Source organism: Macadamia integrifolia, unplaced genomic scaffold, assembly GCF_013358625.1.
Source record: "Macadamia integrifolia cultivar HAES 741 unplaced genomic scaffold, SCU_Mint_v3 scaffold1876, whole genome shotgun sequence".
Taxonomy (NCBI): domain Eukaryota; kingdom Viridiplantae; phylum Streptophyta; class Magnoliopsida; order Proteales; family Proteaceae; genus Macadamia; species Macadamia integrifolia.
Window position 1 is genome coordinate 41,053 of NW_024868397.1, and position 72,089 is coordinate 113,141.

The 72,089-nt window shown below is 41.0% G+C and overlaps 5 protein-coding genes across 5 annotated transcripts; all 5 read left to right on the forward strand.

Moving 5' to 3' along the window:
- The first annotated feature begins 2,318 nt into the window (after positions 1 to 2,318).
- LOC122065076 (cytochrome P450 89A2-like) lies at positions 2,319 to 3,176 on the forward strand. Its single transcript, XM_042628867.1, has one exon. The coding sequence runs from the start codon at positions 2,319 to 2,321 to the stop codon at positions 3,174 to 3,176; it is 858 nt and encodes a 285-aa protein (XP_042484801.1).
- A 63-nt stretch (positions 3,177 to 3,239) lies between these two features.
- On the forward strand, positions 3,240 to 3,764 carry LOC122065077 (cytochrome P450 89A2-like). Its single transcript, XM_042628868.1, has one exon. It carries the CDS (start codon positions 3,240 to 3,242, stop codon positions 3,762 to 3,764), a length of 525 nt encoding a protein of 174 aa, XP_042484802.1.
- Positions 3,765 to 21,146: 17,382 nt separating this feature from the next.
- Positions 21,147 to 26,300, forward strand: LOC122065078 (cytochrome P450 89A2-like). The gene is made up of 2 exons (XM_042628869.1): positions 21,147 to 21,261; positions 25,504 to 26,300. Exons 1-2 carry the CDS (start codon positions 21,147 to 21,149, stop codon positions 26,298 to 26,300), a joined length of 912 nt encoding a protein of 303 aa, XP_042484803.1.
- A 22,388-nt stretch (positions 26,301 to 48,688) lies between these two features.
- On the forward strand, positions 48,689 to 51,928 carry LOC122065079. The gene is made up of 2 exons (XM_042628870.1): positions 48,689 to 50,585; positions 51,474 to 51,928. Exons 1-2 carry the CDS (start codon positions 48,689 to 48,691, stop codon positions 51,926 to 51,928), a joined length of 2,352 nt encoding a protein of 783 aa, XP_042484804.1.
- A 17,902-nt stretch (positions 51,929 to 69,830) lies between these two features.
- On the forward strand, positions 69,831 to 71,673 carry LOC122065073 (cytochrome P450 89A2-like). Its single transcript, XM_042628865.1, has one exon. It carries the CDS (start codon positions 69,901 to 69,903, stop codon positions 71,434 to 71,436), a length of 1,536 nt encoding a protein of 511 aa, XP_042484799.1. The 5' UTR covers positions 69,831 to 69,900; the 3' UTR covers positions 71,437 to 71,673.
- Positions 71,674 to 72,089: the final 416 nt, after the last annotated feature.

Consider the following 72,089-nt stretch of genomic DNA (forward strand, 5'->3'; position numbering starts at 1 on the left):
CGATGTCATACTTGACATTCGATCCCTTCCCTGCCATCGTGATATTAAATCCTAGAAAACGGAAACCTAGAGCTCTGATACCAATTTGTTGAAACGCAACCCTAAAACGATGCAGAAGATAATGGAAAAACAAAACAAACAATGCACATGGATTTTACGATGTTCGGCAAGGTTGCCTACATCCCCAGTAAGATGAGATCCTGCTTCACTATCAATGGAGAATAGGGTTACAGCACTCGTCCTCACACCTCTCAGTATTGTTTGCATTACAGAGAAAGAAACCCTCTCTACAAATATATATAGCAAAAAAACCCTAATCCGGTGCTGCCTGTCTAGGTGCTGCACCAGTACTCCCTGGATTAAATTGCGACGGAATACAAGACATCATACACCAACAAACTGGAACTCTGAAAGGCTCTTGTCTTCCTTGGGTCCCCCTGGGCTCAGCGAAGTCCTAACCTCTGGCAACTTTTCTGCAGACTAATACACATTAGGGGTTTTCTAAACAATTCCTGCAAAACTAACAGGATAATAAAAAGGTACCTTGCCACTCCAAAAATAACAGCAGGTATGCACCCAAGATTTGCATTAGCTGGATGACTATAGCCATATGTTTACGAAGGATAATTTTACAGACTACAGCCATTGACCACCGAAAAGAAGGTAAATGATTTCATGTTTCAAATTAGTAAAACCCCTAGCCAGTCAAGAAAATAATTTTGTTTCAAAAATAGGAGTAAAAAATGAAAGACTCCAAACCAAAATCATCCAGTACAGCCACAGTTGGGTGTTAGTGGGTTGGTAGGGTTTTATTTATATATTTCGACTTATATTTGTCATTTGATGTTTATTAAATTTTTATTTTTGTTTAGCAAGTCAATAGGTAAGAATGGAGTTTGTTTCAAACTCTACCACTGTTTTAGAGATTGTATGGGATAAGCAAGGCCTTCCAACAATTGAAGATAGAATTGAATAGTGATTTGAAAGTTGAGATTGGTTCCACATGGTAGAGTGTGTTACCTTCTCTCCTCTCTCTCTTTCTCCCAACTGGGTTAGAGCTTCCTTCTTTCAAGTAACCTCTCCTGCTTCTTCCTTTTCCATATTTCTTCGGTGATTAACCTCCCTAGTTGTAAAACAGATTGCTAGAACTCCACAGTTCCTTCAAGTTGTGGGCTGATATTTGGAAATTTGCTTCTACACAGGAGGGTGACCTGAACCATAGGAAATCATACTTGAAAGCTCTGAAAGCTTCCTCTGTACTAAGAACGAAATCAGAGATTGATGTTGTTTCCTTGGTTTGTTCTTGGTGTTGGTTTGATAGAGGAATGGATTTCGAACCTGCCCTTAAACTTTACTGTGATTTGGCGCATTGATTGAGAGGCTGAGTAGATCAGGAAGTGCCCTTTGCCACAAGTTGTGTTTGGGGTCAGGAGGTTGAAGATGGAGTTGTTTGTCTAATTAATACTAAGGCAAGGCAACTACCATAAATTACAAACAAGCCCCTGATTCTTGAACCTTGATTCCATGTTATTCTCGTTTCATTTTTAATTTCCAGAAATACCCCTACTTAAACATTTGTTTTCAATTGGGTCGCATCTTTAACAATCTTTCCTAAAAGTTGTTAAAAACTTCAATTTAATTACAGGATTGCCATTGCTTATATTTGGAAATTTTATTCACTTGGGCGGGCCCATAGAAATTCCAATGTAGGGTTTTGTGACCCGGGATCTTATCAATTCCATTCTGCCATTCCACTTTGCACCATGCCTTCGTTATGTCAACCAATTCACTTTTGCCTCATTGTTGTCTCGTAATGCCTATAAAAATATAAATTGCACCATATCACTTCTCACTACATGGTTCAAAGTTATGAAATTTTTTTGTTTTGACTTTTCAAAATGAGTGTCAACCCTATAAGCATGCAAAATTTCGATCAGAACTTTCAAGTTTAGGTCGAAATCTCAACATGTTTCGATGATTAGGTTTCATAGTGCTGAAACTCTTACAATCCTTTTACTTGAATACCAAATTTCAATCAAACAAAGTTGATCAAAACCTTGGATTTTGACACCAAACATTTGGGATTGAATTTTTTTGTCATTCCACTTGCAAATCTTGATGGAACATGTTGGAAAATCTTCTACAAGTCATCTACAGTGAGTATTTGGTGGATTTGCTCAAATTTGCTCGAGAACTGACACTCCCATGCACAAACACTCCTGCATGTCTCAGCCATAGCTAAAGTAAAGGAAAGCATTATCACAATAGCTAGCTACTTCATTTCCTTCTTTTTTTTGGGTTCTAGTCCTCCAAATCCAATGGAGCACTCTTGGTTCATGATCATCTTATCTCTTTGTCTCTGTGCAGCAGCCACCAATGTTTTCCTCATCCTCTTCTCTCAGAGCAAATACAAGAAAACCAAACTCTCTTTACCACCAGGCCCTCCTTCACTGCCCATAGTAGGCAGCATCTTCTTGCTCAAAAGATTGTTAAACGATGCCGAATCATTCGTCCGTGAACTCTCCTATAAATACAGACCAATCATCGCCATCCGCATTGGCCCTAGCCTCTCAGTATTCATTTCCAGCCATTCATTAGCCCATCAAGCTCTAATCCAGAATGGTGCCGCCTTTAGCTACCGCCCAGGAGCTGTCACACCCAGCTGCATCTTTAGAAACACCAATTCAGATACTGGTTCCTCCTCTGGTGCCCGTTGGAGGTTCCTCCGTCGTAACCTCACTTCCGCACTTCTTATCCCTTCTCGGTATAAGTGTTTTGGTCCCGCCCGCTTATGGTTCTTGGAAATAACTGATTCGTTACTCAAATACCATGTTGACTCAGGCGAGCCTGTGCAAGTGGTAGAACCCTTCCGATATGCCATGTTTTCTTTGTTGCTTTTCATGTGCTTTGGTGAGAAACTTGATGAGAAAGTCATCAAAGATATTATGGAAATAGAAGGGAATGTCGTAGCCAATTACAAAACACTTTCTATGTTCCACACGTTCCCCACCTTCGCGAGATTCATCTTCAGAAAACAGTTGATTGATATTCGCCGCAAACAAATATCTGCTTTACTTCCTTTGATCCAATCCCGTCGAGAACCAAAGGAGAAGATCAAACAACAAAACCAAGATGAGAATTTTTTCGCCTACATTGATTCACTCTTCGATCTCTAATTCAAAGATGAAGGAGGAAGAAAGATAAATGATGAAGAAATAGTGCTTCTCATCTGTGAACTCATGGATGCAGGGAGTGACACAGTATCAACTGTGTTTGAATGGCTCATGGCCCACCTTGTGAAGGACCAAACTATCCAAGAAAAACTTTATTCTGAAATCCAAGAGGTTGTGAATTCAGACGAAGAGATCAAAGAAGAGGATTTGCAGAAGATGCCATATCTGAAGGCAGTGGTATTAGAAACGCTGAGGTTAAACCCACCTACCCACTTTGTGCTGCCACGAATTGTGGAAGAAGATATTGTGTTGAATGGCTATCTCATTCCCAAGAAAACTATTGTGAATTTTACGGTGGCAGATATGGCGAGGGACCCACAAGTTTGGAAAGATTCTATGGAGTTTATGGCAGGGAGGTTCTTGGGTGAAGAAGGGGAAGCAGTTGATATCACAGGGAGTAGGGAAATTAAGATGATGCCATTTAGTGCAGGGAGGAGGATTTGCCCTGGACTTGGGTTGGGGACATTGCATTTGGAGTACTTTTTGGCAAATTTTATCACAAGTTACAAATGGGTGCCCGTGGATGGATAAGATGTTGACATGTCAGAGAAGCAGGAGTTCACATGGGCAATGAAAACCCCATTGTGGGCCCAGGTGTCCCAAAGGGCCAAGTAATTAGAGGAAATTAAGCTTAATCATCACTAATATTAAGTGGGGATCACATCTTTTACCATGTTGCTTTAGTAGGACCGAAATAAGATATTATCATCAATCTAGTGATGTTAATTCTATTAGTTCTGTTTTTGTGTTTCGCCCCTCTATTGGGCTGCTAGGATTGTAGTTGATGACATTGTTGCTCTTTGTAATTCTCGGATTTGGTGGTTTTGTCCACCTCCTTTATTTGTAAGCAATTTTTCTAGTCCTGGTCTTTTTTGAAAAAAAAAAATCATTTTGTTGTTGTTGATCAAATGATATATTAAATAATAAGAAAAAGAAAATCTCACCAAGTGTGTGATGAGTTGGACAGAGTTTTCTCTTGTTGTGTGGTTAACATCACCATGCGATCGAGGGGTTGGAAGTGTGGCCTCCTTCCACCCCCCCGAGAAAAAAACCCCTCAAGTAGCCTAGATCCCCCCCTTGGTGAACAGATTTCCATTCACCAAGGGTTCAGAAAAATTGATCCATTAAGGTTTACACTCAGATTTACATAGAAATTATTTCTACTTAGATAAAAAAGAAAAGAATAGAAAAAATAATAAGATAAGACTAAAAAGGATAGTGTTTCTTGTGGGGGAGTGCCGATCATGCGTGTGCATGATGGGAAATGGAAGCGAACGAGAAAACATCCACATAAATGTCATTTTCCATTCCATTGGGGAGATTCTGATCATCATCCCCCCCCTCACGTGTCTAGGCGCAAAGGCCATGCTCCCCCACATAAACTTCTTTCCTTAAAAATAATTATACAAATAATGATGAGTTTATATATATATATATACATATTGGCTAAAAAGATCAATCTTATTAAAAAAACTGAACCAAAGGAAACCAGCTAAAAACAAATAACATTCTCAACACTTCTGATACGTGGAACCCCACCTTTGGCATGACCATTAGGAGGGATCAACAAACTAGAAAGTACTATGAAAATCTGTATGAGGTCTGGCCATAGCATCCCATGCCACCTCATCAAAAACATGATTTGGCAAAGACGCAAAAGTATTAGATATTCCAGTCTTCGATGCTTGTTTTGCCAAATAATCCGCCATAGGATTCGTCTCCCTGAAACAGTGGGTGATCTTCCATTGGATCGATTCGCCTCCTTGAAATCTCTATTAGTTTAGTTTTTGGTGTATCTTCGCTTGATTGGGCTGCTAGGATTGTAGTTGATGATATTGGTACTCTTCGTAATTCTCGGATTTGGTGGCTTTTCCCACCTGCTTTCTCCATAAACAATTTTCCTAGATTGGGTTTATCCTGTTCTAGTGTTTTTGAATAAAATATTTGGCTATCGTTGATAAAAGAAGAAAAAAGAAAAAGAAAAAATTAGCTCATCAAGTGTGTGATGAATTGAACTGGTTAGATATACATGAATATTTTTTCTTGGATTTATTTTGTAATATTTATGGGTTCATTACCCTAAAAGTTGTTTATAATCCTATTAATATTGGACAAAGTTTTCCTTTGTTGTGTGGCGGACATCACCTTGCGGTTGTTTATAATCCTATTAATATATATATATATATTAAAGGGATTTTTTTTGCTAAAAGTCAGCAAGTATATATATATATATATATTCACTAAAAGGTCTTGAATATTAAAAAGACAAAAAAAAACTGTACAAGGGAAGGAAGAACAAGGGGAGAAAAACAAATCAAAAGCATACAATCACAACCCTAGGACCCTCCTCCACCTTCGGCATTGTCATCAGCAGCAGGAGGAAACTAGGCAATATAAGGAGGAAAAAATCAGATTAATAGAATCTGAACCGCGATCTTCCCATCGCGTCATCCGATAAGAAATGATGTACCTCTGGAGGCCACACGACATTAGATGAAGATGTCTCTTTCTTTGCTGCCAATTGTGCCAAAAAAATCTGCTATCGGATTGGCTTCCCGATAGCAACGCGTGATTTTCCAAAGTATATCCCTGAGGTTGGAAATGAGAGTAGACCAGTTCTACCATACAAACCATGGGATCAGCCCTCTTTGCATCATAATGACTACTGATACCGAATCACATTCAATCCACAAAGCTTCACACTTCTTCTCTCTCGCTCTATCAATTCCCTCCATCAAAGCATGGAATTCAGCTTGGAAACTCGTTGCTTTACCTAAAAAGGAGCTGAAAGATAAAACTACCCAAGCATTGCTATCTCTTACTACATCACCTACTCCTGCATTCCATGGATTCCCCAAAGACGAGCGATCACAGTTTAATTTCCACCATCCTACCATTGGAGGAAGCCAAAAAACTTCTCGTACTCCCTTGATCCTTCTTCTTTGCACTACTATATTCAGATTATTGCATCTCTCTGTATCCAGACGAGATTTAATTCTGTCCTGTTTCCCTGGCCCACGCCTTTTGACTTCCTCCATAATTGTAGAGAAAATCTGGCCATAAGATTGATGCTTTCCCTTGAACCTCCTTGAGTTTCTCTCCATCCACATAAAGTAGGGCAAAAGGATCAAACCCACCAGCCATGCTTGAGATATGCCAGTAGCGCTAGACCGTTGGGTCCACCATGTAACATACTCTGGAAAATCTGCCCATTATTTTTTGCTAAAAATTTATTTCATAAGATGAAAAAAAGGAAAAAAAAAAAAAAAGCAATTACAGCCAACAACCAAGCAAAAGAAAAACCCTCAGCCTCCCTATCCTCCCACCTTCGGCATTGCCATCAGCAGGAGAAAAGGAAAAGCGCTAAGGGAATCTATAATTTGGTCTACCCTCGGCATCTCTAGAAAGAAAGTCCCCTATGTGGGGCGGCAAGTTCACATCAACTCTTGAAGTACTGCTCTTAGCCGCATCTCTTGCCAAGAAGTCTGCCACCGAGTTCTCCTCTCTGTAATTGTGAGTAATTTTCTAAGAAATTTTTCTCATGTAAGTCTAGAGATATATCCACCTTTGCAGAGCAAACCAAGGAATCTTCCCTTGCTGGATCAGAGACACAACAGCACCCGAGTCTGATTCAATCCACAAACGTTGAATGTCCATGTCCTTGGCCCTCATCAGACCCTCCATCAGCCCCTCTACTTCAGCCTCAAATACCCCTGTCACTCCCATATATTTTTTATATGAGCATAGAACTTTACCAAAGTGATCACGAGAGATTCCTCCTGCTCCAGCGTGCCCAGGATTTCCCAAAGAGCTCCCATCAAAGTTAAATTTGATCCAATTGATGGGGGGTTTGCACTAGTAAACCTCCAAAATGCCTCGACGAAATAGATAATCCCAAGCGTTTGCAACACATCAGGTCTACCATGGAATTAACTCCCTTTACTATAGGAGTGTTTCTTCTTATTTCTTCAGTCACCATGAGCGAGATGTATTTTGTTATCCACTCCACACCCTCATAGATTCTATTATTTATTTCCCTCCACAGGAGATCTATAACAATACCAAACCACATGGTCCACGCCTCCTTGCAGCTCACATTTTTAATGTTTCTTTTCCACCATTGGACGAGCTCCAAAGTAGAAACCTGGGCACTCCATCTAAGATTAAAACACTGATATAAATCATTCCAGATTTCATCGGAAAAATGGCACGCTATGAATAAATGTTGCATTGTCTCTTCTGCTGCCTTACAAAGAACACATCTAGAAGCAAGAGGCACCGCTTTCTTTTTCACCATTTCATCAGTAGGAACCTTTCCATGAAGCACCATCCAAGCAAGAGACGAGTCCCGAGGTTGTTGCTTCTTACACCAAATGAGCGAAGCCTAGGGAGCAATCGGCTTTTTTTCTCTAATATCCTCCCACGCAGATTTCAAATTAAAATTCCCATCATAAGAAAGGCTCCAAACACATCGGTCAGCACACTCATAATTTGGGAATTTAATTTGCAAAACATCATTATAAACATCTGTCATAAAGCATGAGTTTACCACAGGTTTGTTCCACCTTTCCATCAAGCATCGAACTATCCACATCTTCCACACACTCTTCTAGCGCAAAGCCACCCACCCAATTATCCTACCAAAATTTAATGGAGCGACCATCACCAACGACCCATCTTTCCTTAGAAGAAATAAAGTTCCAAAATTTTCTAATGCCAGGCCATATGGAAGAAGCACTATATCCCTTCTTAGGTAATCCCTGTTTGTTTAGGAATCTAGCTCTCAAGAATCTACTGGCCAAGGATTTTTCATGCTTGATATGCCATGCTGTCTTATAGAGCATTCACATCTGTCAATCTTCTCAATCCTAACCCCCCTTCCTCCTTAGGCTTACAACATTGGTCCCAATTAACAACAATTTTTTTTGTGGCATCTATCTCTCTTGACCAGACAAAATTACGCATCCATCTCTCCAGAGTTGTAATTTACGACGACGACCACCAATACACAGCAAAACTATGACCAGGCATACTCATAATCACCGATCTCACTAGCTCAACTCTTCCTGCCACGGATAGCATCTTTCCCTTCCACCCAGCCAAACGGTCTTTCACTTTGTCTATAATAGGCATCACAACATCTTTCTTAATTCTACCTTTAAAAATCTCCACCCCCAGGTATCTTGTAGGAAATGTACAAAGGGAAATCCCCAATTCTTCTATAATAGCCCTCTTTCTCTGAGAAGAGATCGAGCCCACAAACAATTTACTTTTCTCCAAATTGATAAATTGGCCAGAAAATTCCTGGTACATGTTAAGAAATTTCTTCAGATGTCTGACATATCTGATAGATGCATTAGCAAAGATGAAGATATCGTCAGTGAACAAACTATGGGCTGGCGTAATCACACCACGAGGACCCTTAATCGGCTTTAATTTATTTTCTTCCACAAGCTTATTCAAGCCTATGCAGAGAACCTCTTTAGCCAATATAACAGCATAGGGGAAATAGGATCCCCTTGTCTCAAACCCCTCTCCACTCCAAAATATCCAATCGGACCACCATTGAACATTACTGAGATCTTCGCAGAGACCAAAATCTGGTACACCCATCGAATCCAGGTCTCTGAAAACCCAAACTTTCTCAATATATGGAAAATAAAATCGCAGTCAACTGTACCGTAGGCCTTCTGAATATCTATCTTCACCCCCATGCTACCCCCTCTAGTCGCAGAGAACATCATATTAGATAACTCAGAGGCAAGGGTGATATTGGAGTGAATGATTTTTCCTTTTTGGAATGCTCCTTGCTCCTCCAAAATAAGCCGAGGCATCACCTCTGAAAGTCTTAAAGCCATTATTTTAGAGACAATTTTACAGAAAAAAATTGCCCATGCAAAGAGGCCTAAACTTATCTAAAGAGTTTGCCCCTTAGATCTTCGAGATTAACACCAAAAAATTGCTATTTAGGCCATAAGGCATTCGGCATTTACTGAAGAAGCCCCTAATAGCATTACAAACATCATTAGAGATTATGACCCAGCAAAATTTATAGAACATACCAGGAAAACCGTCTGGACCTGGAGAGCTTTCCCGGTCAAGGTTCCAAACCGCCCTTTTGATCTCATCATTGGATGGCATCGCATCCATCCTCCATCTATCAATGTCCTCCAAAACCTTCGGAATACAGTCCAGCATTTCCATGTGATCAACAGTAGTAGATTTTTTGAGAAAGTTTTCATAGTAGCTCTTAGTAAAATCCTCCATCTGCATCTTCTCAGTGATGATCTGACCGGCATCAGTTTTCAGATTTCTAATGGTATTCTTCATTCTTCTCACCTTCACAGTCATATGAAAGAATTTCGAGCTTCTATCTCCTTGAATTCTCCATCTAATCCAAGTTTTTTCAACCCAGAATTTTTCATATCCCTCCATCGCCTTCAAGTACTTAGTTTTCGCATCAGCTTCTCGAGCAAAATTATGATCGTTCATACCAATCTCCTCTATCTCCTTTTGAATCTCTTCCAACCCCTTTAGCACCTCCTCCTTTTCCAAGTTCACATTAGGGAATGTTTCCCTAGCCCACTCCTTAATCACAATTTTCAGTCTTTTAATTTTCTGACTGAAGATATAGAGAGCCGATCTAGAAATCCATTCATCCCAGGATTCTTTCATAATTTTTAGGAAATTTTCGTGATCAGTCCAAGACCTCTGAAACCTGAAGGACAATTAGAGGGCTTCACCGATGCTTCTGACACCACCAACAGGGGAGAGTGGTTAGACGCACAATTAGATTGCACCTGTTGGTGGCAATCATGAAACACTGAAAACCAGGCATCTGTGCAGAAGCTTCTATCTAGAACTGCCACAACATTACCTCTTCTTCTATTATTGGTCCAAGTATACTTGCGACCTTGCGAAGGAATCTGAATAAGGGAGCAGGTGTCCACCATCGCCCTGAACTCTGTCGCAGAGCCCAAATTAAAAGATCTTGGACCTCTTTTTTATGAGCCTACAGCGTAGCATTAAAGTCTCCAGTCACCAGCCAGGGGGTGCCATGACCCGGGTTCGATGTCGCCAAATTATTCCACAAGTCTCTCCTTACTGCCCTGAAGCAATTAGCATGAATAAAAGACACAACGAAGATGTTCGATTGCCACTGCACACGTAAGGTAATATGTTGATCAGAGCAAGAGACACCTTGCGGCTTAGGCATGCTCCTTCTCCAAACCACCCACAGATTTGGAACCTTATCCGGCCTGTCATTGTGAATAAAATTCGCTCAAAATCAAGATTATTGAAAAATCTCTTTGGAAATTTCTGCACCTCCAGCATTGGTTCAGCTAAGCAAATAATTTCTGGGGAATTCATCATAATAATATTCCCTAAGGCCAACCTAGCAGCCTTCTTCTTCATTCCTCTAATATTCCAAAATAAAATCTTCATAGTCACTTTTTTAAAAGCGGCAATCTGTCAAACTTTCGAGCAGCCTGCTCATGAAGGGCGATGAATTTCCCCTTTTGCTGTCTTCTACCCTCCATATTGTTCTCAAGGACTCTCGCCGCTCTATCAACCTCTGCCACGTCTTCATGATACACAATCATGGCCCCATCCTTGTACTGCTGATGAGTCTTTGTATTATCAAGCTGAGGCTCGAACCTCACATCCCTACCATCTTCTAGATCACCATACTGACCTTGATCGATCTGATCCTCCCTGCCATAGACCTCCCGGTCAAGAGCCTCATCCTCTTCTGTGATGAGAAAGTTGCATCTGTGCTGATCTATCTCTGCCTCCTCTCCTGGTTCGGATATGTGATCCATATCCGCTCCATCCACCGACCTAGATTCATCATTGAATGTAGAAGCCAATCCAATCCCCTCCATACTGTTAGTTGCATCCATGTGATTGTGATTTGTTCCCATAATGGTGGACTTCTCTAAAGGAATAATGATTGGAATATCTCCCTGCCCCTGCACACCTTCCTTAGGCATTGAACTATGCTCCCTAATAAGATTTCTTAATATGGTAGGAGGCTGCCACATATGGGTAGGATTTCTACCTGAATTGGAAACAAATCCTTCACCCAAACCACCGCCCTCTGCACTGGATCTTCACCCTGCACCACCTTCATTCACCATGGCCGCCGCCCCAATATCTCGAGCATCTGCCTCCTTCTTCTCTCTGCATTGGAACAGAGAGTGCCCGATTTTTTTACAAAAGCCACATTTGGCTAACCCATCTTCATATACGATCAATTGTTTAAACCAAAAAACCTCTCTCGTTCCTTGTTGCTTTCTTTCCACCTGAAACTCTTCCACTCTTTTATCCCTAATTATCACTTCTACCTAAACGCGCGCAAAATTCCCCATTGTTGCCGATCTGGTTCTTCTGTCCAGGGCCACAAGTCTTCCTGCCCCCTTGGCCATTGTCAATAGGATCTTCTCATGCCAGTATTCCAGGGGAAGGTCTGAAAATCTGATCCACACCAGTTTGGTTGGGTTGTTCACTACATGCACATCAAAATCTGGTTTCCAACGTTGGAAGCGAATAAATTTTCCTCTAACCTTGATTAGGTTCCTTCTCCAAATGGCAGTCATATCTCCTTCCAACTCAAACTGGAATAAGATGAAGCCTTTCCCCATAGGAGACAAGGCAATTCTCCCCTTCAAATTCCATCCCTCTCCTGCAGCTTTACGAATATCATTCAGAGACAGAAATCTGAAGTTTGCCCGACCTATCAAAGCAAACTTGAATTTTTCCAGCCTCTCCTCATATGCCTCCTGAGGGATGATAATCTTGGTGTGTGACCCAGCATGTATTGGTTCCGACAACTGCTTCACGTATGGTAGGGCCTTACCCACGATAGTAGAAAAAGTTTTCTTCACACCATCCGCTCTTTTTTTCTGATGTCTGCTGTCTGTTGTCATCCACCTTAGTACCATGATCTTCTTTGGATTGAACTTCAGTTTCTTCTCTAACCACTTCCGATGCATCCTTTGAGTTAGGTTTCCAGAAATCAGTAAGGTGTAGTTATCTGCCCCTATCCGGCGATCTTCCTCCCCCTGAGTCGTGATCTAGATGTAAATCATCATCCACCAAGCCATTCAAAAACTCCATCGAGCCTCCCAATCTGCCCATTGATTTGGCCATGAAAACCTGGAAACCTCAGCGAAGGTACTCCAAATATAGGCAACACCTTCACACTCCAAGAACAAATGCTGGAAAAGCTCCTCCGCCTTGTAGCAAAGCTCACACCTAGAAGGCAGCGGCACTCCTTTACTTTTCACCATCTCGTCACAGGGCAGTTTTTTATGCATTAGCCTCCATCCAAACACCAATTGGCGAGACAGCAGACCAGTCCTCCATACTACCTTTGCCCAGCCTACCTTTGGTGCATCCTTTCTTAGCGCCTCCCATGCTGACCTTGAGGAAAAAGCACCTAAAGAGGAAAGAGACTAGCAACATCTATCCCTTTGACCCAGCGGCAGGGGTACACTATTGATTTCTTTGAATATGCTGTGCAAGAATTCCGAATTGGCCTGGGGGAGACACCACTTACCCTCCCAAATGAAATCTGCAACTTTACTTGTGTTATGGAAAAGAGATTGAGGGAGAGGAGAGAGCTCTGCAATTGAGAGTGGACCTAACCATCGATCATGCCAAAAAAAAATATCTTCACCATTTCCCACCATCCAACGCTCAGCTTCAAAGACAAAGTGCCACATCTTGGCAATACCTTTTAACACAGAGGAGGATTTATACCCCTTTTTGAGATTTCCTCCTTCATTCACAAACCTCGCCCGTAAGAAACTACTAAAGGCGGTTTTTTCATGTTTCATTTGCCACACAAGTTTACTGAGCCCTGCACAATTCACATCCCTTACTCTTCTGATACCTAAACCTCCTTCCGCCTTAGGACTGCACACTTCTTCCCATTTCACAGAAATTTTCTTCACTTTGTCAATCTTCCCTGACCACAGGAAGTTTCTCATCCATCTCTCCACTGTTTTGATCACAGCTTCAGGCCACCAATAAACTGAAAAGTTGTGAATTGGCATGCCTGATATCACAGACCGAATCAATTCTACCCGACCCGCCATAGATAGCAGCTTGCCCCTCCATCCCTGCAAATGAGCTTTTATCTTGTCCATCAGAGGTAGAATCCTATCCTTCTTAACAGCTCCTTTGAAGATCTCTACCCCAAGATACCTTGTTGGTAGAGAACAAATGGGAATGTTCAGCAAATCAGCAATAAAACTCTTCCGGTGAGGCGCAACTTTACCAAAGAATATTTTACTTTTATCCAAGTTAAATCTTTGACTAGAAAAATCTTGGTGTTTCAACAGAAAATCTCTTAAATAGAGAACACACTTTGCTGCAGCGTTCATGAAGATAAATATGTCATCTGCGAATAGCAGATGACTAGGAACACTCACCCCTCTCGGACCGGGGAGAGACTTTAATTTCCCCTCCTTCAATAGACCATTCAGGCCCCTGCACAGCACCTCCTCTACAAGAATAAAAAGCATTGGGGAGATTGGGTCCCGTTGACTCAAGCCACGCTCCACTCCAAAGAAACCAACTAGACCACCATTCAACAGAACTGAAATTCTAGTAGAAATTAAAATTTCATAAATCCAGCCCAACTATACATCAGAGAATCCAAATTTCTTTAGAACCTTGAAAAGGAAATCCCATGACAAGGTGTCATAGGCCTTCTGCACATCTACTTTAATTCCCATTCCACCACCCCTGACCGAAGTATGTAATAAATTTTCCAGTTCAGAAGCTAACCCAATGTTTGCAGAGATAATCTTACCTTTTTGAAAAGCCCCTTGCTCATCTGACACCAAGCGGGGAAGAAGACAAGCCAACCTCTCTGCCATAATCTTTGATAGGACCTTGCAAAAGAAATTAGCCATACAGATAGGCGAAAATTTATCCAAGGAACCGGCTCCCTCCACCTTTGGAATTAAAGTCACAAAACTATTATTTACCCTATTCGGAAGCTTCCCTCCACGGAAGAAAGCCATCACTGCTCCACAAAATTCTTCACCTACTATCTCCTAACACTACTTGAAAAATGCTCCAGGAAACCCATCAGGGCCAGGCGAGCTATCTGGGTCTAATCCCCAAACTACCTACTTAATCTCCTCCCTCCCAGGAATCGCTTCTAAGATTAAGGAATCTTCCTTGTTCACCTCTTTAGGGATGACATGCAGCAGCTCCAAATGAGGGACATTATGATCAGCCTTGTGAAATCTATAAAGTATTGGACCACATACTCCGCCATCTCCCTCGGCTCAGAGACCACAGAGCCATCTTGTTTTTTCAAAGAATGGATGCAATTTTTTGCACGTCGAACCTTAACCGATTAGTGGAAAAACTTTGAGTTACGGTCACCTAACTTCACCCACTTACATCGAGCCTTCTCAGCCCAAAGCTTTTCATGCATCTCCATTGCTTTCAATAGCCTAGTTTTAGCCTCTGCTTCCCTTGCATATAGAACATCAAACATCCCCATCTGATCAATGAATTTTTGAACTTCCTCCACCCCCTCTGAAGCTTCCTTTAGGGCCAAGTCAATATTCGGAAAAACCTGCCTCGCCCACCCCTTAAGAGCACCCTTTATTGCTTTAAGGTTTTGAGCGAGTCTGCCAATGGGACCTCCCCTGACCTCCCTAGACCACACATCCCTCACCAGATCCTCAAAAGAGTCCTCCTCCATCCAAAAATGCTGAAAGAGAAAAGGAGCATTTTGAGGTTTGGGAGCCGCCGCAGAGGAGAAAAAAATAGGAGCATGGTCCGATACCGATCTATGGAGAACCTGCTGCCCACAAATGCCAAATACATCCAGCCATTGCGCATTGAAGAAACATCTATCAAGAACTGCCGCCACATGCCCTCTGCGTCTATTATTTGTCCAAGTGCATTTAGCGCCCTGAGAAGTAGCGCCAATCAAATCACATGCGTCCACCATAGCCTGGAATTCAGCCGCAGTGCCCATATTAAATCTGCCCGGACCCTTCTTCTCATGGGAGTACAATGTAGTGTTGAAATCCTCTACAACAGTCCATGGAAGAGCCAAAGTCGCTGTAGTCCCCAACTAGACCCATAAATTACTGCACTCCGCCCTAAAATAGGAGGCGTGGATCATAGAAATAAATACTTGACAACCATTCCAATTCATCGAAATAGTAATCAGCTGCTCAGATGATTGCAGCACAACCGGCCTCTGAAGAGAGTTTTTCCAAATGACCCATAGGTTTGGCACTTTGTCATAGCGAGAATTATGGATTAGCTCAGCCATGAAACCCAACCGATTGAAAAAATTGGAAGGGAAAGACATCGCATCCACCATAGGTTCCTCTATACACACCACATTAGGAGAGTGCTCACGGAGAAGAAATTGTAGTGCCCTGGAGGCTGCTGCTTTCTTAACATCTTGGATATTCCAATAGAAAATCCGCATGATTACATGTTTTTTCCTTCCGACCTATCAGACTTCGAGGTCTGACCACCACCTTTGTTGCTCCTTACCCTTCTCTCCCCCACTTCTTTTCCTTTCTCTAACAAGGCAGCCTCTTTGTCAACAGTGTGTACACCCATATGAGCAACCTCCATTCTGCTCAATGGAAATTGCAGAGGGGCCAAATGCCCTTATTGGATGAGGTACGACCACCCCGTCCTGCCAATCCTCCATGATTACCCCCTAGGAACGCCCCAGTTCTCTTCGCACAGGTGACAACCCTCACCGCACCCTAAGAAGAAGGTGCTACTACACGATTTTCCAGTTGCACAGCCAGACCAGGTGTTGGATCAACTTGGTTCAATTCCCCTACCTTCAAATTTTCAGACTGGTCTGATTCCAAACCAGCCTCAGAGCTGGAGTCAGAGCCGGATTGGTCCACCTCAATGTCAGAGGAAACTTCTTCATACTCAAAATCGGAGGATTCCTTATTTGTTTCTTCCCTAACCTGCACCTCCTCACCAAGAGAAGCTTCCTTAATTGATTTCTCCCCTACATGATATACTCCCAAGTTACCCGAAGTGTGCAGAATAGATTGAGGGTTTGTATCAATTAAATCAATTAAAATCTCTCCTTCCTCCACATTAGGTAACCCAGAGACGTCAGTTATGGGAGTTGATACACCTGTCTCCCCTCTTTCAGCATAAGAAGATTTATGAGAGGCAATATTCAAATTTGAATTTGAAATATTGTGATCATCTCTTTCCAAAGAAGGCATGGCTCGACCAGGTGAGTTACTCGTTACCGAGTTGACTCTATCTTCTCCATACACCGCTCCTGGGATCCCAGTCTTGTCCAAAGTGTTTTGACATTCATCATAGGCCTTCTTCTCTCGACAATCGTTCAGTTGGTGTCCCCTTTTTTTGCAGAAACCACATATCCCCAATAAGTCCTCATAGATCAATTGGTGCTTGAAAACAAATAAGTTTGTAGTCCCAGGTTGCCTGCGTTCCACTTGAATTTCTTTAGGCCTTGGGGCCGCCACCTCATCTCCACCAAAACTCGAGCAAAATTTCCATATATTACATTTCTGGTGCGTTAGTCGAGCCCAACTGGCCTCCCTACCGCCTTTGCCATGTTAGTAATACCTTCTCGTGCCAATATTCCAACGAAAGATCGAGGTAACGCACCCAAACTAGGGCCTTATTGATCATTTTTTCATGTATGCTGAAATCTAGATGCCATCTTTGAAACCTGATAAACTGATTTCCTATCTTCATCAGACTTCGTCTCCACATCAAAGGCATATCATCTTCTGATTCAAACTAAAAAATTGTGAAGCCCTTGCCCATGGGCACCATCTTCACTTTACCCTCGAGTCTCCACCTCTCACGTGCTTCTTTGGGAATATCATCCAAAGAAAGCAACCAAAAATTGAGCCGGCCTATCAGGGAAAACCGATACCTATGTAAACGATCCTTGTATGCCTCTTGGGGGATGATCACCTTGGTCGAGTCTTCTGCATGAACTGGATCTGGCAGATCATCCACCACTGACGGACTATTACCCACGACATTAGCATGTGATTTTGGAATAGGATTCTCAGGAGAAGCCCCTTTTTCAGATGCTTCAGTATCAGAGCCAACTATGGAGGCAAAGGATTTCATCGCTGGGAGGGGAGGATCCTTTCCCCCATCAGAAGCAGCCTGCTCTAAGGATGACGGAGGCTTCCAAAAGTCTGTTAAGCGGAGTTGCCTTCCCCTATTCGGCTGGAGGCCACCTCCAGGATCGTCCCCTGTGTGCATGAGAGGGCTTTCAGATATCGCTTCCCATAGATTTTCCTCTCTCTCCCTCTCTCTCTTAGTAAGCCTAAGAATCACCTCAAGTATACATATTAAAAAAGAAGAAAAATAGAGCATAAGTTTAACGTCTAGGCATTCCTAGATAGATACAGATTTCAATTGATGGAGAGTAGCATTTCATATTTTGTTTCAACACTAAAGAGGATAGGCTCCGAGCTCCTGTGGGAGCACTTTGGCACACTTAGATAAAACCCATCATTCTACGCCCATGGACTCGATAGACCTCCTTCAAAGAGTTCTCATTCAAATCCATCTAATCTGGATCAATTTACCAAACCTCCCTTTTCAACTCTAGACAAAGGATGCCCCAAATGTCACTGGGAGCACCTTAGGACTATTCTAATAAATGGACCTAGTCCAAGGAGCACCTCTCTTTTACAAGTCAAGGTGAAGTTTGTCAGGGTTGGATATATCTTGTATTCTGTAATAGTTCACATAATTTTTTTCTTCGCTAGAAATGGATAATATTATTTAAAAAAACATGGGAAAGAAAAACAGCATTACAAAAAGAACAAAACCAACAAAGATCGCTTCCCTAACCCCCACCTTCGGCATTGCCATCAGCAGGGGAGAGGAAAGTGCAAATCAAAACCTATATTTCAGTCTTCCTTCTGCATCTCTCCTAATCAGCTCCGTAATGTGATCAAGAAAGACAACATTAGCGCATGAGATCCCTATCTTTGCTGTATCTCTAGCCAGAAAATCAGCAACCGAATTGGCCTCTCTGAAATTATGAGTGATCTTCTAAGAGATCCCCTCCAGATAAGGCTGAAGGAAAATCCATCTCTGAAGAGCAAACCAGGGGATCTTCTTAAGCTGAAATGAAATTGTAATCACACTGGAGTCTGTCTCCACCCACAAGTAGTTTATTGCCAACTCACGAGCCCGTATAAGACCCACCATAAGTCCTTCCACCTCTGGTTGGAACACACCTGTGACCATAAAAATTTTATACGAATCCATAACTCTTCCCCAATGGTCCCAAAAAACTCCACCCGCACCTGCATGCCCAGGATTACCCATCGAGCTTCCATCAATATTTAGCTTTACCCATTTAACTGCAGTCTACACCAAAATACTTCTAAAATAGGCTGAATAGGAGCATTTTGATCATTAACCCCAGCTTCCTGCAACAAATAACATCATTAACAGTTTTCACTTCTCCTTTGGTACTGGGACGTGGATGATCTACATGATAGAATTCACGCAAGAGCTGGCACCAAAATTGTTGTTCCTCAAGATGCGTATGAGGAAAGACTCTTGCGATTCATATTTGCATTAATAGGTAGGGCGACATGGTTGCAATGTGGAGATGGAGCCCCACAAGAGTTGGAGGCCAGGTGATCAGGTTCCAACGATGGAAGCCTGATTTTTATGTTCACGCAAAGAACGTTAGTACTAAGCTGGTTTGGATCAAATTTCCTGACCGGCCACTGGAATATTGGCATGAGAAGATTTTGTGGACCATGGCCAAGGCGGCAGGGAGACCTGTGGCGCTGGATAGATGTACACGATCTACTGCAATGGGTACCTATGCGAGGGTCCAAGTGGAGATGGATATTGGTGCAAACAGAACAAAAGAAATTCAGGTAGAAAGAAGGCAGCCTGGAACAAGGGAGATTTTCTAGTTTAAATAGAATATTGTATATGAGGATCAGTTGTCCAGGTGTGGTTTCTACAAAAAAGTGGGGCATTCTGTCCATGACTGTAGGGTAAGGAAGGATGCAAAAGCAAGAGAGGAGAGGTAGCATCAAGCGTCTATACCAGGGGCGGTTTTCGTTGAGGAAGGAGGTGGTGCTCGATCTGATAGTCGACGAGAGGGGAGGATTCTAGTGGCTGAGGGGGCAAAATCGGGCAGGAGTCGTTTTCATATGAGGGAAGGATTACCTTCCTTTAAGGAGATCCAGTGGTAATTCCGTCTCTGCCAATATTCAAGTTGTTCTTCCATTGGGTGAGCAAGAGAATATGGAAAGGAATATCCCTTTTGGTATTGATGAGGATATAGCCATTGAAGGGGATAACGAATTAAGTGAATACGGGTCGGATTAGAATGGCGGATTGGAGGATGGGTCGGTTGATGAAGCGGATGATGGCCAAGAGGCTATTGTGGAGCAGGCACAGCATGATTCCTCCATAGATAGGGAGCTTGTCACTGATTCCCTTATTAAGGATGACCGTTATCTCCAGGGCTCTAATGTAGAGATCAGAAATGCTTTGAGGGATGGAAGGGAGCCAATTACTATTTCGTACACTAGCAGAGGAGGGGGCTATGCGCTGACTCAGTCCCGGGGTGGTTGCGGGCATGGGAGAGACTAGCCAGTGCAATGGTATGATAATGTTTTTTCCACGTTTAATCCCTTACAGGTGGATGGTGGGACGGTGGTGGTGAACCATAGTGAGGTGGAGCAGATTGACAGAGCTCTTTGTTAGAGGGAGGAATTTGATGGTATTCGTGGGAGGAAGGATAATGGGAAACAAGTGGCCAATACGGAGCAGACTTTGCAAAAGTTTGGTCGTATTGCTTTAACAAAAATAGTAAATGAAAGCCCTCTTTTGGAATATTAGAGGGATGAAGAAGGCCGTCATGAGGCTGGCGTTAGGGAATTTTTTAAGGGAGAAGCCGCCAGACTTTCTATGTATTACTGAGTCAATGGTGGCAACTGCTGATTTTCCAAAGATGTTTTTTAATAAGCTAGGGTTTGATTCAGAATTTATTCATAATGAGAGAGATGGAAGCATTCCTAATTTATGGCTGATTTGGTGTAGAAGAGTAAGGAAACTTATGGTGATGGCGTCCTCGGAGCAATTTATATCCCTTTCTGTTATGTGGATGTACGATAGAATTGTCTTAACTGTGGTGCATGAAAAATGCTTGAGAGCTAATAGAAGGGTGTTGTGGGCTGATTTGGTTGTTGCCCATCTGGGGTTAATGCCCCATGGTTGGTTTTGGGTGATTTTGGAGCTACTGTGGACACGTGTTCATTGATTCAAGTTCCTTCTCAGGGCCAAAAACTTATCTGGACCAATAATAGGATAAAGGGGGGATGTGGCTGCTGTGTTAGATAAGAGTTTTTGTAATGACGCTTGGATATCACTGTTCCAGGAGTGTCACTAGTTTGTTTTGCAAAGGGTGGCTTCTGATCACGCTCCTATTCTGGTGGTGTCTGAGGCTGTGAAGAGGCCAAGGAATTGTCCTTTTAGGTTCCAAAGATTCTGGGCAGATCATGATGATTTCTTAATCACTGTTAAGAGGTCCGGGGATGGAGATATTTCGGTGTCGTCTATGTATGTGGTGGCTCAGAAATTAAAAAGATTGAAGGGGATCTTGTGATCCTGGGTGAAACAAAGTTTTCTAAATTTCAATTTGGAGTTGGAAGAGGCAAAAAAGGGCATGGAGGAGGTTCAGTAGGATATTGAGAGGAATGGTCTGAATGATGCAGTGTTTGCCAAAGAAGCAGATGCAAAAACTATGTATCTAAAGGCCCTTGAAAATTATGAAAAATTGTGGGCAGATAAATCTCGTATCAGGTGGAGGTAGCAGGGGACAAATGCTCTAAATTTTTTCATATCTCAATTAAGATGAGGAGAATGAAGAATTCCATTCGAGTTTTGAAAAATGAAGATGAGGAGCTGATATCTGATAAGGCGCAGATTGAGGAGTATGTCACGGGTTACTACGAAAATTTTCACAAAGGTATTCCTCTTGTCGATCATTTGGATTTATTGCAATGTATTCTAAATGTCTTGGGGGAGTGTGATAGGGGCGATTGAATGGGATGCCTTCCGAGGCTAAAATTAAGGGTGCAATGTGGGAGCTTGATCAAGATAGTGCCCTTGGGCCGGATGAGTCCCTGGAGCTTTCTATAAGGTTTGTTGGGAAATTATATCGGCAGATGTGTGTAGCGTTGTAAGGTGGTTTTTTATGACTGGGGTCATGCCTTACGAAATCAATTATGATTTTTTGGTTTTGATTCCGAGGGTGGAGGGTGCGTCCTCTTTGGACAAGTTCAGGCCTCTTTGCATAGGTAATTTTCTGTGTAAGATCATTTCTAAAGTGTTGGCTCTGAGATTGTCGAAGGTCCTCCCAAAATTAATTTCTGAGGAGCAAGGTGCTTTCCAGAAAGGGAAGATTATTCATTCCAACATTTCTTTGGCATCGGAGTTAACCAACATGATGTTTGCATCCACGAGAAGAGGATGTATGAGATTAAAAATTGATATCTAGAAGGTATATGATACCATCTCATGGAATTTTATCTTCCATGTTCTGAGAAAGTTTGGCTTCTTTGAAAAATGGATTTCTTGGATCCATCAGCTTCTCGTGTCTGCTAAAATTTCTGTCCTTCTGAATGGTGGCCCTATTGGTTTTTTTGGCGTGGAGAATGGTTCACATAATTAATATTAAGCTTACACTTGTGATTGGTCGATCCAATTTGTTATCCATTACATGTACGGGGTAAAATTGTAAATGTGTGGAGGTTAGTGTTCCTAAGTTCCCTATATATTAATTATATATATATAAAAAAAATCTAAACACTTAGTGAGGTGGAGAATGATATATGTGTTTTTGCACATTAAATTATGCATGTTGTGTATAATTATTTACTTGGGCCCTCTTTGGTAACATTTTTTCTTTTTTATCTATTTAACAAAAATCATTATTGAAACCATTTTTTATCAAAACATAAAAATGGTATGATAACTACTTGACAAAAATTATTTTTTGTGAGAAATAGTTTTATATCTCTATGTGCAAAATGGTTTTTTTTTTTTAATAGAAATGGTGAAGAGATGTTTCCTTCACCCATCTTCCTTATAACTCTCCTTCTCCACTTTTGAATGAAGAAGAGAGGCAGGGACACGTGCTCATTAAAGTTCAGCACAAAAATAACTAAAAATCAATTTTGGCTAAAACACATAAATGGCTCTTGATTTTTATCAATTTTTTTTTAATAGAACCAAGCTCCATAGATGATACGAAATGCAACCAAAACCATTTTCGTGAACAAAAGTGAAAAAGAAAAACGATACCTAAGAGATTGTCTACTTCAATACCGTAAAGGACTTTAGTTCTTATTGTTTATTTTTTTCTCTTAACTCCTCAGTTTAACAGAATTATTTTCTGTCATGTTTTGCTACAGGCTAACTTTCTGGCTGACCATTTATCATCTTTAGGCTCAAAAAGTCAATTTAATTTCTGGTTATTGGAATATTGATCCTCCTTTCATGTATATCTCTTTTGTTGTTCTCAGACTGTTGTGGAATTTGATTCTTACATAATGAAGACCTAAGCTATGCCATGTTGTTCATAATTTGACCTCTAATTGTCATATAGAAATTTACTACATGCTTATTTCAAAATTGAGGACATTTCGTAGACTTACAATTTGACTTTTATTTTTTTTAATCATTAATATGTGCATTCAATTTTCAAGTTCTTGTTCGTCATAAACAACAAATAATTTCTTGAAACCATTCTTAGGAAGGTGCCGATGTCAAATTATCTGAAACGTCCTTCATTTTCTTTCTCCATCTTTCGTCTGCTTTGTTTTAATTTTTCTCCAAGTTCGATCATTTTTTCAATTCCTCCAAGTTTGATCATTTTTGTTTTTAATCTCTGAACAGTAAGACTTCATACATCTCATTAATGTTCAATATCAACCATGTATGCTTTTATTTTTTTATTTTTTTTCCCTAAACAAGAGAGTCAATACGCTTGCACCCGTGAATTTATTCTTCAAATTGCCATTTATGCATGAGGGCGAACCTCTACACAATTGTAAGATTGTTCTGTTGTGTAAGGGTAATGGCCATAGGTTTTTCGGGATCCTTTGGCCCTCTTCTGCCATCCATGGGCCCGCACCACCGTATTTCTACTTAGAGATACATGGGAGTCTATTTCGCAGTGCCTTTTAGGTTTTCCTTATGGGTTTGGTTCTCTAAAAAAATATTAAAGATGATGGTCCAACATTGGGGATTGAGAGAAATTATATTTGGAGTCACCACCTACAGTTAGGACATAAGACTTGATGGGTGAGCCCAATCCATAAGGAAAGGGCTCGAAAGTTGGTCCGATCCAGAGATGAGGATAAGCATCAGGTTATGGAATTGGGAATGTGTTAGGCACCCACTCTACTCGGTTAAATCGGTCTTCCTAATAGATGCTTGTGTCCCGACTCTTGACACACAAATCGAGGTGACAAGATCGACAAGTATTTTGACAATATTTAGGTTTGGGAGAAGCTTAGGATGAAAAACACTAAACAATGAAGGCTAGAGGCATTTCTTCAACATTTGGACACTCCTTGGTAGTTGGGAATGAGAATGATAGGTGAAAAGGTGAAATCTAGTGGGTCTGTCAAAATTGGCATCTTTTCTTTAAGGGCCCACAAGTACAAGATGTATACAATTGGAGGCCCCACATAAAAGGAAGGGCATCTTGGTCATATTATATTCTCATAGGCCCTCGGGAAGGAAATATTTCCTTCCCAGATTCCTGGGCCCAAAGTTGTTGATCCTGCCCTCCATAGGCTTCTAACTTCTAGGTATGATTCAGGGGGAATCGATAGTCTGATTTTTGTGCACCACACATCATCGGAATCGTTTTTCGAACATTATCTATCGATATGGGTGTCGAGCCTTTTTGGCTTAAAGTCAACTAGGATTCACAAGATATCTTGCCTTATTGAACCATGGAGATGTTCGAAAATCATTTTTCATGTCTTTCCCGCACTGTGAGATAGTACTTAGATCTGATTCATCAATGTAGAATGAGTTAATATCGAGAGTCTTGAGATAGAACATGGTTTGACTTTGATCAGGTCCCGGGTTGCATTAGATCCAATTAGGGCTTCAGGCTGGATTAGGGTTTCAGGTTGAGTCCATGTCACTTCAAAAGGTTGAATTCTCCTCCGATCAAAAGCGTAGAACTAGTTCACATCCTGTAATTGCTAAGGGCAAGTGACAAAACTGGGTGTCTACGCATTGCAACCTAGTGGGGGTGGATTTGTACAATAAACCTCGCATGGATGAAGAGAAGATCCAATCCTCTACAAGGTCAGGCATTGCCTACCTAACAGATCCCTATTGCATTGGACATAGTTGTGTACATATATATAGGGAGTATCTAAATGGAACCTCTATTGATGTATTTAGAACTTGACACCATTTAATTTTCCTTGTCTTATTTCAAAAAATTCTTAAGATAGGTATATGAAATGGTTTTAAAAGGTAACTAGAACGTGACGTGCATATAATTATGTCATCATCAAAAGGATCATTATCATTCAAATTTTTTTGGATACACATGTGAAATGAAATTATTACTCTCATTGTACAAAATTATGTATCATATTAAATGAAAAAAAAAAATGAAATTACAAATTATTTGACAACTTGAGGGTATCAATAAGAAAATTATATTTTAGCAAAAGAATATATATATGTATGTGTGTGTGTGTGTTTGTGCACCTATGATTGTATTGTCTCCATGAGAGTTCCTTGTCTCAGGGCCCTTAGAGATGGTGAAGGTCATGTCTATCACTACATGGGAGTCTGAGAGGGTTGACTTATAAAATGTCAAAGATCAAAGGTCGGAGGATTGACTGATAAAGTGGTACTATCTATAACTACTTGGGAGTTCAAGCGGTGAAGGTCACGTCTATCACTACATGGGACTCAGAGGTACAAGAATCTATTTGTTTTTCTCGTACCTAAATGGTTTGGAACGATCAATTTATCGGTGCAAACCAAAATCAAACAAAAAAGAGAGTCTATAAATTTGATTGGGAGTTAGCATGTCTCAGCCATAGCTAAATATGGAAAGCATTATCGCAATAGCAGGTGACATCATTTCCTTCTTTTGTTGGGTTCTAGTCCTCAAATCCAATGGAGTACTCTTGGTTCATGATCCTCTTATCTCTTTCTCTCTGTGCAGCAGCCACCAATGTTTACCTCATCCTCTTCTCTCAGAGCAAATCCAAGAAAACCAAGCTCTCTTTACCACCAGGCCCTCCTTCACTCCCCATAGTAGGCAGCATCTTCTTGCTCAAAAGATTGTTAACCGATGCCGAATTCAAAGATGAAGAAGGAAGGAAGATGAGTGATGAAGAAATAGTAATTTTCATCTGTGAGATTATGGATGCAGCGAGTGACGCAACATCAACTGTGTTTGAATGGATCATGGCCCACCTTGTGAAGGACCAAACCATCCAAGAAAAGCTTTTTTTTGAGATCCAAGAGGTTGTGAATTCAGAAGAAGAGGCTTTGCAGAAGATGCCATATCTGAAGGGAGTGGCATTAGAAGGGCTAAGGTTAAACCCACCTGCCCACTTTCTGCTACCACATACTGTGGAGGAAGATATTGTGGTAAATGGCTATGTCATCCCCAAGAAAACTATTGTGAATTTTATGGTGGCAGGGATGGGGAGGGACCCACAAGTTTGGAAAGATCCCATGGAGTTTAAGCCAGAGAGGTTCTTGGGTGAAGAAGGGGAAGTAGTTGATATCACAGGGAGTAGGGAGATTAAGATGATGCCATTTGGTGCAGGGAGGAGGATTTGCCCCGGACTTGGGATAGGGACATTGCATTTGGAGTACTTTTTGGCACATCTAATCAAAAGCTACAAGTGGGTGGCTGTAGATGGCCAAGATGTTGACATGTCAGAGAAGCAGGAGTTCACATGGGAGATGAAAACCCGATTGTGGGCCCATGTGTCCCAAAGGGCAAAGTAATTAGAGGAAATTAAGCCTAATCATCACTAAGAATAAGTGGGGATCACATCTTTTACCATGTTGCTTTAGTAGGACCGAAATAAGATATTATCATCAGTTTGATGATGTTAATTCCATTGGTTCTGTTTTTGTGTTTCGCCCCTTGATTGGGCTGCTAGGATTGTAGTTGATGACATTGTTGCTCTTTGGTGGTTTTGTTCACCTCCATGTAAGCAATTTTTCTAGTCTTTGTTTTCTAGTTCTACTGTTTTTTTTTTTTTTTTTTGTTTTTTTTTTTTTTTCATTTTGTTGTTGTTGATCAAAAAACACCAAGTGTGTGATGAGTTGGACAAAATTTTCTCTTGCTGTGTGGTGAACATCATCATGAGATCGAAGAGTCAAAAGTGTGCCTTTTCCCCCCAAACCCCCCACCCCAAAAAAAACCCGTCAAGTGGCCTTGATCCCCTGCGGTGAACGGATTTCCATTCACCATGGGTTCAGGGAAAATTGATCCATTAAGGTTTACATTAAAATTTACATAAAAAATAATTTGAAGACCGTTGATGGGTGGAAGCTCTTAAATAACCCCAATATTCTCTTAGGCTGGATCGTAACCGTAGACACCATTAACCTTTTAGACAAAAGAAGGTCTGACATAGAGATTACCTGATTCGTCTCTAGGGTGGAAAACATCTTGAGATCTCTCAAAATCAACTTCACCACCCAATCTGCAGTCCGTTTCTGATCGTCAAAGAGCCTCTTGTTTCTCTCCTCCCAAAGATGAAGAGACACTAGAATACAAAGAGGCATCCACAACTTAGAGCAACATACACCCACATGCAGCCTTCCTTTTTCACCAAGAGAATAGTTCCTGGGAACCCATCCAGACCTACATATATATTAAAAGTTTACATTTTGCCTACTGAGACAAGAAGTTATACATGTGATCGACCCTTGTTTCGGGTCAAGAGCGGTGGGCCACTGTTGTTGCAAACACAAACTACGATGAATGTCCCCCCAGCTCAAGCAAAGGTGAATTGACCGTCATCCTTCCCTGAAGAATTTTGTCCTTCTCATCATTTTTCATAGCTTCAGAGGGGTTTTGAAAATTTCGACAGAGTTCTAGGATTCTAAGGAAATATAAAAGGATCTCGAAGAATCTGGGCGATATAAGACTATTAGGAACTTTCTAATGGTATAAGGAAGTTTCCTAGGCTTCCTAAGAGTTGGGAAATTTTTCTAAATTTTTTGGGTACTTTCAAAATTTTGGGGTCTTGGCAATCGAGACAGAATCAGCGGGTATTTCGGAAAAATTTTAGCTTCGAAGAAGCTTAGGTTGAAAATACTAAAAGTAATGGCAAAAGGAATTTCTTCAGCATTTGGACACTCCTTGATAATTGGGATTGAGAAGGGTAGGTAAAAAGGTGCAATTAGTACATTGGCAATAGTGAAATAGTGCATTGTTATAAGGATTCAGACGACAAAAACAAAAAGGTGAAATCTAGTAGGTCCACTAAGGGTGGCCCATAGGTGCAAGATGTACACAGTTGCCAGCACCACCTAAAAGTAAGGGCACCTTGTTATATTACATTCTTGCGGGCCCGTAGGAAGGGAATATTCCCTTCATTGATTCCTAGGCCCAAAGACATTGATCTTGCCCTCCATAGGGCTTCTGACTTCTGGGTATGATTCAGGGGGATCCGGTGGTCTGCTTTTACACACCATATGTCATCGGAATGGCCTTTCTGAGTACTATCCATTGGTATGGGTGTCGAGCCCTTTTATTTTTCTTACTCGAAATCAACTAGGATTCGCATCCTGGAGATGTTCGATGATGCATTTACATGTTGTTCCTACACTGTTAGAAAGTAATTAGATTGGGCATGGTTTGGCTATGAAGAGGTCCCGGGTTGGAAGCTGATTGTTCTGCATGGATGAAATCAAAAAAGAAGTTGTTGAAGCCTGGAAATTAAAGGGGAGTGTGAAGTTGATTCCGATAGGGAAGGGTTTCACCATTTTTCAATTTCAGTCTAAGGTAGACATGGCTTCCATCTGGAGGAGGAGCCCTATTAAACTTGGAGGCCAATATGTTAGACTCCAACGATGGATACCGAATTTCAGCATACATGAGAAGATGGTGAACAAGGCGTTGGTGTGGGTAAGGTTTCTAGACCTGCCCCTAGAATATTGACATAAGAAGGTCCTTTTGACCATGGCAAAGGCTGCGGGAAGGCCAATTGTGCTTGATCAGGGAACGAAACAGGTCTTGTATGGGAACTTTGCTCGTGTTTTGTTGAGATGGAGATTGATAGTTTGTGGCCTAAAGAGATACAAGTTGAACGGAAACAGCCAGGGACTGATAACCCTTTCTGGTTCAAACAAAAACTTGTTTATGAGGATAGCCTTAGCAGATGCGGTTTCTACAAAAAAAATGGCCACTTAATTGGGTCTTGTAGAGAGAAGAAGGCTGTTGATGCCAATGCCACCTTGCATGAATAGGAGCCTGGAATTCCAGGGGTTGTGCACGTTGATGATGAGCCTCGTCATGCTTCAAAATCAGCCAACAACCGATCTTCTCATAGAATAGGTGGTGGTGCTGCTAGGCCTATGCAAGATAATCCAACTGGCGATAGAATCTCCATAGGGGGCGGTTGTGATACCCTACTTTTAAAAACCTGGTTTACTTACACAGTTGACCTGGTTTAACCATGCAGGACCCGAACCAGAGAGGGTTAAGGCGGGTTCCCTATGGACCATGATAACAAGGGTGACTTTGAACACAGGTTGGCCAGATAAGTCCGAGTCAGTTCCAAAGGAGACGGGTGTACCTAAGTCGTGTACATACATGTATCATAAGGCCATGTATGGGTAATGCTTGTATGTAGTCGTATCTTAAAGTATATACGTATTATATATCTTGTGCTGATAGTGAGATACATGCCGAGAGTCGAATTCCATCAAAATCTCAATTGTTTAGCTAAGTTTTGACCAACAGGTGGGCGGTCACAAGCGGGCGAACCCGCCCACCTGTGTGACCCACCCATTTGGTTACTAGATATTCTTTAGTATAAATAGTACTTATTGTGTTTTTCCTTTTTCTCATTTAATGCATTAAAGAGTGGGTGAGAAGAGTAAATAAGAGAGAGAAAAGAAAGGAAGAAAAGAGAACGAAGAAGAAGAAAGGAAAAGAAAAAGAGGAAGAAACAATTTTAAGTAACGCCGAGGTTTGATCTTCTCATTTCGGCACCAAAAAAGTGATCCCCAACACAAGACCTACGATTTAAGGTGAGGGAATGCTATACTTCTTAAACTTTCAAACAACCCCAAGTGAAACCCTTGATTTGGGTAGAGTTCCTTGAGATCTTGTTAATCACACTTGAGATGATGAATCTAAGGTTTAATGGATAGTCTATGTGTTGATTTTGAAGGTTTAAAGAAGTGTTTACAATATTTGAGAAGCATTAGTGATTTCTTGAGTTAAGAGGTGATTTTGGGGTTTTGGAAGAGTTCTTGAGCAAAGAAGGTAAGATTGCTTTTCAATCCTTAAATCTAACTTAGATCTAGGTTAGAATCATCTTATAAGACCTTAGATGTGTGGAAAATGTGATTGGAATAGCCCCATTTGGTTTTCCTAAGGTTGAGGAACGTTTCAAAGGAGAAAACCAATTTTCACCCCCACAGGTGGGCGAAGCTGGCCGCCTGTAGGGGCCCGCCTGTTGGGGCAGTACCTTAATTCAAACAAGTTGATGAACCCGCCCACCGATTGAATCGGTGGGCTATCTAACCCGCCTGTTGGACCAGTGGGCAAAGACAGGTGGGCTGTCTGGCCCACCTATTGGCCCACCAGTCGGTTTTTTTTAGCCCGAATGGTCCCAAAACGGGTGGACAACCTTATTTTATGATTTTAAACATGATTTAAACATCAAACATCGTTAGTTTTGACCCCAAGGTGGTGAAATGCTAACCTCATTCGCTTATGATAGGTTCCACTAGAATTTACATTTCTCACACCAGATCTCACCCGTACCGAACGTGAGCTTTTGTACACAACAAGTAAGTGGGGAGAGGACATTTACCTTTATTTTAAGCTTGTTTTTGCATCATTAAATGGTATCTAGACTAACCATGTCATCATGCAAATTATGTGTTGATTAGTCATCCTCGTATGCCATTCGCACGCATTGCTTGTGTATTCTAAACAGATGATTTATAATATGTGTATTGTGCTTTACATTCTCAATGCTAAATGATTGATGTGCTTATGTGATGAATGGTTGGATTACTGTGCATGATGCATTATTAGACTAGACACCATAGTCAGTTTGGAAACGAGTGCATTGGTGGTCCGTGGTATGGGACGCAGAGCACTATGCAATTGTACTTTGTCATATAGGAGCATGCGGTTTAGGATTATCATTCCCTGTGCTACGACTCTTCCCAACAGGGGTTAAGGTATTGGGTTATCACTTGGGGGAAGCAGTGGTCGCGGTTGTCGGGTCACTATGGCGGTTAGACATACGTCCGGAGGGTCATTAGGATAGTCGGTAACCTCAGTGGTATATTCAAGAGGGCTAATCGTATTGCTTTAAATTGTCGGGGTCAGCATCTTTACATTTCTGTCATTTACTTTTATGTTGAGAGCCGGTAGTCGGCATGCTTTACTTTTCTGAGTACTCACGATGGGCCTTCTCCGAAAATCTTATGGGCGTATCGTGGGATGGAGTTCACGACTCGTACCCGGGGCATACGTGCACTGTGGTTGTGAGTAGCACATAACCTAAGACTTAGTAATGTTGTTTAGGTGGATAAGATTTAAAATGAATTGTATAGCATATAGTGCATATAGATGTGATTGTTTGTGTGGTCTTTCTTTTCACTTACTGAGCTAGTGAGCTCATCCCACGTGCACACCTCTTTTAGATGATTTTACAGGTCACCTGCCTGAAGATCAGGAGTCGGGCCCCACAGTCGAGTTTTTTATTGAGGATTGGTGGGTCCCTGAGGAATATGAGCACGGTGCTGATTGCATATGCGAGGGCTGTGCTACGGGACCGCAGTAATGACACCGTACAAGATTTTACTTTTTGATTTTGATAACCTCCCCTTTTGTGTACTTGATACGTAAATTGTTATTCTTTTTATGTAAATATCATGCCTACGGGCCCACATGTACTTAGCTATATACTACAATTTGGATATCAAGTATATTGGAGATATTTACAGATAATTTAAGTCTTCCGCTGAACTTTTGAACACTTATCTTAGATGTGGGTATGCTGTGGTGGGGTACTGTATCAGATGATCCTGGCAGGTTTGGGTTAACCAGAGTTAACTCGATCACCGGTCCAGTTCTGTGTGAATGCAGTGTGACAATGGTGGTATCAGAGCGTGATGCTCTATCCACTCACGGTAAACCATTTAAACCCCATAGAATCTATAATAAGAAATGGGGTTGGGTAACTGTAAAACACTTTAAAGAATTAAAATCCAAAAAAAAAAAAAAGGGTTGCATTTAATTATTGCATTTCATGGCATGCATTAGAGAAAGGTTGCTTGAAATGAATAAAAGATTAGTTATTTGATTGCATAACCCATCGAGTACGGATTTAACAAAATTTCGACAGCATGCTAAAATAAGATTTTTCAAAATTTTCAAATAGAAGCACCTGATAGACAACATACATATATGAATAAGCATAATCAACAAAGGCTAACTAACGTCATTACAACCGAATTACAATAAGTTAGTCAAGTAGATAACACTAACTAAAAGTCACCAACAACATCATAATACCACACTAGCAAGTCCAAATTACAGAGAAAAGTACAAAAAAAAAATTGTCCAACTTAAACACATAAATAACATAGAGACAAGTAAAAAGCTGATTAGGATAGGCAAGCTAAGTCCTCAGAGACCCTCATCATCATCTAGCTCTACTACTCCATCCCTCCTAAGCCCCAATTTAACTTTGAGTTGGCGATCGTAGTAATCAAACCTCGCATTCACTAGTTGCACATCCCTCCGGAGTAGGGTAAGGTCCGCTGAAATTGCATTGGCCGTTGTGTCCAAATCCTCGCTCAATCTTAGGAAGGAATTCTCTAATGTAGCCTGCCTTTCTAAGATATTTTTCTCTGTAGAAGCACTCTCATCTAGTCTTCTCAAAAGCTGATTTTGCCCATCTTTCAAGGCTCTCATACTGGACATCATGCTCTCAAAGTCAAATGCACCACTCTCAGGTGGTGGGGCTCTATGCTATGGGTCTGTGGCCTTAGCAAAGTCAGGATCAGCATTTCTCAAATCATGAGGCTCCTCCTCGAGATATCCTCGTCCAGGAAGTCCTCCTCCTCGAATTGAGGAACATAATCCTCATCCTCCTCACTATTTTCCTCCTCCTCCATGTGGACATCCTCCCTGTGGACATTCCCCCTCTTCCTGCCTCCTTGATCCCCTACCCTCTGAGGTACATCCATAAGAGCTTAGAGACCCATCCTGTGTAGGTTTTCCCTGCTAAATTTGTCCACTGGAGTCTTCCCCTCCTCACCACTCAAATCCACCCCAAAGAACTCGAAAACCCTGGTGAGGGTCCTACCATATGGGAAACCTCCGTCCTCAGGATGTGTCGCATGATGCTCCATAGTCTTAAGTATAATGTAGGGCAAGCATAAATGCTCGACACCTCCCTCCAAGGCCTTATAGATGCAGAAGGCTATGTAGGCTGCCATAAAGCCCACTTGGTTCCTATGACCTCCTCTAGGGAGAAAATTAAACTGAACCAAGCGAGCAAATACACGAGCCTCCGGGTTGAATGTCATCTCGGAATCCGGACGCACCTTGCTGCCACTTATGGTCTCGTAAATGTGGTCATGCATCTCCAAACTTAAGGATGGGCCCACAGGCTTACTCTATGGGGGGCTATAGAATTGATGCTCAACTGATGACATATCTAAAATACTAGCAAGGGTGTCCATAGTCAAACGAGTGTTCACCCCCTTCACCATGTTGGTGATTGAGTGTTCCCCATACTGGTAAGAGACCTCTAAATTACAATAAAATCTTCGAACAAGGTGTTCATAGCATGGACGGTCAATATTAATAATAGATTGCCAACCCAGTGTAGTAAACCTCTCTTGTAATTGAATCCTATTGAAATCACAAGTTACCATGGTTTTCTCCATCATCACAGACTTCTTTAGAAAGGTCTGCCAATTCATTTCTGCCCTCAAACTCCGGAAGAGTCCCTCATCATAGTCTAGAGGATCTATGGGGGCATGTTCTTATTGCCTTGTACGAATGGCTGAGGAACTATTCCCTACACCTTTCCTTTTTGAAGATGTGGCTCTACGTCTATTAGAAGATGATGCGGGTTCCTTGCCCTTGCAAGAAGACATCCTAGTAAGAAAAGAGAAGAAATAGTGATAAGTAAAATTTTTGCATGACAAAGGAAGTAAACAGTAGGGTGAGCAAGCACATGTAAATGCACCTAAATACATAATGTAGATCATTATAAAAAGAGGGGTGGTTAAACCATGGAGAAATGAATAGGAGGAAATCCCCAAACATGGCATCCACTAGCATGTTGCAAAATAGAAGAGTAACAAAGGAGTATAAAGCATGGCAAGTGAAAAGTGATGGAAAGCCTCATAAGAATTTCCTCAAGTGGGGTAATTGGTGTCAAATGGTAGAAAGCCCCCAATTTCAATGTGCAAGTTCAATCCAAGAGAATGAAAATCCCATAAAAGTGTAGAACTTGAAGTTTACATGTTAATGATAGTAATACCTATCATTATACAACCAAGAATATGCAAAAAATTTCTATTATGACATTGAGGTACAAGGAATGAGAGAGATTCAAAGTTGTTCACAAGTCTAGAACGAAGTAAAGAGAATCATAGAAACCCCAGAAATTTTTTTCAAGAAACCTAACACAAAAGAGATGGATTTTCATACAAATGAGATGGAATTGCAAGCATATACAAGTTCCCATGATCTTTCCAACAATGTAAGTGAAAATCAAGGATAAGAAATCCCATTTGAGTTTTTAGTTGGGGAGAAAAGAGAAGAAATAGAAGAAAACCCCAAATTGGAGAAATTAGTGCACGGTTTGGGATTTTCTCTCACAGATTGGGTAGTAAAGCCCAAAACTATGAATGAGTCATAAAGGAAGCATCATATTCTCATGGAATGACTATTCTATGGAAAGAAACATGAAAAAAATCAAGTTTTGGGAAGTATGGATGGATTCAACACCCAAAAATATATGTTCCAAGAAGAGAAATGGAGAAGAGACTTACTTGAGAGTGAAAGGTGCTTGAATCTTCCAAAATCCGTGGAATCGTTGAGTGAAATCGTGAGTGGATGCACCAAGTAACCCTCCAAAATCGCCTTGAGTTAAGCTTAAAGTGGAAGATAGGAGAAATGAGGATCGAAAGAGGCTTAATGCCCCATTAAGTTCTGCCTCGGGTTGGACCGGTGGGCCCCGACCCGAGCTGCCCGCCGATGGTTGCCCGTCGGTGGCCGCCCGTCGGTTGGGAGAAAAAAAATAATAATAATAATAAAAATGGTATAAAAATATAAAAAGGAAAAGTCGAGTGGGACCACGGTCCTACTTGTCGAAAAGCTAGCACAGTACTCTTGGGGCTAAGCTGTGGCTGGATACAAGACATCATACACTACAATACCCCGTGTTTTGGCATATGATTATATGGCCATATTAAAAGTTTAAGGTCAATCTAAGAGTGTGTGAACCATAGAGTGAAATTGATTTCGTGGGCTATGTCATAGAATGGGAAATAATTATGTGCTTATGTAAATTCTAAGGTACTTAACCAATGTTTTGTGCACGGTATGATCTAGGTGCAAGGGCACGATGGTACGCACTAGATCCGATAGCAATGCTCGAGGAACTTCACGTGGTCCTCGTCCTATCGGTTGACCACCAAATCCTCGAAGGTCCCGCTCTGTGGGGCAAACCCCACTTCCACAATCTCAAAAAACCCTTGACCAGGGTGTGGCAAAGGGACCCACCTTTGACCATACTTCTGGATCCTCCACCTGTCATCACTCCGAGTGATGTTGCGACCATAGTTCAGCAGTCACAGCAAGCCTTCCAGCAACAAATGCTCCAACAGCAGCAAGCATTTATGACTGCTATACAGCAATAGTTAGACCTTCCTCAACCCAGTCAACATCCTCGGATAATTACTCCACAAGACCCACCTATAGGGTCTGGTATGGGACCACAAACTGGAGGTGCACCACTTGGTATGACACCATATGAGCAAGCCGGAGGTGCACCTCCAATTCTGCCACTCAGCACTCCTCCATATATGGTGCCCCCTCCGTACCCTTACTATCTGGCATATGCACCCAATTACCCATCGACGAATAATACAACACAGGTAGTGGAATTTTTCAAGAGGAACTTGCCACCGGTATTCTCTAAGGTGGGGAGTGATCCTCTAGAGCAGGACCAGTGGATCCAAGAGCTGGAAAAGATATTTGAGGTAGTTGAAGAATTTTTTGATGTCTTTCCAGATGATCTGATGCATCTACTGCCTGATAGAGAGTTAGTATTTTCCATAGACTTGATTCCTGGAGTAGCTTCAATGTCAAAAGCGCCATACATGATGGCACCAGCCGAATTGAGGGAGTTACAGATGCAGTTGCAAGAATTATTGGAGAAGGGATTTATTTGTCCAAGTGTTTCACCTTGGGGTGCCCCAGTATTGTTTGTCAAGAAGAAGGATGGCAACTTGTGTATGTGCATTGATTATCGGGAATTGAATAAGCTAACCATTAAGAACCGGTATCCATTGCCACACATTGATGATTTGTTTGACCAACTACAAGGTGCAAATGTATTTTCAAAGATAGACCTTAGGTTAGGCTATTATCAACTCAAGATAAAGAGTGGTGACATACCCAAGACAGCTTTCAGGACTCGGTATGGTCACTATGAGTTCCTAGTGTTATCTTTTGGATTAACCAATGCACCGGCAGCATTCATGGATTTAATGAATCGAGTATTTCATGATGTCCTGGATAAATGGGTAATTATTTTTATTGATGACATCTTGATCTACTCTAAGATAGAAGAGGAGCATACTCAACACCTGAGGATGGTATTACAGAGGTTGAGAGAACAACAATTGTTTGCCAAATACAGTACGTATGAATTTTGGCTTAAGTAAGTTGGATTCCTAGGACAAGTAGTGTCTAAGGATGGAATCGAGGTGGATCCTGATATGGTAAAAGCAGTAGTAGAGTGGGAAAACCCCAAGAACATTACAGAAATTAGAAGTTTCTTGGGTTTAGTTGGGTACTACCGGTGCTTCATTGAGAATTTTGCTCGGATCTTAGCACCAATGACTAAGTTAATCAAAAAGGGGGTAAAATTTGAATGGACAGAAGAATGTGAGAAGATTTTTCAGGAATTGAATAAAAGGTTGGTGTCAGCCCCTGTGGTGACCATCCCTGAAGGCACAGGTGGAATGACAGTCTACACTGATGCTTCTAAGGTTGGGTTGGGTTGTGTTCTCATGCAACGCGGTAAGGTGATAGCGTATGCATCCCGACAACTAAAGGAATATGAGAAGAACTACCCCACTCATGACTTGGAATAAGTCGCAGTCATTTTTTCCCTAAAGATTTGGAGACATTATTTGTATGGGGAGAAGTGCGAGATATACAGTGATCACAAAAGCCTTAAGTACTTTTTCACCAAAAGAGATTTGAATATGAGGCAGAGGAGATGGCTCGAGCTCATGAAGGATTATGACTATGACATTCAGTATCATCTTGGCAAGGCTAATATAGTGATAGATGCGTTGAGTCAGAAGGCATAGACTGTGTCACTCTCATACTTAGCAGTTAGCCCACAACTTGTACAAGAGGCGATGCTAATGGATAAAACCCTTTTATATGAAGAAGCAACCTTAGAGCTTGAACATCAACTAGAAAACATTAAATGGTTAACTGTATCCCTGGCAGCTCTACAGGTGCATCCATTTATTGGGAAAAAAGCGATAATGAAACAACTTTTGGATCCTGAGTTGCAACGGATCAGAATTAAGATTCAAGAGCAAACAATGAATAACCCTGACTTCGTTTTAGCCAGTGACGGGACATTATTGTTTTGAGGTAAGCTGTGTATGCCTGATGAGTACTCACTCCACCCAAGAAGTACAAAGATGTATAAGGACCTCAAACAAAACTACTGGTGGCCAAACATGAAAATCACAATAGCTCTATATGTGGCGACTTGCCTTACATGCCAAAAAGTAAAAGCTGAGAGGCATTGACCTTATGGTACTCTTCAGCCACTCCCAGTACCAGACTTGAAGTGGGATAGGATTACGGTGGACTTTGTCACTGGACTACCATACACACCTAAGGGGATGGATGTGATTTGGGTGATAGTTGATCGGCTTACTAAGATTGCTCATTTCATTCCCATAAAGACCAAATTCTCTATGGCCAAGTTAGCACAACTTTATATAGATAACATAGTGCGCTTGTATGGAGTACCAGTGAGCATTGTGTCAGATAGGGACCCAAGGTTCACTTCCAGATTTTAGAAAAGTTTTTAACATGCTTTGGGATCACAAGTGAACTTGAATACTGCTTTCCACCCCACGGACTGATGGTCAGTCAGAGCAAACCATACAGATATTAGAAGACATGCTCAGGGCATGTGCAATGGAAATGTGTAGTAGTTGGGAAGAATATATACCCCTTATGGAGTTTGCCTCTAACAACAATTATCAAGCTACAATTGGGATGGCTCCATATGAGGCATTATATGGTAGGAAGTGTAGAACTCCTCTGTATTGGAATGAGGTAGGTGAACGCCGAATGTTAGGACCCGAAATGATACAGATAATATGTGACAAGGTCGATGTTATTCGAGAAAGGATTAAGGCAGCTCAGTCACGTCAAAAGAACTATGCAAACACCTGCAAGATAGGAGAAAATGTGTTTCTCAAGATTTCTCCTACTAAAGGGTTGTATAAGTTCCATAGAAAGGGTAAGTTGAGCCCGAGATACATTGGCCCATTTGAGATTTTGACTCGGGTTGGCTCAGTAGCCTACATGCTTGCTCTTCCACCTTTGCTTGGAAATGTTCATAATGTATTCCATGTATCCATGCTGAAGCGATACGTTCACGATCCATCGCATGTGTTACCCGTGGAACCAGAGTATCTAGAAGCTGATATGACCTATAAAGAATAGCCAGTCGAAATCTTGGACCAAAAAGTGAAGACCCTTCGCAGCCGCACCATTTCCTTCGTAAAGGTCCGATGGGTTAACCATTCACTTGAAGAAACATCTTGGGAGAAAGAAGATGAAATCCAAGCCAAGTACCCTCATCTTTTCGAACAACTAGGTACGTCAATTTTGAGGATGAAATTTTTAAAAAGGGGGAGTAAATATGATACCCTACTTTTAAAAACCTGGTTTACTTACACGGTTGACCTGGTTTAACCATGCAGGACCCGAACCAAAGAGGGTTAAGGCGGATTCCCTATAGACCATGATGGCAAGGGTGACTTTGAACACAGGTTGGCCAGATAAGTCTAAGTCAGTTTCAAAGGAGACGAGTGTACTTAAGCCGTGTACATGCACGTATAATAAGGCCATGTATGGGTAATGCTCATATGTAGCCATATCTTAAAGTGTATACGTATTATATATCTTGTGTCGAGAGTGAGATACATGCCGAGAGTCGAATTCCATCGAAATCTCAATTGTTTGGCTAAGTTTTGACCAACAGGTGGGCGGTCACAGGAGGGCGAACCCGCCCACCTGTGTGACCCACCCATATGGTTACTAGATATTCTCTAGTATAAATAGTACTTATTGTGTTTTTCCTTTTTCTCATTTAATGTATTAAAGAGTGGGTGAGAAGAGTAAAGAAGAGAGAGAAAAGAAAGGAAGAAAAGAGAACGAAGAAGAAGAAAGGAAAAGAAAAAGAGAAATAAATGATTTTAAGCGATGCCGAGGTTTGATCTTCTTATTCCAGCACCGAAAAAGTGATCCCCAACACGAGATCTACGATTTTAGGTGAGCAAAGGCTATACTTCTTAAACTTTCACACAACCCCAAGTGAAACCCTTGATTTAGGTAGAGTTCCTTGAGATCTTGTTAATCCCACTTGAGATGATGAATCCAAGGTTTAATAGATGGTCTATGTGTTGATTTTGAAGGTTTAAAGAAGTGTTTACAAGATTTGAGAAGCATTGGTGATTTCTTGAGTTAAGAGATGATTTTGGGGTTATGGAAGAGTTCTTGAGCAAAGAAGGTAAGATTTCTTTTCAATCCTTAAATCTAACTTAGATCTAGGTTAGAATCATCTTATAAGACCTTAGATGTGTAAAAAATGTGATTGGAACAGCTCCATTTGGTTTTCCTAAGGTTGAAGAATGTTTCAAAGGAGAAAACCAATTTTTGCTCCCACAGGTGGGCGAAGACCGACAGGCGAAGCTGCTTGCCTGTAGGGGCCCACCTGTTGAGGCAGCACCTTAATTCCAACAGGCAAGCGAACACCGGCGGGTGAACCCGCCTGCCTGAGGGGGCTCATCAGTTGAACCGACGGGCTATCTGGCCCGCTTGTTGGACCGACGGGCTATCTGGCCAGCCTGTTGGACCGACGGGCTATCTGGCCTGCCTGTTGGACTGACGGGCAAAGACAGGTGGGCTATCTGGCCCACCAGTCGGTTTTTTTGAGCCCGAATGGGCCCAAAATGGACGGGAAACCTTCTTTTATGATTTTAAACATGATTTAAACATCAAACATCATTTTTTTTACCCTAAGGTGGTAAAATACTAACCTCATTCGCTTATGATAGGTTCCACTAGAATTTACATTTCTCACGCCGGATCTCACCCGTACCGAACGTGAGCTTTTGTACCCAACAAGTAAGTGAAGAGAGGACATTTACCTTTATTTTAAGCTTGTTTTTGCATCATTAAATGGTATCTAGACTAGCCATGTCATCATGCAAATTATGTGTTGATTAGTCATTCTCGTATGCCATTCGCACGCATTGCTTGTGCATTTTAAACAAATGATTTATGATGTGTGTTGTGCTTTACATTCTCAATACTAAATGATTGATGTGCATATGTGAAGAATGGTTAGATTATTGTGCATGATGCATTATTAGACTAGACGCTGTAGTCGGTTTGGAAACGAGTGCATTCGTGGCCTGTGGTATGGGACATAGTGGTACTATATAATATAGGAGTATGCAGTTTAGGATTATCATTCCCTATGCTACGACCCTTTCCAACAGGGGTTGAGGTGTTGGGTTATCACTTGGGGGAAGCAGTGGTCGCGGTTGTCGGGTCACTATGGCGGTTAGACATACGTCCGGAGGGTCATTAGGATAGTCGGTAACCTCAGTGGTATATTCAAGAGGGCTAATCGTATTGCTTTTAAATTGTCGGGGTCAGCATCTTTACATTTCTGTCATTTACTTTTATGTTGAGAGCCGGTAGTCGGCATGCTTTACTTTTCTGAGTACTCACGATGGGCCTTCTCCGAAAATATTATGGGTGTATCGTGGGATGGAGTTCACGACTCGTACCCGGGGCATACGTGCACTGTGGTTGTGAGTAGCACATAACCTAAGACTTAGTAATGTTGTTTAGGTGGATAAGATTTAAAATGAATTGTATAGCATATAGTGCATATAGATGTGATTGTTTGTGTGGTCTTTCTTTTCACTTACTGAGCTAGTGAGCTCATCCCACGTGCACACCTCTTTTAGATGATTTTGCAGATCACCTGCCTGAACATCAGGAGTCAGGCCCTACAGTCGAGTTTCTTGTTGAGGATTGGTGGGTCCCTGAGAAGTATGAGCACGGTGCTGATTACATGTGCGAGGGCTGTGTTGCGGGACCACAGTAATGACACCATACAGGATTTTGCTTTTTGATTTTGATGACCTACCCTTTTGTGTACTTGATATGTAAATTGTTATTTTTTTTGTGTAAATATCATGCCTACGGGCCCACATGTACTTAGCTATATACTACAATTTTGGTATCAAGTAAATTGAGAATATTTACAGGTAATTTAAGTCTTCCGCTGAACTTTTGAACACTTATCTTAGATGTGGATGTGCTGTGGTGGGGTACTGTATCAGATGAACCTGGTAGGTTTGGGTTAATCGGAGTTAATTCGGTCACCGGTCCGGTTCTGTGTGAACGGGGTGTGACAATGGTAATGGTAGTGCTTCCATAGAGGGCGGTGGTGGTAGAACCTCCATAGATAGTGGTGGTGGAGCCTCCTCAGGGGGCGGAGATGAGTCTCAAGATCCAAATATGGAAGGGGAATCTTCAAATACCATTTTGGGGGATGTCACACCTCAATCATGGAGGCCTTTCCCATTGGGCGCTAATGTGGGATTGCCTTCCCATAATAGAACTCTTTCAAATTCAAATTTAGAGTCCAACGCAAGGCTGAATGTTATTTTGGATGTGGAGCGGATGGAGATGGAGCGGCTGGATGTAGGTTCTAACCCACCTCATTCCTAGAACCGTGTGGGTATCTCTGACCCACATCAAGCTCAAAACCATGTGGATTTGGGAAATGGGCCTGATGGTGCAATGGATGAAGGTGGAATTGGCCTGGCCGTCCTCCCTATGGATGGTTATCAAGAAGGCTTTCGTAGGAGTCTACGGTTTGTTTCTCGTGGTGGCACATCTTTTAAAGGAGGCTATGTGGCAGATTATATGGGACAGCTTCGGAAAAAACCTATGAATGCTGCTGGTGATGGAGTAGAAAAAATTGATATGGCTGCCAAGCAATGAGAAGAGAATCAAAGTGGTTGGGTCACCCAAAAAACAAAAAGAGGGAAAGAAGGCAAGTAATCCAGATCAGTCCCTTGCTAGGCTTTGTGATGATGCGAGCACTATTTTGGAATATCTGTGGTACGAAGGACTCTGCCAGAATTTCCTTAAGGAAAATTGTGAGTGATCATATGCCTGACATCATATGTATCGCTGAGCCAATGATTGATTTTTTAAATTCCCAAAGTTGTTTTCAACAAGCTTGGGTTTGAACCGGACCTCATTCATAATGTGAGAAATAATAAGGAGCCTAATCTATGGGTGATCTGGAGAAGAAGTTTGTTAAAGCCAGTGATCTCCTCATATCAGGCCAACAACTTTCCCTCCAATTAAATTGACAAGGTTGCACTATGGACATTTCGATGGTCTATGCTAGATGCCTCAGTGCTGATCGCAGGAGTCTTTGGATGGATTTGGTCGTTGGGTCTTTGAATAGGCCCAGAATGATTATTGGAGATTTCAATGCCACCCTCTTCAACCATGAAAAGTGAGGTCTTGGAAGGTTCTGTATAGGAGCTACTGCGGAATTTAGAGCTATAGTGGACTCCACTTCTATGATCCAAGTTCCCTCTTTTGGAAGAAAGTTCACTTGGACCAACAACAGGAAAAGGGAAAATGTCACTGCTGTCCTGGACAGGTCTTTTGTCAATTTTGAATGGTTAGAATCTTTCAATGGTTGTGTGCAACAGGTTCTTCTTAAAGTCGCCTCAAACCATTTCCCTGTCCTAGTTCGTTCAGGTAACACTATGAAACCAAAGAATCATACTTTCCAATTAAATAAATTCTGGTTAGACCATTTGGACTTCACCACTATGGTGGGGAATGCTTGGAGTATTGATTTATATGGCTCCCCCATCTCCATTTTGGCTAAGAAACTTAAGATGTTGAAGCCAATAATTCGATCTTGGTCACGTATTGCTTTCCCTAAGCTAAAAGTAGAGGTCAAGAACTCTAAAACTGAACTGGAGGCCATTCAGCGAAGAATTGAAGATGAAGGGATTACCAGCCAGCTCTTTAATTTTGAAGTAGATGCAAGAAACCGGTACTGGAAAGCCATGGAGTATCATAAGAAAATGTGGGCGGAGAAATCCAGAGTCAGATGGCTGAGGGAAGGGGATATAATCTCCAGTTTCTTTCACGTTATGACAAAAGTGAAGAGATCCAAAAATGCCATCAGTATTATTAAAAAAGATGATGGGGTAGTGATTAGCGACTAAGACCTGATGGGGAACTACCTTGTGGATTTTTACAAAAATTTTCACAGAAGTGTTGCTCCGGACTACCATCCTAAAATTCTGGATTCCATTCCATTTGTTTTAAATCATGAGGACCGAATGGTGCTTGATTCAATCCCTTCAGAAGAAGAAATCAAGTGGCGGTCTGGGATTTAGATCCAGACAGCTCTCCAGGTCCCGATGGCTTCTTAGGGGCTTTCTTCATGAAGTGTTGGGATGTAATCCAGGGTGATGTCTGTAAGGTGCTTAAGTACTTCTTCTCCTCAGGTACGCTCCCAAATGGAGTCAATAATAATTTTATTTTATTAATTCCTAAGGTAGAGGGTGCTCGCCCCTTGGATAAGTTTTGCCCCTTATGCATGGGCAATTTTTATTGTGAAATTATGCCCAAGATTATGGCCACTCGCATCAGTGGATTCCTCCTTTCCCTCAATTGTCCAGAGCAAGGGGCTTTCCAGAGAGGTAAGCTCATTCAATCCAATATTGGATTGGCCTCTGAGCTTGCAAATCGGATGGGGAAGACATCTGGAGGAGGAGGAGTGGGTCTTAAGGTAGACATTGGGAAGGCTTTTGATACTCTCTCTTGGGTTTTTTATTTCTGACCCTTAGAAAATTTGGGTTCTCTGATATCATGATTGGCTGGATTCATGAGATTTTAAAGTCTGTCAAAATTTCAATTCTGCTTAATGGTGGGCTGGTCGGTTTCTTTGGTGTCAGTAGAGGTCTCAAACAGGATGACCCCATCTCCCCTATCTTGTTTATCATTGTTGAAGAGGTCTTGTGCAGGGGCTTGAAGGCCTTGGAAAACCTCATTAAACCAATTTCTGGTCCCCGTGGGTTTGTTGTGCCCTCTCACTTCTTATTTGTAGATGACATATTCATTTTCATGAATGCGTTTAAGAAGTATGTTGGTAATCTCAAATCCTTCCTCGTGAAATATCAGAACTTCTTAGGGCAATGCTTTAATTTAGAAAAAAGCAAAATGTTCCTTAGAAAGATCTCTTCAGTGAGGAAGGGTTGGATTGCAGAGGAGTTGGCCATTCCCATATGCAAATTTCCCACCAAATATTTAGGTGTGGAAATCTTTCAGGGAAGAGTTAAGCCTGAACCGCTCCTATCTGTCATGGACAAAGTCAAGCCAAGGTTAGTAGGAGGGAAGGGAAAGCTCCTCTCCCTGGCAGGAAAAGTGGAACTTGTTAGATTGGTGATCACTGGGATGCCATTGCATAATTTTTCTGTTTACTGGTGGCCGGCTTCCCTCATCAAATGTTTGACAAAATGGATGAGAAATTTCATCTGGACGAGAGAGAACGATTCTTCTAAGGCAATCACTATTAGATGGGATACAGTGTGCAAGCCTAAAAGAGAGGGCGGATTGGGTATATGGAGGCTCAGGGATGTTAATCAAGCTCATCTTGCCAAAATGGTTTGGAAGGTTAAGTATGAAAATTCTGATCTAAGCAGGCTTCTTCGGGATAGGTTCTTATCCACACATGGTCAGCTCAAGAAAGGCTATAAAAGCTCAACTATTTGGCTTGGCATCAAGAGAATGTGGCATTTTGTGGCTAAGAATGAGCGATGGATTGTGGGGGACGGGAAAAATATTGATTTTTGGAGACATAATTGGTTGGGCCCTAAATCGATTTTAGAGATTTATGGCCTTGGTGAGAATGTCTTCATCAATCACTTCCCTACAGTGGACTCTTTCATTGATAATGGAGTGTGGAAGATGCCTCGGGTTGAATCTAATTTCATTTTCCAAGTCTTTGAATCAATAAAAGACATGCCTCTCCCATCGATTCCCTTGAAAGATAGACGTGTATAGAAGCTTGATACTATGGGAAATTTCACTGTTGAGTCTGCTTGGGAAGGTCTAAGGGCTGCTGCCCCTGTGATTCCTTGGACCCTGGTTGTTTGGAACAACGATTTACCCCCCAAACTTTCGACCTTGGATTGGCGCTGGGTGCATGGGAAATTTCCTACTGATGACAAAATCCAGGCCAAGGGGATTTTCTTACCGTCCAGATGTGATTTGTTTGGTCAGAGTGTGGAATCCTTCATCCACTTATTTCTAGAATGCAGCTTCTCCCTTGAAGTTTGGACAGGCCTATTGCCATGCTTGATGTGGTATTGGTCAAGAATTCATCATGGCTGACATCATTAACTGGTGGAGGAATAAGTCGAAGGGCTGGTCCCTGAAGCACTCATGGTTGATTGGGCTAGTCGTTACGCTTGCTGCAATCTAGAATGAGGAATCTCAGAAGACATGAGGGAATTTCTTATAGTACAGTTATGATTGCGGTAACTATTCACAACGACATCTCTTTCATTTGTAATGGGATGAAAATATCCCCCAAATCTAGAAATGATCTTGTTCTGAGTAGGAAATTTCTCTATGTCAATGGCCAAACTTCCCCCCACCAAATTTTGGAAGTTCTTTGGTGCAAGCAATTTTTTTCGTGGGTGAAGCTGAATGTTGATGGTTGTTCCTTAGGGAATCCTGTTCGAGCTAATGTCAGTGGTATTTTTAGAGATCATCATGGGGAGGTTTCTGACGTAACTCTTTGATGCATTCATGAAGATGAAGATGTCTGCAAGATATAAGCTTCTTTTGATTGGAGATCTTGATTCTTGTTAACGAAGATGAACAACAAAGGAGAGTGTAGCTCTGAGGCGGAGGGAATTCTGGGATCCCATGGGGATCGGCCGGCGGATAAAGGTAAACAAAAAAAAATCACTGATTTTTGGTCGGCTGTACATAGACATCATACCCTCCAGGATCCTGGGGAGGCCCCTAGCGTACAGCATGAGACTGAACCAGGTTCTGACAGAAACATAGAGAAGGGGACTGAGACGCAGTCTCAGGTGGAGGCTACCATCGAGGCTTTACCTGTATTCAGGGATGGCGGGTTTGTCCAGAGGGAGAAATCCTATGCTATGGTGACGAAGAGATCCCTTCCGAACATCGAGAACCTGCCAGATCCGATTCATGCAGGGCCCCTCACTAAGGTAGTTATCCCTCAGGAAGCATATGAGGAGAAGCTGCAAAGTTTCAACTTTGCGCTGATCGGGAGAGTTAATTTTCATTTTATTTCAATGAATGATGTGCGAAGTGCTGCCAAGGAAGCCTGAAATCTGAAAGGTAGAGTAACTCTTGCTCCCTTAGGGAAAGGCTTTATTCTTCTCCGATTTGAAATCGAAGGGGACATGTCATCCATGTGGAAACGAGGTCCAGTTAAGGTGAAGGGATAGGTCATTCGATTTCAGCGATGGCGCCCAGAATTTAGTATTCATGATGACCATACCCAAACTAAATTAGTTTGGATTCACTATCCTGAATTTCCTATGGAATATTGGCATGAGCGGATTTTACTATCAATGGCAAAGGCCTCGGGCCGCCCTGTGGAGATAAAGCGTCGAACGAGGAACGCTACTATGGGTAGCTATGCACGTATCCTCGTAGAGGTGGAACTTGGGGGTTCTCGTGTGGAGGAGATCCAGGTGGAGAGAAAGCAACCGAGAACGAACACTCTATTCTGGTTTAAGCAGAGAGTCTTGTATGAAGACGAGATTGACAGATGCTCATTTTGTAAAAAACTGGGTCATTCTATCAACCAATGCAGGGAGAAGAAAGGTAAGGAGAGGTCCGAGGAAGGCTTAAGGGGAGATGCAGCTGTGACTTTGGACCAAGGAGGTGGTGGCCGGACAGAGGGTGGGCGGCTCTCACCGGCGGCAAATCCTGATGTTTCCAGTGACATGGGAAGGGCTAATTTGGAAGGATATATTCCGCCTCTTTTGTTTAAGGAAAATACCATAAATAATGGAGATCCTCCATTGGGAGATTCCCCTCCAATTTTGGAAGGTAATCTGGATAGGAATCAAGGTGATTTGGAGATATTCCTCCCAATATCTCATGTTCCTACTACAAATACCCATGATCCGTTTATGGTGGATAATCCACTTGGTGAAGGTGGATATGAATATGGATCAGACCCAGCTGAATCCGATTTCTCTTCCTCTGAGAAGGAAACGCAAGCTTCTGAGGAAGAAAATATGAATAAGGTTGCTGGTCCTATCATGGTAGGTGTGCCAGAAAATATGGGGAGTGAGAAGGTATAGCGTAAATTACGCCCTCGCAAGAATAGAGTGTCGTATACTGCTGGTCGTGGAGGAAGAACCCAAGTCAGAGGTGGCAAGAGTGGGAGAACTCAAAACTGGGGCGACGAGGTTCATGTGGTCTCTAGCATGGCGTCATCTCAGTACTTAGGAGGCAAGATGATTATTCAACACCAAGAGATTGCGGAACTGGATAATGCCATATGCAGGGCAGAGGAAGAAAGTAGAAAAGGGAAGACAATCGCAGTGACGGGGCAGGCGTCAAGGTCTGACCGTGAGACTGTGCTCCATAGGTGATTTTATGAAGATCCTGTTTTGGAATATCAGAGGGATGCGAAAGGCGTTCGGTAAACGTGCCTTAAGGGACATTATAATTAAGAAGGACCCAGACCTTCTGTGCATTGCAGAGCCGATGATCTCTGTGAGTGATTTCCCGAATCTATTTTTTAATAAATTGGGATTTCATAGCGATGTTATCTTTAATCATCGAGCAGATAGAGTCACTAACCTGTGGATTCTTTGGAAGCACAATCTGAGTGTGCCCGTGGTTGTCTCTAATTCAGAGCAACATATAACTGCCTCCATGTCTTGGGGGGCTCATCGAATACAGGTGACATTTGTGCATGCCAGCTGCTTCAGAGCAGAGAGAAGAATTTTATGGACGCTTTTGGCGGCTGATTCCCCTTTGGTTCCTACCCCGTGGGCGATGATGGGTGATTTCAATGCCACTCTTCACTCTCATGAAAAGCGAGGCCCAGGGAACTTTAGTCTAGGCTCTCCAGCGGAGTTTGGAGCCATGGTAGATGCTTGCTCCATGTCTCAGGTTCCCTCGATTGGCAGAAAATTCACTTGGACAAACAATCGATGCAGTGGAAATGTTTGTTCTGTTCTGGACAGAAGTTTCTGTAACAAAGAATGGCTTGACAGTTTTCAGAATTGTTCTCAATATGTTCTTCAACGTATTGGTTCTGATCATGCCCCATTGCTTCTTATGTCTGAATATAGTCAGAGGCCTCAGAATTGCCCATTTAGATTTCACCGATTCTGGATGGATCATGACGATTTTGATAGAGTGGTGGCGGATTCTTGGTCGGAATGGATTTCGGGAGCACCTATCTATGTCCTTGTCAATAAGCTTAAAAAGCTTAAGGGTGTGATCAGAGACTGGGCAAGGTCTGTTTTTCCTCACCCTGGATAGGGCGATGGAAGAGGCAAAGAGGGATTTAGCTCAGATTCAGGAGCAGATTGATATACAAGGTATGGATGATCAGTTATTTGCCTTGGAGGCTGAGGCTAAGACTACCCTAATTAAGGTTATGGAGAATCATGAAAAAATGTGGGCTGAAAAAGCAAGGATTAGATGGCTGAAATTTGGTGATAGAAATTCCAAATTCTTCCACCTTTCTACAAAAATGAGGAGGAATAAGAACACGATTAGATCACTTAAGAAGCAGGATGGCTCTATGGTTGATGATCCCATCCAAATAGGGAACTACATAGTTGATTTCTATGAGAATTTTCACAAAGTTACCCCGACGGTTCAGCATGAGGAATTACTGGATAACATTCCCTTGATCTTGAACCAAGCTGATCAGTACCACTTGGATGGCCTTCCTGGTGATGCTGAGATTAAAAGGGCTGTGTGGGAGCTTGATCCGGATAGCTCGCCTGGTCCTGACGGATTCGTTGGGGCTTTCTTCAGAAGATGCTGGCACATTGTGGAAAAAGAAGTGAGCAATGCGGTCAGATATTTTTTCAGTTCGAGCTACATGCCGCAGGGTGTGAATAATAATTTCCTTGTGTTGATCCCAAAGGTAGATGGGGCTGATAATCTTGGTAACTTCCGGCCCCTATGCATGGGCAATTTCTTCTGCAAAATTATTACAAAGGTGATGGCATTGAGGTTGGAGCCTCTGCTTCCCAGATTAATATCTGATGAGCAAGGAGCTTTTCAAAAAGGAAAGATTATCCATGATAATATTACTGTTGCTTCAGAGCTTGCGAACTTGATGTTCTCATCCACCAGAGGAGGGGGTATTGGCATAAAAATCGATATCAGGAAAGCCTATGATACAATTGACTGGAAGTTTATCTTTCAGGTTATGCATAGATTTGGTTTTTCTGAGCGATGGATAGGCTGGCTCAACAAAATTCTAATATCTTCTAAGATTTCAATTCTAGTTAATGGAGGTCCGCAAGGTTTTTTTAATGTGGAACGAGGCCTGAGACAAGGTGATCCGATTTCGCCGATGTTGTTTATCATTGCAGAAGAAGTTCTATCTCGGGGATTGAAGAGGTTAATCCAGTCGAACCAAATAAAGCCAATCCAGGGTCCAAGAGGGGCTAAAACCCCAGGGCACATCTTGTTTGCGGATGACATCTTTATATTTACCAATGCTTCTCAGAGGTATGTCCACAATCTAAAAAATTTTTTGACAAAATATCAAGAATTTTCAGGTCAATGCATCAATCTTGATAAAAGTAAGCTCTTCCTCGGCAAGATTAATTCAGCAAGGAGGCAGAATATCTCTAATATTTTGGGAATTCGAAGTTGTAGCTTCCCTACAAAATATTTAGTGGTTGAAATCTTTAAGGGTCGGTTAAAAAAAACTGCCCTTATGCCTGTTATGGACAGTGTAAAGAAGCGCCTTGCAGGGTGGAAGGGTAAGCTTCTTTCAATGGCGGGAAGAACAGAACTAGTCAGATCTGTGATTTCTAGTATCCCTACTCACAATTTTGCTGTATACTGGTGGCCCTCATCTCTTCTAGCTACTATGGAGAGATGGATGCAAAACTTTATATGGACAGGGGAGGTGGAAAGTACGAGAGCAATTACAGTGAAGTGGAATACTCTGTGCAAGCCCAAAGATGAAGGGGGACTAGGGATCAGGAAGCTAAGAGATTCAAATAAAGCTATGCTGTGTAAAATGGTTTGGAGAATTAAACATGGGAAATCGAATGCTAGTTCCTTCCTTCGTGCAAGATTTGTTAAGAAGGATGGTAAATTTTCCAAGGGAAGCAGGTCTTCATCAATTGCCCTGGGGATTCAGAAGTCATGGGATTTTGTGTCAGAGTACGAGAGCTGGGTTATTGGCAATGGTAATTTGACAAACTTCTGGAAGGATAAATGGTGGGGACCTAAATCTCTGATGGAGGAGATATAGACTATGGGCCTTTCCCCCCCTAATACTAATGCCAAAGTGTGTGATTTTATCCAGGATGGTCAATGGAACTTTCCTATAGTACAGTCTGCTCTTCTAAATAATATTTTTACTTCTATCAAGGAGATAGCTATTTGCCCTGATCAGATGGAGGACTTCTGTGCCTAGGAATTATCTCCTATGGGGAATTTTTCTACGGCTTCTGCATGGGATGAAATTAGAGAAAAATCACCAAAAGTTCCTTGGTTTTCTTTGATTTGGAGGAAAGGTCTTTCCCCACGGTATTCTACCTTAGGATGGCGGCTTGCTCATAGGAAACTCCCAACGGACGAGTTGATCAAAGCAAAAGGCATCATGATGGCATCGAGATGCTTCCTTTGCAACCAAGATGAAGATGGCATTGATCATGTATTTATTCACTGTCCATACTCAACTTGCATATAGGAAAGGTTCTGTGCTTGTTTTGGGATTTCTTGGCCGATGCATCAATCTATAGAAGGCTTGATAACATGGTGGAAGTCCAAGGCAAGAATCTTAAACTTAAAAAACCCATAGCTGCTGAGCTTCTCAATCATTGCCACTAATATTTGGTGGGAGAGAAATAGACAAAGCCATGAGGACAAGGCTCGATCTGATGTGCATATTTTTGAATTAATTTGCCATGAGATTGGTCTTTGCTTGGGTAGTTCGAAGGGTGAAGTGAAGAGCATCAGCGATCTCTTATGCTGCAGGAAATTGGGGTTACATGTAGAGGCCCCTAAGTATATTCCGCCTCTAGAAGTTCATTGGTATAAACCCCATTCAAATTGGTTTAAAATCAATGTAGACGGGAGTTCTCTGGGAAATCCAGGAAGGGCAGGTGCTGGTGGCATTGCTCGTAACAAAGAGGGTCAGATTTGCAACTCTTTCAGTATTTATTTAGGCATTAAAAAAATCTTTGAGGCTGAGTTTGAAGCGGTTTTGGAAGGTCTGATCATGGCAAAGAGATATGGGGTGAGTGAAGTGTGGGTTGAGTCAGATTCGGCTGGTGTAGTGTCTGCTGTGCAGAAGAACCAAGTTCCATGGTTTGTGCTCCAAAGATGGAGAGCTATTCTCCCCCATTTGAACTCTATTTCATGGAAAATTTCTCATTGTTTTCGCGAGGCAAATGTGGTTGCAGATTATTTAGCAAGGAAGGCTTCAAAATCAGGAATCACAGAAACCTCTGTGACATTCCCCAGTCATATTATGATGGAAATTGAAAATGATGCAATGGACAGGCATAGATTTAGATTCTACTAGGGTGTTTCTTACTTTCTCTACTGATGGCCATGCCGAAGGTGGAGAGAGCAAGTTTCTCTAGTGGTCTCGGATGTGTTTCCTTTCTTTTATGTTGGTGTATTTTCCCCTTTTATTTTAATAATATCATCTTTTTAAAAAAAAAAAAAAAAAAAAAAAGAGATCATCATGGGAAAATGCTTCTCTCCTTTGGTTTTTCCCTAGGGGTGTCTACAAATTTCCAAGTGGAAATATGGAGCATTATTAAGGGGCTGAAATTATGCTTGTAATATGGATGTGAGGTGCCTATGGATTGAATCAGATTCTGCCCTTGTCGTTGCCCTCTTCCATCATAGGCTCATCCCTTGGTTTGTTTACTAAGAATGGGAAAATCTTCTTAGCTATGTTAACTCCATTGAATGGAAGATCTCCCACTGTTTCAGGGAAGTGAACCCTATTGCTGATTTTCTTGCCAAAAATGCAGCAAAGTCTAGGGCTTCAGGAGTTAAATGTATTCTTCCTCAGTCGATCATAGATGAAGCAAGTCGTCCTCGATTCCATGTTTATAGATAGCGGTAGTGAGCCTCTGCTGATGGCAATGCTGAAGGTAGAGGCCCACTCTGGTTAGAAGTTGAGGCATTCCTTGTATTCTAGCTCTATTGTATTTCTCTTCATTCTTTTTTCTTTTTCTAGTAGAGAAATAAAAAAAAAAAAGAACAAAATTCTATAGAAGCAAAAAACAAATATGTATAGATGAATTTGGGAACTCACCTTGAATGATGATATACCCCTACTTCAGGTTCCCATCTACCACTTTTCCAAAATTCATGCAATCCAACACAAAATGGTGAACTTCTAATTTTCTATTAAGAATTCCTTCTGGATCTACTTTATAAGTTAGTATCTAGAGATCCCTGCAATGCTAGTACGCTTTCCCTTCTTCCCTAAGAACATTTTTTCAGGAACAAAGCAATTCTCAAAAAAAGAAGCCCACATCTTCACCATTGTTTAGTAAAGCATCAGACTATGCCAATGTAGGAGACAAATTCATAACAAAATATAACAAAAACACATAGACTTTCGATTTAATGAGCAATATTGAAGTTGTAATAAGTAGAGTTAAAAAAAAAAAAAAAAAACATCACACATTCACTAGGTTGCTTTACTTTATCTTTTTTTTTTTTTTTTGCTAAGAGATTATTTCATTAAATGATCAGAGAAAAGAAAATAAAAGCCATACAATAAAACAGATTCAAACAAAAGAGCCTAGCTAACTCTACCCTCCCACCTTCGGCATGGCCATCAGCAGGAGGAAAAAGAAGCACTAATTAAACCGAAAATGAGGCCTCCCATCTGAATCCCTTTGCAAGAGATCAAGAATATGGGATGCTCATAAATATGCTTAAAATATTTCTTTCGTCAATTTTCCCACCATCCTCATGTTATGCATGCAAGCAGAACAATTTCCTTTTTTCATCTACCACACCTCAAGAAACCTCTTTTTTGCTAAAGATCAGCAAAGAATATCATTAATAATCAAAGAATGGAGATACAATAGAAACAAAAACTACTGAACTAAAAATCCACCTTCGGCATGGCCATCAGCAGATTTTTAGCCCAAACAAAATGACTATGTAAACCGAAATCTGGGTCTTCTCTGAAAATCCCAGCTTACATCAGATAAAAAAAAAATGAAGGAACTATTAACCATGAGGCAGAAATTTTTTATTTTTCTCCATGCTTTGCGAGCTTATCTGCGGCGACGTTAACTTCCTTGTAACAAATTGAAATTTCCCAATTTATTTCATTCAAAAAATTATTGTAAAATAACCATCTTTGCTCAAAACACCATGGAATTTTTTGATTCCTAATGCAAGTGACGACTGCATTGGAGGCACACTCAATCCAAAGATTTTCAATGCCCATGCACTTCACATGATGCAGGCCGTGAAAGAAGGCAGCGAACTCAGCCATGATATTAGTCCCAATGTCTTCATAGTATGAGAAGCAAAGGAGAGGGTAACCTTTATCATCTCGCAAAATTCCTCATGCACCTAAGCATCCCGGGTTTCTAAGGGAACAACTATCAATATTAAGCTTGTAATAGAGAGGAGGAAAAGTCCAAACTAATTCCAGAATTTTTGGAGAGGGCGCTGTTGAATTAGTAATCTGGAAATTTTTTTTAGCAGAACTAAATCAGCCACAAAGGAGATCTGGATAGGAGCAAGGGTTGAATAATCCTGAATATCCTTTAAAACTGCTTGAACCACGTAAGAAGGAGGCCTGTGTATATCATCAAAATTCCTTCTATTTCTTTCATTCCAAATTTGCATTGGGATGATAACACAGAGGGGCTGCCACAATCCATTATAGAACACAAATCCGGCTTTTTTTTCCACCAAGAAAAAAATTCCTCCACTGAAGCGAACCCACCCCATCTTTGATTAAAAAAACTAAGGATCCTTGACCAAATATCTGAGACATAATCACACTCAAGAAATAAATGGTTGAAGGTTTCTACCTGATTTAAGCATAGCCTACACCTTGAAGGAAGGGGAACTGAGCATCTTCTTATCTTATCATCATATGAGAGGCAACCATGCACTAGACGCCAACCAAAGAGAGATTGGCGATGTGTGAAACCTTTCAACCAGATCTGGCGAGACCAATTATTCGTAGGATCTTTATTCCTTAGACATTCCCAAGCAGAGAAAATTGAAAATTTTCCAAATTTAGTGAGAGCCCAAATCAATTTATCTGAAGCAGCAATAGAGGGTATAGGGAAAGATAAAATACAATTACACATTTGCTGCATTCCATTGAGCATTTCCTCAGGCAACTCCCATTCACCTTCCTCAATAAAATTCGAATCCAAGTCCTTTGTAGAGCACATTGGAAGCAGATCACTGGGGAGGTCGTCATTGATTCCTCTTTGGCCTAACCAGCGATCATACCAGAATTTAATGCTAGTCCCGTCTCCACCAATCCACCGTGATTATTAGAAACAAAACCCCGCACTTTTTTTAATCCAAGCATAATAGAAGAAGAGGAAATATGGCGTTTAAGATAGCCATCAGATGCAACAAATCTTCCTCTCAGGAACCTAGCCAAAGGAGAATTTTCAGTTTTGACGTACCAACATAACTTAGCTAGAAGTGTTAAATTTATATCTTTAAAATGGCATAGACCTGCCCTCTCCTTTAGGCCTGCATACAGTGTCCCACTTCACAACAATAGCTTTAGAGCAACTTGAATCACCACTCCAAATGAAATTTCTCACCCATCTCTCCATTGAAGCAATAGAGGAAGAAGGCCACAAATAAATTGAAAAGTTGTGGATCAAAAGGCTGCACATAACAGTTTTAACTAATTCCACCCATCCAGCCATAGAGAGAAGCTTCCCCTTCCAACTAGCGAGCTTTGCTTTAAACTTATCCATCGTTGGAAGAATTCTATCCTTCTTAACTCGGCCTTCAAACCCCAAGATATCGGGTAGGGAAATGACATTCTAAAATGTGCAAAATATCTTTGATCATATGCTTCCTTGACACAGAAATGGATCCTAGAAAAATGTTGTTTTTTTCTAAATTTATTTGCTGCCCAAATGAAGCCTGATATTCATCCAAAAGTCTCTTAAGTTTCTTTATAGCCCTAATTTCTGCAGCCATAAATATTAGAAGATCATATGAATAAAGAAGATGAGATGGGGTGATAATACTCCTTGGCCCAGTTATACTTTTTAGGAAACCTTTTTCCCTAAGATCATGGGTGCCCCTGCAAAGAACCTCTTCAGCAATAATGAATAAGATAGGGGATAGAGGGTCCCCTTGCCAAACACCTCTTTCCACATCAAAGAAACCTATAGGACCTCCATTAATCAGAACAGACAATCTAGAGGAGATTAGAATCTGCTTAATTCAGTGAATCCAAATTTGAGAGAAGTCAAATTTATACATAACATCAAATAGAAAATCCCACTTAAGAGTGTCAAAGGGTTTCTGCACATCCAATTTCAGCTCTATGTTTCCACCAAATTTTTTTAGGCAATCATATTTGATAACTCGGAAGCAACACTAATATTGGAAAAAATAATCTTTCCCTTCTGGAAAGCACCTTGCTCCTCAGAAATAATACGATGCAATAAAGGGGATAACCTAGTTGCCAAAATTTTAGGAATTATCTTGAAGAAAAAATTGCCTAAACAGATGGGTCTGAATTGGCCTACTTTGTGGGCATTTTTGACTTTAGGAATTAAAGTCAGAAAATTATTATTAAACCCTTTTATAATCACCCCCTCCTTGAAAAAATTATTCAAAGCATGACTTATATCTGGGCCAATAATATCCCAACAAGAACGATAGAAAGTACTTGGAAAACTTTCTAGACCAGGGGCATTAGAAGGATCAAGATTAAAAATCGCTGCTCTGATTTCATCAGGAGTTGGAATAGCTGTGTGGACCTCATATCTTGATCATTGAGAACCTTTAGAATCACAGATAAAAGATTTACATTTCTTTCAGTGATCCCCCACTTATGGAATCTCTAAAAATGACTAGCCATGCGTTGGCCAATAGCATCACAATCAGTGAGAATACTATCATCCTCTGCCTCAAGCCTTCGAATTATATTTCTTCCTCTTTTGATTTTAACTGAAATGTGAAAGAACTTAGAACAACAATCACCTCAAGACACCTCAAGAAACTAGGAGCAAGGGAAAAAAAAAAAGTTCTCAAAATTTTAAAATTTCTGAAGCAAAGCAGAAAAACAGTCAAGTTTCATTTGGCAACGTTCCAGAAAAGCGTTTCTAGAGTTTTTTTGAGAACAAAAAAAGGGAATAAAGTGTTTGGTGCATTTATGGCGTGTTTCATTTTTTTTAACAAAAAGTGAAAAAAAAAGAAGCTACAAACGAGAATTGATGAAACGACAAAAGGTAGTTCTGTCGTTCTAGTTTCGTTCCCAAAAATAAAAAATAAAAAAATAACGGAATTTTGACACAAACTGAAATTTCCATTTGTGAGACGAAACATCATTTCTGGAACAAATGCAGCCTAAGGAGAATAAAATGAAGAACATGGCATTTTCCAGAAAGGGAAAATAATTTTTTCTAGCATTGGAGTTGCCTTTGAGCTTACTAATATGATGTATAAAAAATGTTATGGGGGCTGCATTGGGATGAAGTTGGACATCCAAAAAGCTTTTGACATCCTAGAATGGGATTTCCTTTTTGATGTTCTCAGAAGATTTGGTTTTGCTAAAACCTGGATTGACTGGATTAAGCAGATTTTAATCTCCACCAGATTGTCAGTGCTAGTGAATGGTGGACCTGTGGATTTTTTTGGAGTAGGGAGAGGTCTTCTTCAGGGTGATCCCCTATCCCCAATGCTTTTTATTCTTGTTGAGGAAGTTTTATGTCGAGGTATCAGAGATCTTAGAGCAAAAGGCCATGTGAAGGTTATTCCAGGCCCTTGTTGCACTTTCACTCCATTGCACCTTTTATATGTTGATGACTTGTTAATCTACATGAATGTAGATATTAAAGGGATAAAAAATATCAAGAACTTCTTGGAAGACTATCAAAAGTGCTCTAGTCAAATGATTAATCTAGGAAAATGCAAGATTTTTCTCAATGCAATCCCTGTAGCGAGAAAACTCAGAATAAAGGTGGTTCTTGGCATTCCGGAATGCAATTTTCCAACTCTTTATCTTGGTGTGGAAGTTTTTCGAGGTCATATTAAAAAGACCTGATTCTTCCACTCATGGATAAATTTAAAAGCAAGCTGGCTAGCTGAAAAGGAAAATTACTATCTCTTGCAAGGAGAGCGGAATTGGTGAAATCGATGATGAGTAGCATTCCTTTGCACAACTTCTCTATGTACCTATGGCCAGTGTCTTTGATCACTTTAATGGAGCAATGGATCCAAAATTTCATCTGGACTAGAGAGGCAACATCATCCAAATCAATAAATGTCAAATGGAACTAGGTTTGCAAAACGAAAAAAGAAGGTGGGTTGTGTATAAGGCATCTTAAAGAGATCAATCTTTCCCTCTTGGCCAAGTTATGCTGGCACATCCAAATAGATAATTCTGAGTTTGCATTTTTCTCAGAGGAAGATTTATGCGGAATGATGGTAGTTTGAGAAGTAATATCAGTCCTTCCTCCATTCTTCCAGGCCTTCGCAAAGTCTGGAATTTGGTCATGGAATCAGAGCAATGAGTTGTTGGAGACGGCTCCTCCATCAACTTTTGGTATGACAAATGGTTAGGAGAAGCAAGATTAGTTGATTTGGTGGATGATATCCCAGGTAATGGTAATGCTCTGGTCTCATATTACATTAAGGATGGGAAATGGGATTTGGAACAGTTACCAAATAATTTTCAGCATATTTCAACTCAGATAGAGTCGATTCCTTTTCTTTCAGTTCCGATAGAGGATAAAAGGGTCTGATAGTTGACAGAGTCAGGAAAATTCTCAGTGCCATCTACTTGGGAAAGAATTAGGGACAAAATCCAAATCAGAGGATGGTGGAGTGCGGTTTGGTTGAAGGGCCTTCACCCGTGGCTATCAACCTTTGAATAGTGATAATGCATAGTGCTCTTCCTTCTGATGATAGAATAGCCAGCAAATCAGTCCCTATGCTGTCGAGGTGCTCTCTCTGTGGCAAAAGTGTGAAAATTTTTGATCATCTTTTTATTCACTGTGAGTATTCAGCTTCTTTATGGTCTTCCATGCTGAATTTTTTTAATCTAAGGTGGTCTGGATTTCCTGAGATTGAAAGCCTTCTCTCATGGTGGAAAAGAAAAGGAAGGGTGGTGTCCGTCTATGGTAGTTATTATTCCATATCACATTTGGAGTGAAAAAAATAGAAGAAGATTTGACAACCTGACGGTTCTCCAGGCCCTGACAGTTTCTCTGGTGCCTTCTTCAAACATTGTTGGGAGCTGATTGGTTTTGATGTTTGCCATGCTGTGAAGAGCTTCTTCAGATCTAGAACCCTTCCTAAAGGAATCAATAATAGCTTCTTGGTCCTTATCCCGAAAATGGAAGGTGCAACCTCTCTGGACAAATTTAGGCCGATTTATATGCAAAATTTTTTCTGTAAAATCTTATCCAAGGTTATGGCCACAAGGGTCTCTTCTCTCCTCCCTAAGCTCATCTCTGAAGAGCAAGGCGCCTTTCAGAAGGGCAAGGTAATTCAGTCCAATATCAGCCTGGCTTCAGAGTTAGCTAACCTCATGTTTGACTGTACAAGAGGTGGAGGTATGGGGATAAAAATAGATATCCAGAAAGCCTTTGACACTGTTTCTTGGAGCTTTCTCTTCCAAGTCCTGAAAAAGTTTGGTTTCCCTGATACCTGGATTGCTTGGCTGCGTCAAATTCTTCGTTCATCTAGAATTTCAGTGTTGCTTAACAGAGGTCCGGTTGGTTTCTTGGGTGTTGAGTGAGGGCTGCGTCAGGGTGATCCCATCTCCCCCCTTTTATTTATCCTTGCCGAGGAGGTCCTGTGTAGGGGAATCCGCCTTATGCTTCAAGACCAGAAACTGGAAGCCATCAAGGGTCCTCAAGGTGTCCAAATGCTTGGTTTCTCCTCTTTGCAGACAATATTTTTTTCTTTTTAAATGGCTCCATCAGATATGTCAGACATTTCAATGACTTCCTTACAAAGTATCAGCAATTTTCCGGTCAACAAATCAACCTCGACAAGAGTAAAATTTTTCTGGGGAAGATGTCTTTGGATAGGAGGCAACTCATCTCTGATACCCTTGAAATCTCCATCTACAAGTTCCCTACAAAATATCTGGGACTGGAAATTTTCAAGGGTAGGGTCACTCGTGAACCTCTCCTTTTCAGTGATGGATAAAATTAAAGGAAGGATGGTTGGTTGGAAAGGAAAGCTCCTATCCATGGCTGGTAGGGTGGAACTGGTTCGATCTGTTATATTTGGTATGCCGTCCCACAACTTCTCTGTAGACTGGTGGCCTAGCTCCTTACTGAACACCATGGAGAGATGGATACAGAACTTCATTTGGAGTGGCGATCCTGAAACAGCCAAAGGAGTAACAATCAATTGGGACTCAATCTGCAAGCCTAAACAAGAAGGAGGGCTTGGAATTAGGTGTCTGAGGGATGTCAACAAAGCTCTTCTCGGTAAGCAGATATGGAATATAAAGCACTCAACATCGGCCTTGAGCAACATTATTAATGCTCGCTTTCTGAGGGAAAATGGGGAGCTTAAGAAGGGGTATAAATATTCCACGATTTGGCCAGGCCTTCGAAGAATGTGGTCTCTTGTCTCTCGCAAAGAGCGATGGGTGGTAGGTAATGGGGTATCTATAAACTGCTGTAAAGACAGATGGGTTGGCTTTGAATCTATTCAAGAAATAGCTGGTTTGAGAGAAGAGTTGTTTGCATCTTCCTCCATGAAAGTTGCAGACTTTATTGACAATAATGAATGGAACTTCCCCATGGTTTCATCTTCTCTTCTTCAAGATTTTTTTGTAGCTGCTTCAACCATCAATATTCCAAGGGGTAACATATAAGATAAATGTGTTTGGACCCTCTCCACCTCTGGACAATTCAGTACCTTCTTCGCCTAGAATGATATCCGCCGCCGAAACCCCAAGGTTCCTTGGCATGAGTTGGTCTGGATGAAAGCCCTCTCTCCTCGATAGTCAACCTTTGGCTGGCGTCTGTGTCATGGGAAGCTTCTTACTGATGACCTCATTAGGAAAAAAGGCATCTCTTTTGCCTCCAAATGTGTCATGTGTGGTATCCACTCTGAGACTCTGCCCCATCTCTTCTTAAATTGCAGCGTATCTCGGACTCTTTGGAAAAATTTCTTGAGCTGCTTTGGATTGATTTGGAAGGATCAATCCTCCATTGCTAAATTGATCTCCTGGTGGAAAAGAAAGTGAAGAATTCTATCGGTAAAGGACCCTTGGGCGGCTGGCTTGATTATAGTGACCGACACTATCTGGCAAGAAAGGAATCATCGATGGCATGGTGGTAAGAGTAGGGATGCCTCTCTGCTGTTCAAAAATATCTTGAGGATGCTTAAGGAGTCTAATCTCACCTTAAAAGGGGTCATTTGGTCTTCTGCCGATCTACTTTGCTGCAGGAAGCTAGGGTTGCAGGCAGCTCTAGGCAACCCTCCCTCCATTCTTGAAGTCATTTGGTGCAAGCCTCCACTCGCCTGGTCAAAGCTAAACATCGATGGCTGCTCCATAGGGAACCCTGGTAGAGCAAGAGGTGGGGGCGTCATTCAAGACTCCCATGGGAAAGTTATATTCTCTTTCAAGCTCTTCCTTGGCATCAGTATGAACTACTATGCAGAATTCATGAGTTTCCTTCATGGTATCCGCCATGCAATGGGTCAAAGGATTACAAACTTGTGGATTGAAACTAACTCTGTGGTAGTAGTCACCGCTGTTCAAGGTAAGTCTCTTCCTTGGTTTGCCCTGCAAGAGTGGCTCTCTCTACAGCACTACCTTAGTTCTATCTCTTGGAAGATCACTCATTGCTTTAGGGATGCCAATCCCATTGCTGATTACCTTGCCAAATCAGTTGCAAAAACAGGAGTATCTGGAACCATGGAGGAATTTCCTACTCATATTATTGAGGAGATTAGATGTGATTCTTTCTCCAAACCGAAGGTGGGGTCCTTTCTTTAGCTACAGATTCTTTGATATACCTTTATATCTTTTTCTCTTCTACATTTTAATACAATTCTGATTTCTAGCCAAAAAAAGAAGATTTGACAACCTGCATGCTCTAGTGGGTATGAGAATAAAAAATATTCTACAGGACATCAACGATTTCCCAGTTTTAGTTCCTATTAAGGTCCGAATGATGGCTGATTTCTTACTTGTAAAAAGCATGGGAGTAGTCACTGCAAGAACTCGAGCAAATCACATCCCTGAGCTTCAATGGAGCGCCGCCCTATTAATTCCTTCAAGTTGAACATTGATGGTTGTTCACTTGGTAATCTAGGGTGCTCAGGAACGTGGGGAATCATTAGAGCAGCAAATGGGACTAGCTTAGTCGCTTATGCTTTCTATGAAGGTGTGGGGACAAATTTCATGGCAGAGTTTGCAACCTTTTTCCATGGTCTGAAGTGTAAAGTTACCAAAGGAATAAAAAAATCTGATAATAGAGTGTGATTCTCATGCTGTAGTCATCTGTGTTCAGAAGCAACCATCCCTTGGTGCTTTGAGCAAATGTGGTGGCATTGCAAAGGCTACCTCGATAAAATCTCTTGGAGCCTTGTTCATTGCTATCGTGAAGTCCATACAGTGGCAGATAGATTAGCAAAACATGCAGCAACAACTCGAAGTTCCACTACTTGGAGTTCATCTCCTTCTTTTATTTTGTCTAATTTAGAATGGGTTTTGCAGCATAGACCTCGTTATGGGTTCTTGTAATTTCTAAGCTTTGGATCTCTGCTTTGCTGATGGACATGCCGAAGGTGAAGCAGGGTCCTAAGGATCCTTGCTTTCTTTTTTATCTTTGAAGCTCTGTTTTGCTGATGGCCATGCCGAAGGTGAAGCAGGGTTTTGAAGTGGTTTTGTACCTCTCATTCTTTCATTATTTAAATACAATTGCTGACTTTTAGTAAAAAATGAGATTTTTATCAGACTTTGGTACCTTGATGGTGAGAAAGATGTATAACGATATTCTACGAGGATCAAGGAGCTTAGTGATTGGCAAGGAGCATAAAGAAAAATGCATAAGTGTTTTTTCAACCATATTCAAATGAAAATCAAATATGAAAGAGCTGTCTAATAGCTAAATAAATAGGGAAACTCTAAAAGTTGCACCAACTACCATGAGATATTTTATCTCCCCCCTCCCCACCCCACCCCACCCCACCCTAAAAAGAAAGAAAAAAAAAAATTCCATGAAATCAAAGCTATTTCCATCAATCAAAGGAAAGAATAATCCAAGGATGAAACAATTTTTGAGTACCAACCATAGAAGATCTTAGATCTATTCTACTTCTAAGGGATCCTCCCCAATGGTCACTAAATATTGAAAAAACAGTACTTTTAAATGTCTTCATTAATTTTATGTTCGAACTTGGAATTGAAGGTATGATCTGTACATAAATTTGACAGATCGATATTAAATTGTTCATTTATCATAAGACATCTTAGTCGCTAATACAGGGTAGATTGTTTAATTAATGATATAATTGGATGGTTATAGCAAACAAAGTTATACACTGGTAAATTTATGATGTGTATTAATGTACAATGACTATGATCAAATCTTCGCCATTGCACCTAACTTCTTGAGGCCATCGTACGAGAGTTTCCGTCTTGGACTGACCCGGTCCTATGTAAGTGACCTCAGGGACTAGTCGGGTCAAAGATCCGGACACCCTAGTTATTAAAAAAAAAAAAAAGACTATAAACGAGTCATAGAAGCACTTGTCCTTTTATAATAGGTTATGAACAACTGTGATTACGGAGATATGTGCTTTCTTCCCAATTGTGTATAAATAATCATTATCCAAGTAAAAATATTCCAAGCCCAAGGCATGAAACATCCATTAATGTCAATCCCTTATTCATTTGAAGCTATTAGAGTGGGGAATGGATAAGCCCACCGGGGATACAACAGTGTAGAGTAATGGGAGTCATCAGATCACGGTGTTGGATTTGATAAGCTTATAGGAGTCATCCCACTGAGCCCTTGTGGATCTTCATCTCCAAGCAAATAGAAAATTGGGTTAACATATTTCCATGTTGTGGGTTTGCCTTATCCAAAATCCCGGCATGGTTAAGACCTAACGGCGTGTGCTTTGGCTAACCCTTTTGAAATCATTCTCCGTTTATGCATTATAAAAATGTCCCCATCTAAAGTGGGAATTATTGGCTTTTGGCCATCGCCCAGAAGCCACAACCACAAAAATTTCAAATCGATATATATCATTAATGCCTAAAAACTGCAATCTATTGATTGTATCGTGTGAATTCTTAGAAATTGTTCTCAGTTTTTCCTTATCAATTCAAATGATGATGAAGATGAATTTTATATTTTTCATGAACGCAGAGCAATTAGAACTCCTTTTTTTTTTGCTAAGAGTCAGCAAATATATTATATTAATGTAGGAGAAAGAATAAATTTACAATGAAAGAATTGTAAGCCATTGAACCCCTATTACACCTTGAGCAATTGGAACTGAAAAACAGAGAAATGAAGAACAAAAAGATTTGAGGAGATTTAATGAGAAGAGTCCTTTGTAAAATTTTCCAAACTGAAAAGTAAAGGAAAATCTGATTTTATCGTAAAATTTTATGGAGAAAATTTTCCAGGGCCAAAACAAATAGAATCAATAATTGATAAAAATATGAACATGCACCTTATTCTACAAAAAATAATAAAAATTTAAGATTAAAATATACCATATAAACGATGAGGCTAATAGATCAGGTCAAGTCAAGCTTGTAAACGTGTTAGGCCTATACGACACCCGCCAGGCTTACGATCAGGCTAATAGGTCAGGCCAAGTCAGGCTTGTAAACGTGTCAGGCCTATATGACACCCGTCAGGCTTATGCAATGCATCATTTACTACCTATTTATAAACGAATTGTGTCAGGCAGGCCTAAAATTGACACCCTACGAGGTCTACCATTCACAACAAATAAATTTGAGGACGTTTGGTAACCTACAATTTGACTTTTCTGTTGTCTGATTATTTACTGTGTGCACTCAATTTTCAAGTTCTTGGTCTTCCTTCACAACAAATAACATAAAACCATTAGGAATGGTGATGATCATCTTCTCTAAAGCATCTCCGTCTTTTCTTTTTCTTTGTCTATTTTTTTCTCAAGTTTGATCTCTGTTTTTTTTTTTTTTTTTTTTTTTTTTTTTTTTTTTTTTTTCCAAGTTCTCCACGTTTGATCATTTTGTTTTCAATCTCTTTGAAAGTATACACCAAAAATTAATTTCTTGAAACCACAAGAAAGGTATAGTCTTGCCGTCATATATTGGATAAGGTCATGTGCTTTGAAAGTGCTTTAACATAAAGGAGACAATAGGGAGATTTCAACAACGCCATCTGGAAATTACAGTTCTGAGGTCTGACTAATCTCACTAATTCCAATTCAGTTGCCAACTCTAATCTCCTTAGTCTGAATGGTGAATTGTGAGCAATCATGTGAACCTTAGTCACCCCCTCCAACAAAGTGATGACTTGCAGAAGATAACAGAGGAAGAAGTTGATTTGGGCTGGGGTTGGGGTCGGATTGGCTGCAGATGGGTTTGGGGGCAAAGATGGTGTGGAAAGGGAATTTCCGAGTTGGGGTGAGAGGGGGATTGTGACATGGTGGGTATTGGAGGAGGAAAAACAGATGCAGTAAGGGATGGGTGGAGGTAGTTGTAGGGAAGAGGAAGGGGTGGGGGCCAGTGGTTGCACGAGGAAGAGGAGAGGGTGGGGGAGTGCGGTTGCACTAGGGGTGGAGTGGTGGCGGCAGTGGCTGCATGGGGAAGAGAAAGCATTGGGTGGGGGTTGCAAAGGGGTTGAGTTGGGTGCAGAGAGCATGGTGGGGGCCAGTGGTCAAGCAATGAGTGCGTGAGAGGGAGTTGATGCGGGGAGGTGGTGATACCAATGGTGGTAGTGGCAAGTTGTGCAAAGCTAACGGTGAGGAGATGGAGGGGTAAAATTGGAAATATGTTGGATTTTTGAAAAAAAAAAAAAAAAAAAAAAAAAAAAAAAAGCTCACAAGGTATCTCAAATGTCACTTTTGAAACTTGAGGTACCCTTCTATCAAAAATAAATAAATAAATAAAAATTGTGGTACCCTACTAGGTTTCTACAAAAGAAAAAAAAAATCAGGGTGGTTTAGCATTTTCACAAGGTGAAATCAAAATTGAACTGAATAGGAATCAACCAAAATTAGAATCGCTTTGCATTCGATCTGGTTTTATCAGTTTCTATTTGTTTTTTAAATTCACAATATATAATTTGTACTTTGTAGTGCTATTTTTGGGAAATAGTAATGAAGACAACCTCAACTTTTCAAGCCCTATATATTCACGTGTTCCACATTATTTCTTAGTATCCCCTACTCATCCTATCTCTCACTGCTATAAAAATAAAAAGAAATCCTAAAAAATCCTTAAAAAATCCTAAAAAATTCCTTTTCACCTATGAATCTTTCCTTTCAATTTTGCTGCTTTCCATTTTTCACCTTCTCCGCTCTGACATAATAAATAAGTTATTTCTTCCATTAGGAATTAAGTTTTTTTTTTTAATCTATTTTAGCATGACCCATCATTTTTCAATTTGTACTTAACATGTATATGATGGGAAAACGAACCCTATCCGAAATGACCAGATTGCCCCCCCCCAAAAAAAATGAAAAAAAAAATACTATGCCTTGGAGATGCTCCCATGCACTCTTCCATTGGCTCGCACATCTGACTTTTCCTACACTAGACCGGCAAGGTCCTTGCACCTTTTTTTCTTTTCACTAAGAGATAATTGCATGTATTAAAATTATAAGAAAAGAAAAAAAGAATGTACAAAAAGAACACTCTCAAAAGCTTAGCGACCTATGAGAGCTTGCCCACCTTTTGCATTGACACCAGCAGGGAAGCTAACCAAAGGACTCTAAACTCGAAAACAAACAACACAGCATATTATTAGAAGAGAAATCTCAGACGACACAAAGCATCCATTTCTAAGTCCATCCTGACCAAGGCACGCCAGTGAAGAATTGGCTTAGAAATGGATAATTTCACAGCTGACTTAGCAAGGAAGTCTGCAACTTGATTTGCATCATGGTAGAAGTGAGTAATCTTCCAGACTGTAGCTTGAAGGTAATTAGCTAGATTCCTCCATCTTTGCCGAAGATCTACGGAACCACGCCTTTTTGAATCAAAGAGACCGCAGAAACTGAGTCACATTCAATCCAAATGCGCTGGATTACTAAAGACATAGCTTGCTCTAGACCAAAAATAACCCCTGAAAACTTTGCCTCAAAATTGGTTGTCGCCCCAAGAGAGACCCTGAAATTTGCTATTATCTCTACTTGATCATTCCTGAAAATTTCCCCAGCTCCAGCCCTTCCAGGATTGCCCAGCAACCAACCATCTGCATTGAGTTTAATCCATCCAACCAGCGGGGGAAACCAGAAATCTTCAAAAAGTTCTCTAGGCCTGGGAAGAGGAAGAGTAATTCCAATTCTTCGAGCACAAATAAGCTCAGAAATAGAAAGGACCTTACCCAAGTTAATCCCAAGAAATTTTACATGTTTCATGTTTCAAGTAGAATGCAACAATTATTGCTTATTAAGTTGAGAAAAGTATTTCTGTTAGGTTAGTCGAGACATAGCAGGGTGTGAATAGACCCAACTAGGTATTTTCACGCCCGACTGTATTTGGGAATGGGAGTGTTAGTCTGACAGTATTCTTTTCTCCTTAAATTAATTATTATTGTAGCAATTAATTGAATTAATAAATATGCTAGTATTCAAGTGAGAGGTACTAGTTTCTTTTTTTTCTTTTTTTTCCTGTTCATATTCGACTTAGAACTGTCAATTTTTTAGTGCAAATCAAAATCAAATCAAAAAGAGAATCTTTGAAATCAAGATCCTCTCTAGCCATTGGACATTGGACGTTTTCATATCTAGATTTTTTTGTACTCCTTCAAAAATAGATAAGAGCTGGTGGTCCAGAAATAATTAATAAGAATTAAAAATTTTGAATTTTCTTATGAAACATATCAATATGCCTAGATCAGACCACTGCTTCTACTTCTAGTTCCTATGTTAATAGGAATAGGACTTATCCTTGTTCCAACGGCAATAAAACAGTGAGACATCTGATGACTGAAAGGACCCGGCACTCACCTCAACTCATGAGCATGTGCCCCAAGCACCCTTAGCCATCGGATGCCTCATTTAGTGTCCCAATCGGTTGTGAGGATTTGTTTACCTTTTCTCGTGGGTTGGTTTGGAGCATAGTTAGCAAATTCAGATTCGGGAATTATTCGGGCGGAGAATTATTCGGAATAATTCGATTGATTAATTTAAGGATTCGGTCAAAAAAGCGATCAAAAAAGCGGACAAAATAAAAATCGGAGTTGGATTCGGATTCGAGAATTATTCGATTAAAAAAATAAAAGTCGGGCAAAAAATTCGGATATTATTTTTATAGTTTATTGTATATTTTTTATTTATCAAGTTATTAACTTGATTTGTATACTTAGAAAGAGCAAATTACTTTATACAATAAAGTAAAAAACTATAAAAAAATTATCATTGAACGATGGAAGCAATGGTTATTGTAATCCAATTTCTACTCATGAAATAGATTAGGCCCCAAAAGAGTGAAAGCAAGATTACAACTACAATAAAACAAATCAATAAATTGACCACAAAAAATTTTCACTATCATTTTGTTTGGGTTCACAAGACCCATATTGCATTGAGACGCACTAATTTTTCAAAATTAAAGCAACAATATAAAAGAAGGTTGATTGATATGGCGATATGAATCTATCCTGGTCCCCCGGAACCTCAAATTATCCATCAAGGCTTGATATCTCCCCTATCTTAGGATGAACTGATGAAATTATGAGAAGAAATGAAACAAAGAGTAGATTCGTACGATTGTTACAGAAGAATTAGGTGGAGAAAAAAGATGGGAAGAAGGAGGCGGAAATTTGTGGGAGAAGAAGATGAAAAAAAAAAGTGGTGGGTACCGTGGGTTTCATATATGACGTTTTTTTTTTTTTTTTTAAATACTGTTTATGTGTACCGAATAATTCGGTTCGGCCCGAATTATTCGCGTTTTAAATTCAAATTAGTAAAAAGCGTGTTTTTTACCGAATTTTATTTTTAATTCGGATTCGGTCTAAATTTTTTATTTAATTCAAAAAAATTCGGTTCAGCCGAATAATTCATGAATTATTCGGCCGAATTGATAACTAGGGTTTGGAGGCGAGTGTGGGGTTGGTTTATGTCTTTTTCACCGGAGAATTCAACGTTTCTAAATGTCAAACATGTGAAGTAAGGAAATGTCAAACAAAGGAAAAGAAAACAAAAAATAAATAAAATGGGGGTGAGGGTCGGGGTTGGGAATTGAGAAATCTATAAATTCGCTCGAGAACTGACACTCCCATGCACAAACACTTCTGCATGTCTCAGCCATACATATCACTATGCATGAATCATACCACTGCTTCCACTTTCAATTCTTATGCTAATAGGAATAGGACTTTTCCCTGTTCCGGAAGCAATAAAAAAAGTGAGGCATCTGATGACTTAGGGCCCGTTTGGTATCGTTCTAAAAAAACGTTTCTGGAGTTTTTTGGTTCTATTGGAACGAAAAAATGGAATCTTCTGTTTGGTGCACTTATGGTCCGTTTCTGTTTTTTTGAAACAAAAAGTGAAAAAAAAAACTGAAAAAACGAGATTGGACGGAACTCCAAAATGGAGTTCCGTCTTCCCAGTTTCGTTCCATTTTACAAAATAAAAAAATAAAAATTTCCCGATAAAAATCTGAAATTTTGAAACACCATTTTTTCGTTTAAAAACTATGTTTTGACACAGAAACTGAAATTTTCGTTTTTGACACGAAACAATATTTCTGGAACAGAAACGATACCAAACGGGCCCTTAAAGAACCCGACACTCATCTCAACACAAGAGCACGTGCCCGAGGCACCCCTTAGCCATCGGATGCCTCATTTAGTGTCCCAGCGGGTGGTGACGATTTGTTTACCCTTTTCTTGTGGATTGCCATGGAGATGGGTGTGGGGTAAGGTTCATGTCTTTTGACCGGAGAATTCAACGTTTCTAAACGTCAAACATGTGAAGTAAGGAAATGTCAAACAAGTAAAGAGATGGGGTGGGGAGTTGAGAAAGTCTATAAATTTCCACGAACACTTCTGCATGTCTCAGCCATAGCCAAAGGAGGAAAGCTTTATCGCATATAGCTAGCAACTTCATTTCCTTCTTTTGTTGGGTTCTTGTCCTTCAAATCCAATGGAGTACTCTTGGTTCAGGATCCTCTTTTCTCTTTGTCTCTGTGCAGCAGCTACCAAAATTTTCCTCATTCTCCTCTCTCAGAGTAAATCCAAGAAAACCAAACTCTCTTTACCACCAGGCCCTCCTTCACTGCCCATAGTAGGCAGCATCTTCTTGCTCAAAAGATTGTTAATCGATGCTGAATCACTCCTCCTTGACCTCTCCTACAAATACGGACCAATCATAACCATCCGCGTTGGCTCTAGCCTCTCAGTGTTCATTTCCAGCCATTCATTAACCCATCAAGCTCTAATCCAGAATGGTGCCGCCTTTAACTACCGCCCAGGAGCTGTCACACCCAGCTGCATCCTTGACAACACCCATCCCGATATTGGTTCCTCCTCTGGCACTCGTTGGAGGTTCCTCCGGCGCAACCTCACTTCCGAAGTTCTTATCCCTTGTCGGTACAAGTCTTTTGGTCGCGCCCGTAGATGGGTCTTGGAAACAATGAATTCCGTGCTCAAATACCATGTTGAGTCAGGCGAGCCTGTGCCTGCGGTAGAGCCCTTCCGATATGCCATGTTTTGTTTGTTGCTTTTCATGTGCTTTGGTGAGAAACTTGACGAGAAAGTCATCAAAGATATTGTAGAAATGGAGAGGAATGTCTTATCCAATTTTAGAAGATTTTCTGTGTTCCAAGCGTTCCCCACCTTTGGGAAATTCATCTTCAGAAATCGTTGGCTTCAACTGATTAATATGCGCCACAGACAAAAATCTGCTCTACTTCCTTTGATCAAATCCCGTCGAGAACGAAAGGAGAAGATCAAACAACAAAACCAAGATGAGAATATTGTCTCCTACATCGATTCACTCTTTGATCTCGAATTCAAAGATGGAGGAGGAAGGAAGATCAATGATGAAGAAATAGTGACTCTCATCTGTGAGGTTATGGATGCAGGGAGTGACACAACATCAACTGTGTTTGAATGGATCATGGCCCACCTTGTGAAGGACCAAACCATCCAAGAAAAGCTTTATTCTGAGATCCAAGAGGTTGTGGGTTCAGAAGAAGAGATCAAAGAAGATGATTTGCAGAAGATGCCATATCTAAAGGCAGTGGTATTAGAAGGGCTGAGGATACACCCACCTAGTCACTTTGTGCTGCCACATACTGTGGAGGAAGATGTTGTGTTGAATGGCTATGTCATCCCCAAGAAAACTATTGTGAATTTTATGGTGGCAGGGATGGGGAGGGACCCACAAGTTTGGAAAGATCCTATGGAGTTTAAGCCAGAGAGGCACTTGGGTGAAGGGGAAGTAGTTGATATCACAGGGAGTAAGGAGATTAAGATGATGCCATTTAGCGTGGGTCGGAGGGTTTGCCCTGGACTTAGGTTAGGGACATTGCATTTGGAGTATTTTCTAGCAAATTTGATCAGAAATTACAAATGGGTGGCTGTAGATGGACAAGATGTTGACATGTCAGAGAAGCAGGAGTTCACAAGGGTGATGAAAACCCCGTTGCAGGCCCACGTGTCCCCAAGGGCAAAGTAATTAGAGAAGAAATTAATCTTAATCGTCACTAAGAATAAGTGGAGATCACATCTTTTACCATGTTGCTTTAGTAGGACCCAAATAAGATGTTATCATCAATGTACTAGTCTTGTCAATTCTGCTAGTTGTGAATTTGTGTTTCGCCCCTTGATTGGGCTGCTAGGATTGTAGTTGATGATATTGTAACTCTTTGTAATAGTAATTCTCAAATTGACATGGAAGATCAATGTTTCTGGAGTGGGACTTCCTTTGGTGCTTTTTCTTCTTTCTTTTCTTGGAATGAAATAAGAAAGAAGAATCCCAAAGTTCCTTGGCTATCTCTAGTTTGGAACAAATCTCTTCAACCGTGTCAATCAAATTTTAGGTGGCGATTGATGCGTAGAAAAATCCCCACAGATGATATTATTACCCTTAAAGGCATTTCCTTGGCCTCTAAGGCTCTGTACTGTAACGATTCTGTTTTTTTAACATGATTTTGGGGCTAGCACACTTTTTTGCATTTCTATTTTTTTAGAGTGATTCTGCATCTTAAATGTTGTATGGTAATCGCAAAAAAAAATTGATTTTGTAACCTGAAAGAAACAGAAACATGTATGGTTCGTACTTACTAGAATCGTTTCTGTTAGAAACCAATATTTGCATAAAGTGCCATC

Excerpts from the sequence above, each read along its gene's own strand:
- LOC122065076 (XM_042628867.1), top strand. The coding sequence starts at position 2,319 with ATGGAGCACTCTTGGTTCATGATCATCTTATCTCTTTGTCTCTGTGCA.
- LOC122065077 (XM_042628868.1), top strand. The coding sequence starts at position 3,240 with ATGGATGCAGGGAGTGACACAGTATCAACTGTGTTTGAATGGCTCATG.
- LOC122065078 (XM_042628869.1), top strand. The coding sequence starts at position 21,147 with ATGAGGAGAATGAAGAATTCCATTCGAGTTTTGAAAAATGAAGATGAG. Across the intron at positions 21,262-25,503 it reads CTACGAAAATTTTCACAAAG|CAGCCACCAATGTTTACCTC; the intron begins GTATTCCTCTTG and ends CTCTCTGTGCAG.
- LOC122065079 (XM_042628870.1), top strand. The coding sequence starts at position 48,689 with ATGGAAGAGGCAAAGAGGGATTTAGCTCAGATTCAGGAGCAGATTGAT. Across the intron at positions 50,586-51,473 it reads GAGCTGGGTTATTGGCAATG|ACGGGAGTTCTCTGGGAAAT; the intron begins GTAATTTGACAA and ends AAATCAATGTAG.
- LOC122065073 (XM_042628865.1), top strand. The coding sequence starts at position 69,901 with ATGGAGTACTCTTGGTTCAGGATCCTCTTTTCTCTTTGTCTCTGTGCA.